This window comes from Protopterus annectens, chromosome 8.part0 (genome assembly GCF_019279795.1).
Source record: "Protopterus annectens isolate FY-2018-M chromosome 8.part0, PAN1.0, whole genome shotgun sequence".
Lineage (NCBI taxonomy): Eukaryota > Metazoa > Chordata > Ceratodontiformes > Protopteridae > Protopterus > Protopterus annectens.
The window spans coordinates 1,603,796,189-1,603,868,277 of NC_056741.1; positions in this window are offsets into that span (position 1 = coordinate 1,603,796,189).

The following is a 72,089-nucleotide window of genomic DNA, read 5'->3' on the forward strand; positions in this document are numbered from 1 at the left end:
TCTCCCACCTCATCTGGCCATGACACTGGGCACCAGCACATCTGGGGACCACCCCAGGACCTCCTTGTCCTCTGGTCCTGCACCACCATCAGCTGGAACCACCTAAGGGGATGGGGCTCACCCCACCCCATGGGGGCTGGCACAGACAGGAAACTGTCACCCGTTGTCAGGTTTGGGGTCTGGTGCGTGGCGAGCTCCGCAGGGAGTTCGGAGATCAGCTACACCAGCTTGAGGGCCACATGGTGCATTTAGAGGGTCAGCCTGCCCCTCCTACCCAGCCCCCCGCACAGCCACCTTTGGGGCCGTGAAGGTGCAGTGGTGACTGCCATGGGTGGGGACCTCCGTCCCACTGTTTCCATTTGGGGGCTCATGGGCTTCTGACTTCCAAACACCCCTCCCCATCCAAGGTGTTTACTCCCCACATGTGTCATATACCACCCCTGTATGCTGTCTTGTCTGTCTTGTCTGTCATCCTACCCAACCTACCTCCCCAAATATACCTATTATCCTTCCCCAACATTCCATGCACACCTTAAAAAAAAAGGACAATCTATTCCCAAAAAAAAGATCTCACCCCATACATAGCTGTCCATTTCACACACATGTCCACTGGACACATGTAATCTGGTCTAATTGGCTTCACAACATATTATTGTTGTCCTCACCCCTCTCTCATGGGTTTGAGTGTCTAAATCTACCTCCAAATAAGTATATATGCACAGCTGTTGCTGTAGATGAAATGGGCAGCTATGGACCTTCCCTACTCCCATCCTGCACATCCCTAGCTATTTTCCCTACTGTTTTTCCCTCTTTGTGCCCTCTGGTATACCTCTGGGGCAACAGCCTGTAGCTGGTGAGTATGGTGTTTGTTCAGGTTCACCAATACACCGGTCATGTTATGGCCATGGTATATTCCATGCACACATTTAACACACCTACTCATAATGCATGCTGTACATGTTCACTTATTGTTGCTGTTAACTGCACTGCATCACAGTGGTCACCATGGTGGTGTATCTGAAGAGAATGTAAGAGTCCTACAATATAACTAACAACCTGTCATTGCAAGACATGTGCACAGAGATGAACATAATAGTGGGACAAATGGCCTAAAGTAGGGACATGTCTGAAACATCACCCTTATACAGTGCTACAACAGTGTATATACCACTAGTACAATGGCAACTGTTACAGATCTACACTACGGCATATCATAATATTGCATTCCACAACCCTTACAACCTGCAATGTGGTCCTCACATGAGCAATGGATGTGTAATTTGGAATCCTATATTAGGACAGCAAATATGGGGAATACATACCTTCACAAACACTGGAAGCATATGTGTGCATACACTCCAGATAACATATTGTGGTAGTAGCTTTTGAGGTACTGACAGCATGCATTCTTCATGAGTATGGACCTTCCAGCAAGTACAGGTCCTCAATGTCACACCAAAAAAATGGTCTGCTGTCCAGGACGTTTGGCCATCCAATGTGCCCACTCTCCTACAACAGAGGCAGCCATGGCTTGCACATATCTTACAAACCATGGAATGGATCCCATACCCAACAGGTAGCACCCAGGATATGGACATGTAGCCTTACCTCACCACTGCATATACCATGGCAAACAGTGCAGACAGTCATGTATGTGGCAAGGATGTATGAGACAGGATTAATGTAGAAAAAAAACAGATGGCCATCCAAGACAGATGATGGCACATGTTGCAAACTGGTTATGCAGGCTGCCTAGTAACATGCCATAACACTGAGGGAGTTGCAGGAATGTCTAGCCAGTACTGCCTGTGCAGTATCTGTGTCGGTAATTGCCTGGACTCTGCATAAGTGTGGCCCATGAGTTAGGATAATCAGATGGGACAGGTGTACCACAGAAACATCAGCCAGGGCTCTCTACAGGTAGCATATGCATAACAGCAAAAGTCCCCCAAAGGCATGCTTTTCAATATGTACTGGTGTACCAAGACCACGTTGGAAACCTACAGACAGTATCAATTAAGATACATGTGCTGCACAACCAACACCTCACCCCACCTCAGGCCCACCATCCCCATCTGTACCTTGCTGGTGCCAGTGTACACCTGTATGTTCGCAATTCATTCGCAGGGACTAGGCCGGTACACATGGTGTTCAGTTTGGGACACTGCAAAATGACACACATATGTAGGCCATAGTTGTCAAGCATCTGCAAAAAGGCTGAGGATGGGGAGGGGGTGTCATCCTGAAATACAAAAGTGCACTGAAGCAGAGATCCACAGCTTACTAAGAATGGCTGTATCTGCACACAGTCAAGGTCATGAACTGTGGCAGACATAACCCTGACTCCACAGCAATAGTGATGGCGCTGTCTGACCTCCAAGGGCTGTGCACATGAGTTGACCTTGCAATCATGCAGAGCTGGGGGGCATTTGTAGGGCAGAGTGACCAAATACTGGCAAATGCAGATGGCCCATGCTAGTATTCCCCTTCCAGAAATAGTGACTGCTGTAGTACACATGACAGTTGGTGCAACAAACCAGCATGATAAGGGTGTGCACACTTATGCATCCACAAATTGTATGCATCTCAAATCAGCATCTGCACAACTAACACAATTGTTTGATACTGCATTTGATTGCACAGGTCATATGTCACATATCAGGTTTGTGTAAGGATAACATATGCAGTAATGTGGCCCCATGGCATATCAGGTTAGAGGGTGCCATATCAATAAGGGTGTGTACACTCCCCATAGCCACGGTCAGGTTTGAAGGTTGTCAGTTTAATTGTATTTTATTGGCCTTACACGCAACGCTGATGATGAGATCTGTAAATCAGACATCAGGTATTCACAAATGACATCTGTCCACATATCATCCCAGGTATGTGTCAGACAAACACATAGGGGCTGTGAGTAGCAGAACAAACATAACTGACACTCATATACGCATTCAGCAATGGTGTGTACACCTGTGAGGTATGGTGCACAGTACATGCCAGGGTGCCATACAGGTGCACAGCAATACTGTATTCATGGGTGCAGTGTGTTCCAGGGGAAGGGGCATTACCTACTAACACAACCCATGCATCACAGAGATGTATAATGTTGGTAACAGGGATTGACTATAGCTGCACTGCATGCAGTTGAGTGCCATATTTCATGCATGTTGACAGATGGGTAATGAGAGATGTGTGTGTGAGGGGGTGTTAATTTGTCTGTAAGTGCTATCTGGTGGAGTGGAGGGGTTGATGTATGTAGAATGCATGTGTGTGTGTGTGTGCGTGTGTGTGTGTGTGTGTGTGTGTGTGTGTGTGTGTGTGTGTGTGTGTGTGTGTGTGTGTGTGTGTGTGTGTGTGTGTGTGTGTGTGTGTGTGTGTGTACTGTTAAGCAATGATGTACAGGTCTTAACTCATTAATCCCGACTACCATCTTATGGTGACTCAGTGGTTACACCCGAGCATACTGTGAGATGATAGTAACTGCTTCCTGTTATACCCGAGTGCCTTCTCCCAGAGCAAATAACTTTGAAGTCCGATTGTAAATCCACTGTTGAAAATTAAGTTGAAAAAGTTACTGAAATATGTCAGTTACCTTGTCAGCTTAATTTTCAACATGAAGATACATGTTGTTCAGATTTGATTTTTCCGAGAACATCAGCTTGCAATTCACTATGTACCACAGAAAGCAGATTTTCTATGCTTATGTGCTTTGTTACAGTTTTGCTTCTCTCACAGCAATGCTGAGTGGTCTTGGCCTGTTCAAAAAAAAATTTTGCGTGTGTGTGTTTATGTTTCTGTGTGCTTGTGAGTATGTGTGCTTGCGTGATACTTGAGTCCCTCAATAAAATCTTCTCCCATTTCATTAGCGAGCCCAGCGGTGTTTACCATGGCTTCAGTTAATGTCTCTAAGATGCAGGACCAAACTGACAAAAGCAAAGAAAAGGAGAAGAAGCACATGTTGACGACAATGACAATGGTGCTAAGAATGTTACGAAGGGTAAGGGAAGTGGTTTGGTGATTGCAACGGGCCCCTCATCTGTTCCACATTGCTGGGACTCATGGTATTTTAAACCCATCTAATGCAAAACACATTCTCTTTGTGACAAAACAAAAACTAAGCAAAAATAAAAACCACTTGGCACGACAGGACCCGGAAGCACGTAAACAAAGGCTTTCAAAATAAAGTAAAAATCCACAATATCTTCCAAGCGCTTTCACTCGACCACTTGTGAATGAACTTCCAGCAATGTTTTTTGCCTTGTAAAAGCTCGCAAGTGGTCGAGTGAAAGCGCTTGGAAGATATTGTGGATTTTTACTTTGCCTTGTTATATTAAAGGATCTTTTTGGAGACCTAGCAGCTGTTTGATTTCTTCATCTGCTTATTTTGAAAGCCTTTGTTTACGTGCTTCCGGGTCCTGTCGTGCCAAGTGGTTTTTATTCTTGGTTGGATTTTGCTCTTAGTTCTGGTGTTTTTTGAAAAAACTAAGCAAAGTTACCACCATACTATAAATCACAAACCCCATCAATGCTACTATCAAAAACACTAACTTATCGAAATATACGGGATTCTGGATAGGTCCTTATGTCAGCTTTTCCTGACACTTAGACAACACAAGAAAGAAAATCAACCTATTACTTTTCTGGGCTAACAAAACCTCTCCCTTCCTTCCAAAAACATCCAGAATCACAACAGAAAGTGGCATTTTCCTGTTCTAACTTAAATACAGCATTTCCTGAAGAATGTATGCCTCAAATAAAATCATGCTCTTATGCAAACATTCACCAATAAAATATGCAAGTACATTACATACTCATCAAAAAAAGGACACCACTGCAAAACACTCTTAAAACCGTAATGGCTTCCTGTCAAACAAATGTCACACCTCTTTCTTTGTTCCAAACTGTCCAAACTACTATAAAATGAAATGTTATCTCTACTAGCTTCCAAAGGAATATACAATTCCATGACCTGCAACCTTATAAACCTTGACCATTCTGAATCTTCATTACAGGCCATACTAAACTCTTTTAAAAATTGCAACATTATCGCGTACTTTCTGCATAGAAAAAATATGCATGTAGCAAGAAGGTAAACTCATATTTGGAAGTAGCATAATTAAGAGATTGCAAAATGTAAGACAAACACTGTTTTTTTTTCTATGTGATGAGTTCCTGTCCTGTGTAGTGAATGTTATTGCTATAGTTTTTTGTCAATGTTAACTAATGCAGCTGACAGTGCAGTAAGCCTGGTTTGAAGTAATATGTTCCATTGAAATAGAATGCATGTTTGGTGTATATGATAAGAACTTAAATCCATTTTTTATTACATATAATGGTTCGTATTGTAATTTCCTTTTGTGGCAGAAGTGATCGGTGTAGTAGTGCTGAACATGCCCTGGTTTGTGTATTTTGTTTACCAGGGTGGAGCGCTATTCAGACCATTTGTAGGGTCAGCCCAGGTAATGTAGTAGATAGAAACTTTGTGGTGCAAGTGGTTAGTGTTGGGTTGTGTAGTATAATCCCACAATATTTTTTATTATTTGCTAACCCAAGACCATTTTCATTCAATATTATTATGTGGGAAATAATGATTATTAAGATGGCTATACATTTAATACATGTATTTGCACTAAGTAGCAAAACTATTGCTGTCAGACATGCCACTCAACTCTCCAGATTTTTGCCTCATTGGTATGTTCCTTCTAAAATATGTGGTTTCTGGCTAATCACTAAGAATTAAAGTAAAACAAAATAATGACATACACTTGAGCTTCAGACTTCTCAATCGTCAGAAAATGCATGGTGACACAAATCTGTTAAGACTAAAGAATCACAGTACTATCTAGTAAAACACATATGCATTTTAAACACTTATTTATGAGAACAATTATAGCAGATCCACATCTGTAATGGCAGCAGTTGGAAAAGCAAGTGACATATATCAAAAGTTTAAATCATAAATACTGTCTAATGCCAGTGGCGGCTGGTGACTTCAAATGAAAGGGGAGCTGCAGGAGTCAGCTGAATGGGTGGGGCCAATGGGGGTGGGGGTGGCTAACCAGAAAGGGGTGGGGCCATGCTCAAAACCACAAAAACTGGGACTTTAATTAAATATGCTGTCATTGGTACGAAACCATCATTTTGAGAGTCCAATCAAGACAAAATGAAGTGTAGAAGAAAAAAATATTTCAATGAATTGGCTACATGACAGCTTACTTAATATCATAGGTTCATAGGTAGGTGCTAGGCTATTGGCCCAAGGGCCTACGTAAGCCTAGCCAACAAGGTTCCCTGGCTTATGCCACCCAAGAAAGTTAATTTCCTGTGCTCCTGTTGAGCAGAGCCACAAAAGTGATGCCCAGGGTGTATTTCCTATCTCCCATCCACTCATCAAGATTTTTCTTGAAGTGTGCTAATGAGGAACTTTGCTTGACATAGATGGGTAGCTTGTTCCAGAGTATAGGAAGTCTCTGGGGCAGGAATCTAGCCCTCCAGCATGTCCTGTTTATTGTGGTGACAAGATTTAGGTCCCTAGAGTGTGTAGCTCAAAGGGATTTGGATTTCTTTAGGTGTAGCATGTCCAACAGCTCTGGGTTTGACATAACTTTATATGTTAGGCAGAGATCTCTTCAGAGTAGGCGATATGTTACAGAGTAAAGCTGGAGTTTTTTTTGAGACAGTCAGTGTGGGGCATCTGTTTGAGACCAGTAATCCTCTTTGTGAGGTACTTCTGTGGCCTTTTCAGCTGCTGCAGATGTCTTGTGAGGTACATTCCAAAAGGGGCATTGTACTCTATAATGGGTATAATGAGTGCCGAGTAGAGGGGAACAATGACCTCTTTTTTCCTGGATGAGAATCCTTTTGTGATGAGGTGTGTCACATAGAAGGATTTCCTGACTACTGTGGTGATGTGATTATCAAAGGAGAGACTACTGTCCACCTCGGTCCCAAGGTCTCTTATCACACATTCGGCATTAAGTAGACTGCCGTTTATGTGGTAGTTCATGGGTACAGAGTTTTTACCAAAGGGGATGACAATGCACTTTTTGGCATTGAGCTTGAGGCCATGCCTCTGACACCAGGCATCTGCCTCAGTGAGGCCCTTCTGTAGGATGTTCACATCATTTGGGGACTTGACTATGGCTCCTAGTTTGCAGTCATCTATGAACTTCAGAAGGCAGAGGTCTCCTGTGTTAGCCTGCACTTCAGAAAAGTAGATACCAAACAGGAGAGGTCCCAGGACTGAACCCTGTGGTACTCCACTTGTCACTGGTTTTAAGTCATATTTGGAGTCTGCAACTTTTACAGTGTGGGTTCTGTCAGTGAGCCAGTTGGCAACCCATCTTGTGATGTAGGGAGAAGCATAAATCAATAGTATAAAAATATGACAGAAAACCAGAACATTCTGCAAAATCAAGGACAGATGAAAAGCCACAGTAGTACTTGTGTCTACCTTGGATGGGGGATACTCTGCACACTTACACTGCATAACTGCTCCTTGCCTTGCTTGGACATATCCAGAGTCACTACACGAGGAAGTGGGGTGTAACAAGTATGTCACAATTTGAAATGTCTCTGGCTGATGGTGATGGCCCTGACACTTTTGTCATACCTCTCAAACATGGAGCAAGAAATCTGGAAAAGCCATAAACAGAAGTGGGACAAAGGACCAAAAATAAGGACAATTTTTAAATATTGCTCTTATAAACTTGCAAAGATAATAGAATAGTAGGTATTGCATTAGTATGAATTTTCTGAAGGCTATGAAATCTGAAACTCAAATGTCTGTCATTACTTTCTAACTTCATTCTTTAATGATTTGCCACTAATCTGCCAGAAAAACACAATTTTATGAAAAACAGGCCAAAAATGTGATGTAAAAATATAAAATAGCCACACAATACAGCTGGGAACCTGTCAAAGAAGGGACACTTTTTAAATACTAGTACTGTTAAGTTGCGCAGCTGACAAAATAAGGGAATCTACATGCGTTTCTGAAATAAAAGTAATCTACAACTCTGATCATTGCAATTATTTATTAATTATAAACCCTCCAAGTTTTCTTCCAAAATTACCATTTTGCGGAGGGATTATTAGGGGGAGAGCAACATTTTGAGCCACAATCGGGACAGCTGAGAGGTTTGGATATACCTAATTCTATAAAGCGATTTATTTGCATGTACCTCTCAACCTCTTAATGCATAAAATCTGGACAAGGCCAAATATATTTGGGGAAAAATACAAACAGTACTAAAATTGCTCTTGGATAAACCTAGACAGTTGATAGAATAACAGGTCTTGCTGTAGCATGCATTTTTCTGAAGGGTATGAAGTCTGAAACTCAATGTCTGTCATTATTTAGTGACTTCAGTCCTAAATGATTTTCCAGAAAACCACAAATTTTATGAGGAACAAACGAAAAATAAGCAAAAATCCATTCATTTTGCAAAAATCTGGACAGTTGAGAGGTATAGTTCAGCCGGGGCTGTCCAAGTTTGCCACCCCCCCCACACAAAATCATAGTCGAATGGGGCCTCCCCCTGCAGCCATTCCAATGTCTCATTACTTGGCTATTTCACCCCATTTACCATAAACACTGTAATGTGCATATTGCTTTACTTCTACGATGATTTGGATTTCATTTAAAAAATTTTATTTTACATTTTACAGCACAAACACTAATAGACATCTGTTAAACAAAGCAATGCAGTCGCACAATGAAAATAGACTTAGCATTAAAACTTCTCTGCCCTTGAAATTCACATTAATTGAAGCATTGAAACCCACATTCAAAGAAAATACATCTGGCCAGTGTCAGATAAGGATTAACTTTGGGCTGTTCAAATCATAGGCCCCTTGCACAAAAAGCATATATGTGTTCTTTGATACACTTTTCTTATTGTATTAAATTATATTGTATAATACAGTACAGTTGTTAGACTGCATTTTAAATTTATTGTTTTGAACATTTTTCCAGTAAACAATGAAACAAAATGCACGCACCAAATAATGACAAAACTGCCCATTTCAGAACATTTCCATAATAAAAGTCTACTCAAACTTCTACAATCCATCAGTCATCTAAATAATTCCACACTAGATACCAGGGATGCTGTATAGAACATGCCTTATAGGCACTTAAAAAAAAGAAAGGCAATATGGATTTTTTTTTTTTGGGGGGAGCATTACTAAACACCATGGATATTCTATATAGCATGCCTTAAAGGCTCTACAAAGGACTCAAATCCTGTACCCTTCCACTTCACACAGAGGATGGTAGACAAATTCACCAACACTAGAGATCAGGGAAGCTTGAAAATAGTACCTAATATGTATAGTGAAGGTGGGGGTTAATAGCTTTTGCTACTAACAAAGTTAAGAGGTGTTTGGAGTGTGCGTGTGCCTGTGTGCATTTGAATGTGTGTATTTGTGTGGGAGAGTGAAGAAGGGTGCCTGTGCCAACACAATGCATGTGCCACCAGTTGTAACTACTGCAGGAGAGTGTTGATTCAAACTAGCAGTAATTTTTGGTTATTCGGTGGCATGCAAATAAGCTGATAATGAGATTATTTTCTCATTGTGGGAAATTTGTCACAACATAACACATCTTGTAAACAGCTTCCTTTTACTGCAGCTCTTACCATGGGTGGTGGGGTTGTTTCTAAATCCTCAGGATTCTTTTCAAATTTCAGTAACTATATGAATAAACAAGCACTTGGAAAGCAGCTTGAGTCTGGCTGGTTACTAGGTATTTCTACAAAAGTGGACAGTCTCAGGACTGCAGCATCCACCTCCTTTAAAAGTACAACACAGTACAGTATCAGCAATACATCTATATACTGTATGAGTAGAACCCACAGCATTCTGCATCAAAAGCAAGTACACTACCTGTTGTGCTATTAACAATGCAAGCAGACTCAGCATACACAGCACTAAACTTCTTTTTCCCCTGAAGCTCTCAGCTCCTTGTAAAATCCATGACACTCAACTGTATCTGTCAACTTTGCAGTAGAAGAAATCTGGAAAAAGCCAAAATTTATTGGGAGGGGAAAAAGCCCTAAAACCAGGGACACATTTTAAACATTGTATAATCTTGGAAAGTTGCTAGAACAAAATGTTGTGTTACCACCATGCATTTCATTGCCAAGGCTTGAACCCAGGACCCTGTGCACTACAGTCAGAGCAACATACCACAATGCCAAATTAGCGGTTCCTGCAAAGAGAGGAAGACTGAAACTTAAATGGCTATCGCTTAGTGAATGCAGTTCTCACCATTCCTTTCAACCTCTTAGCACAAAACACCTGGACAAAGCGAATAATGGGTGAATACAGCCCCCAAACATATTCAGTGAATTCAGTTCTTAACATAGCTCTCAACCTCCTAGCACAAAAAACCTGGGCAAAAGCCAATAATGGGGGAATACAGCCCCAAAAATAGGGACACATTTCAAATATTGATCTTATAAACTTAAAAATTACTAGAATAAAAGGTTTTGTGTTACCATGTACTTTCTGAAGAATATAAAGTCTGAAATTCAAATGTCTCATTATTTACTGAATTCAAAATCCAGAAAACCACAGATTTTATGAGGAACAGAACAAAAATATGAGGTAAACATCTGAAACATTTTCACAAGTGGTGGTGGGTAGGGAATTAAGGCTCTTGCTATCTGCATCCACGGTACAGAGTTTGAGCCTGTCTCTAGCCACCAGACAGATTTAACTGGGGTGTTACACACCCCTTTTAATGCCTCCATGGAGAAAGCTCTGTAAAACACAGACACACTACCTGACGTTCATATTAAAGGGAAATACAAAAGGTCCTGGAAAAAGCTCAGTAACAAATGATCGCAGTTCTGCAAGAGCAGCAGCTAGTAAAGCAGTTCAAAGCTCTATAACAAATGGTTCTGAGAGCAGCCACTAGTACAGACTTGAAAAAGCTCCATAAAAAATTGTCCGGTCCTGCAAGTAAGCTCCATAACAAATTGTCCAGTCCCACAACAGTAGCAGCTACTTTGTACAGACTTAAATTGTCCAGTCCCACAAGAGCAGTAGCTACTACCGACTTGGTCCCGTGACAGTAGCTACAGGCTTACAGTATCCAGACTGCAGATATTGCAGTCCAATTCCCTTCCAGTCTATGCAGTTGTAACCGTGTATATTTCTGGGATATCTGCAATCTGATGCCTTGTTTCCTAATCCGGACTGCTGTTTAACCATTGTGGATTAGGAAACAAGGCATCTAATTTTAGTGTTTTTTTTTCCTTTCCTTTTTTACAGCTGGGGGGGGGGGGGCTGCAGTCCTGCAGTCCAATAGCATGAGCCGCCACTGTCTAATGCATATTTTTGCCAAAGCCCAATAGTAAAACATGTATAGTTTGCATTTAAACATTGCAGAGGACATTAACAAATAAGATAACAATGCAACAGAAAAGTGTAAATAAAGTATTTTGTATGTTTAGGGGGGGGCTTCTAAATCACCAGAGCATAATTCATAATTAGAGATCCTTACCTACTAAATAGATCATAGATTAGTTTATTTTACTTGTACCAACCAACTGAAGTCAGTGTTAGTCCTTACAGCATGATAAAAGAACTGTCTGTATGTTGTAAACATGTACAGATATCACAGTTTGTTTAGGATTTAGGTTATGGAAATTATACTTTTTTTTCATATTTCCGTAATAACTTTGCAAGGGAGCATGTCAATGTGCTAAGTAATACCTCATTTTGAAGACAGTATTAATAATTACAACATGGTAAAAGTGAATTTAAATTTCCTAAAGGAGTCTAAGATGCTAATGTGTGAGAGGAGGGTATTCCAGAGTTTTCAAACAGAGAGTATAGGCTTTTGCCAGCTCTTTTATTTTGTTTCTATACTTCTAAGAGTTGTTTGTTAGTGGAACAGACACTTGTAAGGTTGTATGATAGGCTTTAGAGCTGGGCAACTTTTCAGGAAATATTTACTTTTCCCTGTTTCTTCCTTGCATTTTCAGTTCTCTGCTTTGCCTTTTGGCTTCTCTACTGCCCCAAGGATATTCACCAAATGCCTTGCTCCTGCGATTACCTTTTGCAGGAAGACAGGTGTTCAGATCTTTCCCTACCTGGACAATCTGCTCATTCAAGCTTCTTCCCCTGATGCTCTGCTTCAGGATCTCCGATTTACTATTTCCCTGTTACAGACTCTGGAGTTTACCAGGTTTCAGCTTCAGTGGTGCATTCATCAACTTTCTCTCAACCCAGGGCTTCCTTTCCAAGCTCCACTCCCAACTCCAGAGCTCTTTACAGATGCCTGAGACAGGGAATGGAACCTCCTTTGGCTCCTTCAAGGTTCATGGTCTCTGGCCATCAGAGGTCAGACCACATCAATATAAAGGAAAAGAGGGCTCTGTATCTAGTTCATGACACCTTTATGCCCTACACCTTGTGAAGGGAGTGTATGTGTGATGTACAATACCTGTAAGTACTAAAAGCTTTAGTACACTGCCTGGACATTGGGCTATCTTTGGGAGGAGATCCCTTAGGTTATGAATACTACAATACTGTATTGATAGAATCTAACACAACTGTACTTTCTGTGGTGCCATGGCCTAATTTCCCTTAGTCAGTATGAATACCTCTTCGGGTCTCCCTTGAAAAGTGACCACTGACTTACTGAGTCTAAACCAATTGCTTTGAAAGTGAAATGCACATGATAATGTTTTATTTACTTGACCACAGCATTTTGTTATGTAGGCAAATAATTGTAATATGAGTCATTCCTCATTGCTTGTTACCTTGCTAACAAATAAGTGGGAGGAAGGGCTCAGTAATAAGTGTTATACTATTTTTACTGATTAAGTGTTGTACTATTTTTACTGAACGACTATGGCCTTCTCCTAACAGATGATAATGACTCTGTTACATAACAGCTCCAGAAGGTAATATAATGACTGCCTACTCAAAAGGCAATTATTACCTGTGTCTGAGCATGCATAAGTTTGCACGTTATTAGCACAGTGCAGTTACAATATAGCACTGAGTCATTATCACTTTTCAGGCAAACAGCAGCTGTCACTATTATTCAGATAAGTAGAAGTCGTTATCGCATTGATTCACATCAGATGTGGCTTTTTCTCCACTTGGAGTCATTGCAATCCACCACCACCCCCACCACTTTCTTTCTGTCATTTGTACAATTTCAAGAAATGTAAAAAATGTAAGAGGCAAAATCTGGACATTTCTATTTCTTTATGTACCTTCTCTGATGTCTATATTATACCTTGCCTGATGTCTGTATTATGTTGAGAGTATAAAATCAGTAATGCTTTTCTTATAAATTACTAAGGTCATCTGATATACCACACAATGACTTTCTTAGGAGTAGACATTTATGCTACGTTCATGTTGTTGTGTGTATGTTGAAGAATATATTTTACATTGTTTACTTTTTTACTTATAAGGCAATGATAATATCCAAACTCATATGTTGTCTATTTATTTGAGACTATCCTGCACTGTTGTGGTAAAATATTTCCTGTGTTTTTGAACTGTGAAGTCATTTTGTTGAATTACTTATTATAGTCTTGTTCTTATTTATTATTAACTATATTGCATATATATATATATGTGTATATATATATATATATATATATATATATATATATATATATATATATATATACATATTTAAACCTCTTTGTGGGTGATATCTGTGAGGCATATTTCAGCTGTTAGAGTACTTGCATATCTATTTGGTGAGCTACCTAAGGTCTACACTAGCTGGGGACTCTGCCCCACAAGGTTGAGGATAGAATGACAATTGACAGCATAAGAAAAATAAGTGATTTTCATAAGCAGAGAACTTCTGAATCATAAATCTGTTTTCATTGACTGAGGTAATGCATATGATATACATATATATGTAGTCTTCCAATACATCTGTCAAACATCAGTAGTAATCTGTTTGCATTTTCTTTCCTGTGCAGGTTTGGCGACCTTCTGACACTGGCATGGTTTCACAAGCAGGAGAATGACCAGTGAGAGTGTGGGTATGTGGCCATTCCTATATTCACTGGGCTGCCAGCTATGCTTTTGTAACTGAAAACCAGTACAACTTGAGCTTCCCACATCCAGTGTGAAGGTATACTGGATTGCAAGAAGAGGTATGCATTGGAGCGGAGTACTGCAGTTGCTTGAAGAGAAGTGTTCAATCTACCCTGAGCCCGACATTTTTGTGCTGCACATCAGCTACGGTTTCAAATCAGAGCAATTTTTGAACACCTGCAGTCATGGTGGCCATGTTGTCATTTTGTGTGGTCTGACATAATTCCTCGCCAGATATGGAAAACAGCAAACAGTAAACGGGCAGTGCACAAGGCCCGACGTTTACAGAATGGGTTCATGCATGGCTTGATGCACAGGATCAGTGGATCTACATGCTCTATAATGTGAATCTACAATCTGCCATGACAGCATCACCGCAGAAGATGTTCACCTTTTCAGAAGGGATGGCATTTACCTAACTGAGGAGAGCATTGCACTGTTCTTGACTGACCTTCACAATGGCGTGAGGAGAGCTATGCATGATAAATTGGTAACATGCAGCTTGTGACAAGAATGGAAAACACCCATGACCAAGTAGGACCAGTATGGTAAGTAAAACTCTATTGGTATATTTATGAACAACGTTGTCAATATTATTACTCTAGTATATTTATGAACACCGTTTGCAAAGGAACATGTCAGTGTGTCAAGTAATACCTCATTTTGAAGACAGTGTTACTCCTTACAACATGGTAAAAGAACTGTCCCTGTATGTTGTACAAATGTACAGATATCAAGTTTTGTTTTGGACTAAGGTTAGGGAAATTATGATTTTTTTCATATTTTGGTAAATAACTTTGCAAGGGAGCATCTCTGTGTACTAAGTAATACCTCATTTTAAAGACAGTATTGCTGCTACCAACATGGTAAAATAATTGTCCCTGTATGATGTACACATGTACAAATATAAAATTTTGTTTTGGACTTAGGTTATGGAAATTATGATTTTTTTTCATATTTTGGTAAATAACTTGGCAAGGGAGCATCTGAGTGTGCTAAGTAATACCTCATTTAGAAGACAGTATTGCTGGTTCCAACATGGTAAAAGAATTGTGCCTGTATGTTGTACACATCTACAAATGTCAAATGTTGTTAAGGTCTACAAGAGGGTAGTGAGACCAGCTATGTTATATGGGTTAGAGACAGTGGATTGACAAAATGGCAGGAGTTAGAGCTGGATGTGGCAGAGTTAAAGATGTTAAGATTTGCACTGGGTGTGGCGAGGGTGGACAGGATTAGGAATAAGTATATTAAAGGGTCAGCCTGGGTTGGAAGGTTTGGAGACAATGCCAGAGAGGTAAGATTACGTTGGTTTGCACATGTGCTGAGGAGGGATGCTGAGTATATTGGGAAAAAGATGCTAAGGATGAAGGTACCAGGTAACAGGAAAAGAGGAAGACCTAAGATAAGGTTTATGGATGTGGTGAGAGAGGACATGCAGGTGGTTGGTGTGACAGAGCAAGATGCAGAGGACAGGAAGAAATGGAAACAGATGATCCACTGTGGTGACCCCTAATGGGAACAACCGAAAGAAGATGATGAGAAGATGATGACTTAGGTTATGGAAATTATGATGTTTTTCATATTTTGGCAAATAACTTTGCAAGGGAGCATCTGAGTGTACTAAGTAATACCTCATTTTGAAGACAGTATTGCTGGTTCCAATATGGTAAAAGAATTGTGCCTGTATGTTGTACACATTTACAAATATCAAATTTTGTTTTGGACTTAGGTTATGGAAATTATGTTTTTTTTCATATTTTGGTAAATAACTTTGCAAGGAAGCATCTGAGTGTGCTAAGTAATACCTCATTTTAAATACAGCATTGCTGTTTCCAACATGGTCAAAGAATTGTGCCTGTATGTTGTACGCATGTACAAATGTCAAATTTTGTTTTGGACATAGGTTATGGAAATTATGATTTTTTTTCATATTTTGGTAAATAACTTTGCAAGACAGCATCTGAGTGTGCTAATATCTCATTTTGAAGACAGTATTGCTGGTTCCAACATGGTAAAATAATTGTGCCTGTATGATGTAAAAATGTGCAGATATCAAAATTTGTTTTGGAGTAAATAACTTTGCAAGGGAGCATGTCAGTGTGCCAAGTAATACCTCATTTTGAAGACAGTGTTACTCCTTACAACATGGTAAAAGAACTGTCTGTGGACTGTATACATGTACAGATATCACAGTTTGTTTAATCTTATACGATTATGAAAATTGTACATTTCCAATACTTCTCATTATTATGCCCATATCTTTTCAAGGGAGCATGGTGATGACACAAATGATGCATCATTTTGAAGCTGACATTGAGCTGCATAGCTTCTATACTGATATGTAGGCTCTTTCTGTTACAGGTGATGAAATATTATGCTTTGTTTATTTATCAATTATGAGAAATATTAAATTAATCATATATCTGTGAATATCTCCGTAAAAGAACATCACATAGTAATGGTTAAGGTATCATTTTAAAGCTGACATTCATACTAATAAATTAAATACAAATTGTATGGGTCGACATGGTACATTGACCAAGATATTGTGCTTTGCTTTTCCAAAAAGGTAAAACATATGACCAGTATCAACATTTCTTGCCAAATATTTAATAATGACCTTGATATACACTATCAACATTTACACTGTTGGAAAGGTCAGTGTCTGCTGAACAACTTTCGCATTTACATTTTTAGTCTAGCTCTTATAGTTAAAGAGTTATGAACATTTATTTTCTGTATGGTATTACAAATGGAGTTTCTGAAAATGAGCTCAGGCTGCACTGTTGTTCCTATGGTGGAATTAAGCAGGCAGCTTTTTCTGAGCTGATCCATTGTGAATGAGTTAAGCAATACCAACCTTAGTTAAGCAGGTTTGCCCATAGCTTAGCCATTTCAAAACCATCCAATCACAGCAAAGTGCAGAAAATTGGCCGTATTTAAACCCAACAGGCGGGAATACATCTCATAACTGGTTGTAGCTTCCCCTTATAGTCAATATGTCTAAATTGGGAAAGGGTGTGCACTTTAGGGTGCAGCGCTGGGGCATCCAGAAGTCCAGAGTTATAGCAGGACTCCTTGTGAAAGACCATGACCAGAGACTGCTGCAGGGTCAGTACCAGGGTTCCCAATATATAGTGGAAGCCTGGGACCGTCTCGCCCGTGACCTCACCAGTGCCACTGGCATACCCCGAACTGGTGAGCAGGTCAGGCATCACTATGCTGACCCAAAGTGGCGAAAGGAGGATCTCTTGGATCAATGGATCCAAGAGGCTAGAAGGACAGGGGATGTCCCAGCCGTGTGTAAGTATCAGTCCACTACCTGTTTAATAATTGCCAGCTCATGTATATTATGGATAGGTATTGCTAAATGTTCCAATTATGTCCTTCACAGTGGCAAGTGAATGGGCTTTGAACCAGGAGGCCCATGGATGTCTGGTTGCGACGTGAGGCAGGTTAGTAATACTCTTCCATGTACTGTCATAGGAAATAAATCTAAAAGTGTTAGTAAGTTAATTGCCTGTATAAAACCTATATTGTTTAAGGCATGTACTGCATACACAAGAGAATATGGCAGGAAGAGTCTGATATAAGTTGCATGTAAATAAAAGCATAATAGCCTGACAATAAAAGGTCTAACTGCTGGACTGCATGTGTTTACTCTGGTATCATATGGTAATGTAAATTTGCAATCACTTAATAGTACTGTTGTATTACGCACTGTTACCCACACTGTGCAACATAAATAAAATGTGTAGGAATGTCTGCATAGGACTGGTGTAATCCCAAGAGGTCATATAGTACAACTGAGAGAGACATAGAAAACAGTGAAAAGACAGACAACAAAATCCAAATAGCACACTCAACTGAGACGTGAATGGTTGTATTTTTATCACACACAGCCATGGTTCGAATCCTGGGAGTGGTAGTAGGCTGCATACAGAATCATACCACAACTGTACAGATATGTCCAGAATGTCCTGTAAATTGGCCCATATCTGCTGCCTGTCACCCTGCCCCCCTCGGAAATCAATGGGATGATCCCAGATGTTTAGGCAGCAAACAAGAAATACAACTGATTGTCACACATCTATAAGAACAAATCTGTCACTCTAGCAACTCCCCAAACTGTTATGAGAGTAATAAACCAAGTATGTCCCATCGACACCCCCATGTTGTCAAGCTGTGACCAGATTGTGTACAGTAACAGAGTGAGATGTATGTGCATAATACTAATATGGAATCTGGTAATTTGTGTGGCAACATTCAGGTAGTGCTAACAAACATTGTTCCCACAAGTCCGTCAGATATAAACACTGTGCCTAGAATGAAAAGATCGATACCCTGTACTGGCACTGTTTACTCTGGTATTGTATGGCATTGTTATTGTTGCAGTTGCTCTGAATAATAAGGTATTACTCATCACTGTTACCCACACTGTGCTACATAACATAACTGTCTAGGAAATCCTGTATAAGAGTGTTGTAAATTACTAAAGGTTTAAGAAGGCAATAGTCGAAATATATCCAGGTTCACCTGCATGTGGTCAAGACATGCCCAAAGTCTGTGCAAAAAGAGATGGACAGGTATGTGCATAACATCAACCTGGAATCTGAGAGTATGTGTAGAAACAGTTAGTTTTAACAAACAATTCATCCCCAGGTATACCAGGTAAGAGGTGTATATTGCAGGTAAAACCAGTTCATGTATATAGTTATCGGCAGCCATACCACTGTCCAAAGTAAGGCAATAGGGTAGTGTACTAATACTTGCCAGGTACAGATAACAGCACTGACTAGGAAAGTAATGTGAACTACAGGAATATATACTAGTTGTTAATTGACATATTTCTCTCCCCTGCACCATATCTGCAACAATAAACTAAATACCCAACTCAATTGGTAAATGCTGACTTAACTGTAATGTTGGGACATATGTCCTATTGTTTGATAATTTTTTAAATCTGTTTCTGTGCATGTGCTATGCTGAAATACTCCCACATTGATGGCATGGTGCCATCAATGTACCTGGATGCTGTTGTAATTATCACTGTGGTCCCATATATGCATGTGTTCTGTTTGCTATGCAACTGTTCCATACCTGATGTCTGAGCTAATGGGAATATCTATGCATGCTGTTATACCTAATCCTGGAATGTGTTGACTATTACTAACCCACATATGTTGATAAAACATAAACACCATAGCATGTATTGGAATGAGGGTCCCAGCGGACCCACCTGTCCCATCTCCGCTGGCCGTGGCTCTGGGCACCAGCACGTCTGTGGCCCAACCTGGGACCTCCTCATCCGTTGGTCCTGCACCACCTTTGGTTGGAACCACCTCAGCAGATGGGGCTCGCCCACTCCTGGGAGTGGGCACAGACAGGAACTTGTCACCAGTCGCCTGGTCCGGGTCATGGTGCGTAGCAAGCTCAACTGGGAGTTTGGAGATCTGCTAAGCCAGCTTGAGGGCTGCATGTCGTGACTAGAGGGTTGGCCTGGCTCTCCAACTCAGCGCAAAGCACAGCCACCTTTGGGGCTGTGAAGGTGCAGTGGTGACTGCCCATGGGTTAGGATCTCAGTCCACTGTTTCCACTAGGGGGCTCATGGGCTTCCAATTTCCCAACATCCCTCCCCATCAAGGTGTTTACCCCTCACATGTATCATATACCACCCCTGTATGCGCCTTGTTTGTCTTATCTGTTAACCTACCCAACCTACCTCCCCAAATATACCTACTATCCCTCCCCAACATCCCACTCTCACCTGAATAAAAAAAAGGTCAATCTGTTCCCAAAAAAATCTCACCCCATACATAGCTGTCCATTTCGCAAACATGTCCACTGGACACATGTAATCTGGTCTAATTGGCTTCACAAAATATTATTGTTGTCCTTGCCCCTCTCTCTGGAGTTTGACTCTCCAAATCTATGACCAAATTCAGTGTATATGCACAGCTGTTGCTGTAGAAGAAATGTGCTGTTATGGACCTTCCCTACATGCTTTCTGCACATTCCTTGCTATTTTTCCTACTGTCCTTCCATCTTTGTACCCCTTTTCCACCACTTTCCTATCAATACTTTTTTCTTTTAAAGAAATTCACATGGGGGTATGTGGGAGTAAGCACTTTAAAGCAGCAGTAAGCAGGTTTAAGCCTGTTTGCATGGGGGTAAGCAATCCCTACACAGGTTAAGCAATTATAGAAGCTGAGTGTAAGAAACTGTAATCAGAAGTGGGTAGTGCTTACCTCCGTGCAAACCTGCTTACAACTGCTTAAAAGTGCCTTAATCACTCTGTATCCAACGGCCCTTGTTCTGCCCAGCAACAAAATAAGCAGCCTCTGCAAGGCTCGACCCAGGACCCTGCACACCATAGACAAAGTGATTTACCACTAAGCCAAGTCAGATATAAATAACCCTGATGTTTTCACAAACATATCATCCAGCACAGTCATTCAACAGTACAGGAAATGTATTTATACATATAAATGTAAGTGTGTGTGTGTGTGTGTGTGTGTATATAAATATATATATATATATATATATATATATATATATATATATATAAAATTATCTACACACATATATATATATATATATATATATATATATATATACATACATATGCATACATCTATCGATATATATGTCTACATATATATATGTGTATATATATATATATATATATATATATATATATATACATAAATATATATATATATATATATATATATATATATATATATGTATATATATGTATATATATATAAATACAGCAATATATATATGTAAGCATATATATATATATATATATATATATATATATATATATATATATATATATGTATATGTATATACAAATATATATCTAAAGATATAAAAGAGAACATAACAAATACATATATGATACATATATGACCACTTGCGCCATTAATGAGGGTGATGGGGCCCAAGCAACATAAATCTTGTACGTATTGATACCACCCGCCCCCCACACCCAAACAGGTCTGCCCTGCAATACAATACCAACTGTTGCAAATACCATAACCAGGACCTGACAAAACATGGGCACAAGATGTTAACAGTCATCCATCCCACCTGTATGATGTCAGGCTGGTATCAATAAAATATGCAGTACAGTCTGCCTACCATAGGAAATCTGCAATGTGGAAGCATTAAACATTCCTAAGATACATATACACAGACACATATATGTAGATACATATATATATATATATATATATATATATATATATATATATATATATATACATACACATATATATACACATATATATGTAATTACACATACACAGAGGGTGCACACCATACGGAACAGCCTGCAACATATACCCATAGAGAGGTCAAAAGATATACACCACACCTAGGTTTGCATACATGAGACAACTTTATTTGTGTACTATTACAGTTGTATATGCTATGTCATGTATCTGTTTAGACTCTGAAATACATATAAACAGACTAATGCAACTGTCAAACAGATAAATTAATACAGTATTTCGGAAAGCATTGCATATGTTGCTGTCCAGGCCAAGGCCTTCAAGTAGTACAACAGTAAAGACAGACTGGGCCACAGGATAACAAGCAACAGTAAGTAATGCAGATGTATAGTCCAGCAGCCTCTATCTACACTCTGTACAAAATCCCTAGGGGGTAAAGACCTCAAATGACACAATGGGATGTATCTGTTACATAACAAGGCATAACTGAAATCATCACAATCACACTGACAAACAGAGTAGTCTGTATGGCAGGAAGCAGTAGACCTGTATTTACCCAAGGTGAATTGTATGGTAATGTACATCCAGGTACCTTAAGGCAGCTTACCCCTGATACACCTCATATGTTGTAACAGCCTAGGTTAGTTATGGTGCATCCCCCACATAGGCTGACATACAGAGCCATATACCACTGTTGCATACACTGGTCTCTGGACTGCAGAAGGGCAAATAAGTATTGTGCAGATGAAGCCCACACATATATGGACCCAACCCCACAATATGTGTAGGAGCCACAACAGCAGTGGAATGATGACATGAATGTCAGCATAACATACTCACAAGCCACTATATAACAACCCCTGACAGCACGTCATATGGACAGAGGCTGATATGTAGGTGGAGGACAGAGGCTGGAACACAGGCCCATACATGAAATAGTTTTGTCATACACTAAGCAAGTTGCTGGTGTTACAGGATAGTCTGCAACATACCCTTAGTCAGGAATATGAAATCAGAAACACAAATGGATGTAGCCATGTACTGATAGCACTCAAAACACACACACACCGCCAGTGATATATCTGACACAAGATCTGTGTGGAGAACAGGCAAAACATAACACACACAACTCTGGCTATCAAGTGGATAGGCACACAGTTGAGAGCTTTGCAGACAGACAGTCTGTGCTAAACTAGTATGTACACACAAACCCTGTAACACTGGTGCTACATAATGCATACAACAACATTACTCACACTCTCTGTTTGTAGTTCTGGAACCTCATACAAATATGTAGCTTGCCTGAGTGTGGAAATCCTCTTGTAAGAGGTATTGCTACCTGCTGTTGGTAACACTGCTGCCCACACACAGGAAGGATGTCCACCATACAGGAAAGATAAGGGGAACACACCCACATGATGTAGGGATTTATAGTAGTGGGTTGCCATGACAGTGGTAATTGGAAGTACTACACAGCATGCTGCATGCAGGTAGCAAGTGGAGGACACTGATTGGTGAAGAAGCCATCACCTGATCATGTGCATCACCCACAAAAACCATGCTGCAATCTATTCCAAGCAGCTCAATCCATTTACTGGAGAGACAGAGACACACACACAGAGAAAGGCAGAGAAAGAGAAAACAAACAAAAAACATACAACAGATCCTGAACCACAACAACACCAAAAAAGAAAACAAAGGAAGCAGGCTAAGGAGTGAAAAAAACTACTTCCTACAAGGATACTATCCACAACAGACCTCATCCCCAAAACAGGTATGTGAAGAATATATGCATGTAATTGACTGTAGTACTTGGTCCATAATACTGGGGTAGATGATGTGGAATGATATACATGTGCCATCAGATGTTGCTGTTGTAATAATCTTCAGCTGAACAACTGCTATGGACATTAGAGTTTGTCCCTGTGGGTAGTGGGCCATACCTGTCAACTATGTAGAGCAGCACGGACTGACAAGATGTATGCCAATATAGTGTGTGGTGTGTAATGGAAGGGATGTATATTACTGTGGCTAATAGCTGGTGGTGGAAGAAATGCCATAATGATGGACATGTGGGTTCCAGAGCCCACCACTTGCAGGACACTTAGGTTAACGTATTGTAGCATGCTGAAATGCCATAGGTGTGTAATAGGGTTACCTGAAATCTGGCCCTATATATAACCCCCTAATGTTAGGCTGTGTCCATTTGTGGCACCTGTCTGTGTTGTAGCAAGGCAGAACAGTGCAGCTGTGCAGAAAGGAGTTCTGAGATTGTGGACCTGATGTCTGAATGTACCCCATATATAGGTATGTATATGTGTTTATATATACATATATATATATATATATATATATATATATATATATATATATATATATATATATATATATATATAAATAACTACATGTATGTCCACAGATATACAGACACCCGTATGTAGGTATATATATATATATATATATATATATATATATATATATATATAGATATATAAGCACACATATATATATATATATATATATATATATATATATATATATACAGCATAATATATATCTACACATATATAGATATATATCTATATGTGCATGTCTACATGTATACAAACACACACACACACACACACACACACACACACACACACACACACACACACATTGTCCTTGTCTGTGAAGTAGGGAATGGGAATATGGGGAAGTATGGCAGGTATATTTGTGGAGGTCCGGGTTGACAGATATAGAGGACAGCCTACAGGGGTGGTATATGACAAATGTGGTGGATAAACACCCTGGATGGTGGGTGTGGTCTGCGATGTGGAAGCCCCATGGGCCCCCATATGGAAACAATGGGAACAAGCCTCCCACCCATTGCTACTCACAACAGTAGTCCATGGTCCTGAAGGTGCCTGGCCTGGAGGCTGAGCAGGAGGAACATGTGGACTCTTTGAATGTGTACTGGGTGCCTCAAGGTAATTTAGCACATCCCACAAGTGTCTGTGGAGCCCGCTATAAAATAGACCCGGAACCTGACCTCGGGTGACAGAATCATGTCTGTGTGTGCCCCTGAGGGGGAAAACATCCCCTGAGGTGGTTCCATCTGAAGGTAGTGCTGGACCAGTACATGAGGAGGCCCCTGGGTGGGTACCACATGTGATGTTGCCTGGTAACATGGCCAGATGAGGTAGGAGAGGTGGTTCTGCTGGCAAATATTCCCTAAACATACTAGTGTGTCACTGTTATAGAACATATGTGGGTAGTAATAGTCTACACAATCCCAGAACTTGTCCAGCAACATGCATAGATATCCCGAATAACACAGAATGTCAGATGTGCAGCAATCACATAGCAAGCATACCACATGCATATATGGAACCATAGTGGCCCTGACAATGGTATGCAGGTGAATACTTTGTAACAGGCCAGCACTGATAGTGTCCACACAGGGAACATGGCTAGAAACACATAGCACAAAGTGTGGTAAAATACAATATATGTCCCACTGGTAGGTAAGCTGTAGCCATACCTATTGAGTCGTGTGAACAGTTTGTTGTCACTGATATGGTGGGCGGGGGTGACAGAGATGTGTATTAAGAACTATGGTAACCTTGCTGTATGAGTTGCTCAGATTTGTTTCCATCTTTATGTCTTTCAGGAAAGATGTCACATGGATGCCTACCTGCTTATTCAGCAGGTGAAAATGACATAGTACTGAACTATCTCATCCAGCACTACCCTGTCCTATTTGGCTGGGCTGCCCATGAGCAGCAGGAGTCGACCGCCCAGTGGAACGACCTAGTCCACAGGGTCAATGATGTCGAACAGCATAACCGCAGTTATGAGCAGGTCGGGCATCATTGTTCTGACCTGCTTTGCAATGCCCATCAGCATGCTGCTGCAGTCTGGGGGGATCACCTCGCAACATAGGGGGGATCATGCCATCCATTCCCCCTGACACATGTTGAGGAGCTCCTCGCCAGCCTCATGGCACCGTCCACACAGCCAACAATTGAAGACACCATTGTGGAGGTGGGTGCTACCCACACACCAGCTGAGGAGTGTGCAGGTAAGGCCACAGGGCACATCAGTAGACCACTGTTGCATATGCATCCACATCTGTACAGGTAGATCATTCATATCTGACATGTCATATATATAGTTTGTTGCTGCATAGTAGTAATAAACAGATGTTCATAAGTGGTAGTATTGTGGACTTGTACTGTTGATGTACTGTAATTCTGCACCCACCCTGTAGCAATGCCACAGCTGTGGCCACTGACATTGCATCTCTCACACTCTTATGTAGGTCCCTCTGGTACACCACCAAGGCCGCAGCCTGTAACTGGTGAGTATGGTTTATGTTGATGCTTGCCAATACACTGGGCATGTAATGGCTATGGTATATTCCATTCACACATCTAACACACCTACTCATAATGCATGCTGTACATGTTCACGTATTGTTGCTGTTAAATGCACTGCATCACAGTGGTGACCATGATGGGGTATTGGAAGGATATGTCAGACACCTGCAAGATAACTAAAATCCTGTCATTGCGAAATGTGTCCACATGGATTAACATAATGGTGGGACACATGGCCTACAGTAGGGACATGTGTGGAACATCACCCTTATACAGTGCAACAACAGTGTATATACCAGTATTACAATGGCAACTGTTACAGCTGTACACTATGGCATAACGTAGTACTGTGGTCCACATTATTAGCTAGGACTAGGCTGTAACACATGTTGTTCAGTGTATGGGACACTGCAAACTGACACACGTGTAGGCCATACTTGTCAAGCATCTGCAAAAAGGCTGAAGGTGGGGAGGAGGTGTCAGTAGGACACACCAGTGCACTGCAGCAGGGATCCTAAGGATGCTAAAATGGCTATATCTGCACACAGTCAGGCTCAGGAACTGTGGCAGATGTAACCCTTTCCCCACAGCAATAGTGACGGCAGTGTGTGAACACCAAGGGATGTGCCCATGAGTAGACCTTTCAATCATGCAGATTTGGGGGACATGTGTAGGGCAGACTAACCATACACCGGCAAATGCAGATGGCCCATGCTAATATACCCCTGCCAGGAATAGTGACTGCTGTAGTACACATAACAATAGGTGCAACAAACCGTCATGATAAGGGTGTGCACACATATGCACACATTGAGTGTATGCATCACGGTCAGCATCCACATACCTAACACATTTCGTAGACACTGCATGTGAATGTACAGGACATATGTCACATATCAGGCATCATGTACTGTTAATATATGCAATGATGTGGTCTCATGGCAGATCAAGGAAGGGTGTGTCATATCAATAAGTGTGTGTACACTCTCCATAGCCACGGTATGGTCTGACGGTTGTCAGTGTAATAGTATTGGATTGGCCATACATGGTCCACTGATGTTGAGATCTGTAAACCAGACATCAGGCATTCACAAATGACATCTGTCCACATATCATCCCAGGTATGTGTTGCTGAAAAACATAGGGGTTGTGAGCATTAGAGCTGACATAACTGACACAGTACTACACATTCAGCAATGGGTTCTACACCTGTGAGGTTTGGTGCACAGTACATGACAGGGTGCAGAACAGGTGCACAGCAATACTGTGTACTTGGGTGCAGTGGTATCCAGGGGAAAGGGACATCAGCTACTAACACAGCCCATGCATCACACACATGTATACTGTTGCTAGCATGTTGTGTACCATATGTTATGCATGGGAGGACTGTGTGTACTATCTTTGTGCAACCTCACCTGTATGTGTGTGTGTGTGTGTGGGTGGGTAGTTATTTTGTCTGTAGGTTCACTCTGGTGAAGTGGAGGGAGGTTGATACATGTAGGATATGTGTGTGCATGTGTGTGCGTGTGTTTGTGTGGGTGTCCATGTATGCACATATGTAATTGTGGGGTTGGTCATACGGCAGTACTTCCCTTTGGGATTGTGCAGTACATGGACATGGACTGACACATGACACACCAAGAATACTTGTCTGATATGTAATCACAGGACAGCTGATAGTATAATAAGGTCTGTAGCATGGAACATGCATTGGGAAGGAAAGTAGACACCAGGTATACCCTTAATTATCGCATTCAGCAGAGAGGTGACCGACAATCCACATATGCAGCACTACAGATGCATTGGGGAATGACTAGACAACACCAGGGAGTGTATCCATATATTACAGTTGTCACATGATAGGTTGATTGAGCAGCATATCTGGCATGTACTGAGCAATACTTACAGATGACACTCCAGTGCGTGACATTATGGAGTGAATGTAGTAGCCCCTCACATATAGGGGCCATGCTCATGATGTCCAGACATACACAGCGTAAACACTGAATGACAGCAGTGAGGCCATGTAAAACTACTCCACTCAGGTCAAGGAGGTAATGGAGTAACAGGTCTTGTGATCACTTGTTTAGGCATTTAGAGGAATGATATGTTAATGAGTGATATTAATGATGAGTGAATGTTACCAAGTGTGATGCAGGAAGAGGAACTTATGGGAATAAACGTGGGACTGTCTGTAAATTCACGGACAGGTAGGTATTAAGTTGGAATGTGTGTGTGTGTGTGTGTGTGTGTGTGTGTGTGTGTGTGTGTGTGTGTGTGTGTGTGCGTGTGTGTGTGTGTACTGTTATGCAATGCTGTACAGGTCTTAAAGTGCATTTCTTGTTTTCCCCCACAGCTGGTGAGGTGGGACAGGGTCCCTCCTGCATACAATCTGATGTTGTTGTCCATACAGACACCGAAGATGATGATTGTACTGTTGAGGCATAGGTGGGGTTGTTAGGGGCCAAAACAGTGCCATCATTTGACATCCCCCTCTTAGCCAGCCCGCACAGTTTCAGTGCCTATACATACCCCATCACCAGTGGCCATAGTGGAGGGACAGTTGACAATTGGTGGCAGTCCACAGGAGACTGTGGTATCCATGCCTACTGTGTCTGGTCACAGCAGGCATTGCCAGATGTCTGACAGGGCACCACATAGGAGGATGTCCCAGGGTGCTCGTGGTAGGGCCACTGGTCATTATTCCCCTGGCAGAAGTGCCACAACTGGTACCACCAGGTGCATGTTTCAGGCTGTCATGGGGGCACAGGCACATATGGAACTGTACACCAGACAGGGCCTGAGGCTGCAGAGAGCTGCTCTCACATCCGCAAGTGACAACTTCCATGAACTGTCTGGTTCCTCTGTGCTCATATCGAGGTCATGGATAGACGGGTTGGTGAGATGATGGGCCTCATCAATCATGGTTTGTCCATGCCTGAACATGTGGTGGGACTGCGGCGATGGCCATGTGGACATAGGCCAGCAACACCAAGAGCTGGTGGTCAACATGGACGTGCTAGGACACCAAGGCACTCCAATAGTGGCAGTACCAGCCACAGCACTGCAGGGGGGGTACTGTCCACACCACAGCAGGCCATGAGAAAGTAGTCCTGGACAGTCCAAGGAGGGACCTGGTTCCAGTGGACATCTGTCATCATTAGGGGAGAGTAGCACATTGAGGCCTGTACCTGGACATGCCCCTAGAACCCCTAGCAGGCACAGTCCATGTGTCTGTGGCCGTAGGTGGTGAATTGCACACCCTGCCAGGTATGGTCTGCAACTGTCCATAAACACCTGTATAGGGCAGCTACATGGCAGAACTGTGTGCATGCACACCCACACACTATATGAACACACCTAGGGCAACCCCATACCTACACAAATCACATTACCACACCCAGTTCAACTCATTACACCCCTCACCCACACACATGGTGTCAAATGTATGGCCCACCCTCGGCCTCTGGCAAACCAGAAACACACCCTGTGCATATAATGATACCTGTGCCACATCCCTGTCATCCATAACATCAATGCAGGGACAGGCTAATATGGTTCTGATGCACACAGTGACTGCACTACAGTGTACCAATGTACGGCAGTGTAACATGTCGTCAGGAGTAATGTTTAATGCATACATGTCAGGTAATGTAGCCATCCAGCAATGATGCGTTATAGCTGTTCGTAACACTGGTTGATTGTGGTCTCCATAATGTTATCCATTTATGTTGTAGGTGTGCATGTGTCAGCAGGAGGATGGTCTGCAGTCATATTCCCCAAGGGGTATGGCACTGTGGTGACACCATGGCTGTGACATATCCGGGGTACAGTTGAACACATGTCACAGGTTTGTATAACAGTTATTGCCTGTGCCACATGGACAGGTGATTCACTGGGACGTGTATAATCTGCAACCTGATGTAGACCCATCCACATACACGCACACTCTTACTTGGCAACACTGGGACTAGACCCCTACCTAGGTATGTAGTGCTACTGAGCTGTGTGGCTTTCATTGCACACACCACACAGCATTTAGGGTGAGGTGTGTTCCAAGTTACATGTTACATGCAGAACATCCCCAGACATGTACAGTATGGTAATGGGGGGTGTAATGGTTTTATATGGACAATACATACTGTGACATACTATCATATACACATTAAGAGACATATAACAGGCAGACACACATCTGAAAGACCTGGGCCTATCGGTGCTAACTAACTTGTCCATGTGTCCAATGTGTTACAGGTAGGCTGTGCACAGCACATGTATAACTGGGCTGGATTGTGGTATCAGTTACCTGTATGGTTGACGGAGACAGTGGTCACCATAAAGTGGTACATGGGAAATATACTGGATGTACCATGGAGTAATGACAGTGTACACAGCACCCACTTCCCCCAGTGGATATTGTATTCCCTGGAACCCATGATGACACTCTGACATACCCACCATCACACATTGCCCACAACTGCGATACCACCCATTGTATATCACAACAGTGGTACTACAGGGATGCATTGAATGCACATGCCACAGGCATAGTAGGGTGTTGCATTGTCATGCTTCACCTATGGGCAGCAACAACACTATCTGTGCTACTGTGTAGCAATGCATATTGTAATAGGAATATGTGGCCTCGGAATGCTGTACCCTACAGATATACAGACATGCACACATACACACACTTGCCAGAACTCAATGGGTATCCCATGCCTATTGACCCATTTGTACAACACTGTTGTGCTGGTACTGCAAGGGTCATGTAGCCGGTAGGGAGAGGAGCATAACAGGGTACATGTAATGTCCAATACAGCAGCAGCCACAACTGACTATGGCAATGGGTGTTGCAGTAGTTGTGAAGGCCCTCATGGAATTCCCAACTACAGGTGTACTAACACACAGACACTGCTATCCTCAGTAATACACACGTACACATGTGTCAGTACTGGGGTGCATCATTGCAGATGGTCATAGCTGTGTACCTGGCTATTATCCATGGAGAGATGGGTTGTGTAGGGGATGTGTGTACAGTGGTATCATTCCACCTGCCATGTGCCAGCAGGCAATCTATCAACAGACAGCACTGTGGTGACCCGCAGGGTGAGAGTGACATGCATCAGCCAATCCCCTGGGTGCCTCCTGCACATGGCCATTGAGATGATCCATTTGACATGTGTGCAACATGTATTACAACACATGGTTAGTGTCTGTGATGAAGACCTGTACCCAAGCATGGTCTGTTGACTGTGGTAGTATAGTGAAGGTACCCATGCCATGTGGTGTGTAGAGGGTGTTGTCTCCTATATGTGCCAGTTGTTACACAGCTGGGCAGACATGTCAGTATCAATCAAGCATAGGTTGCCTGTACATATCCCAGCTGGATACCTGCCATCTGCACAGCTGTACAGGGACTGACAGTCATCAGTTTGGCAAGTAGCAATGCAGTAGGATGAATGTGTCAACAGATAGACATTTGACAACAGTATATATGCCATTACTACACGTTGGAAGCCCTCACGAACATGTGCTGTACAGATTGTAGTCTACAGTTACATTCCACATGTCAGATCATTATCCAGTAGGGAATATATACTGTGACACAGCTCACACACCAGGAAATGACAGGGAGGTCTCAGAGTCCAGCTATGCCTGCAGGTGTGCTTGTTGTCAGTACTACATTTAGCACTCTACTCCTTCCTAGGAAAGCACTGTCAACAGTAGTGCCACCATGGTACTCTACATGCCAGTGTGACAGCACGTACCCTGAATTACTACCCCTGTATGTAACATATTCACATGGATAAGAGTGCTGTACAGGTCTCATATACTTGTGTGCCCCAGACATGACACTCACACCCCTCGCTGCTGTAAAGACAGCGCAAAGACACATGTGTTGTACACAGCATTACATACAGTTATTAAAGATGTCTTTACCCTGCTATGTTATCTGACTGGGATGTGAGCACTGGTTACCAGGGCTGAGCCATGCTTAGCAGATATCAGCATTGCTGCAATTTAACAGTTAAGCAGATTTGCGCACCGGTAAGCGAAGCCTACATAGTGTAAGAGCCCATACATTTAACCGTACATTAGCACCACATAGCTTTGCGCAAACCCACTTAAAGCTTCTCAAAACTGCCTAACCACTCTGTATCTGACAGCCCTTGTTCTGCCCAGCAACAAAATAAACAGCCCTTGCAGGTCTTGAACCAAAGACCCTTTACACTGTAGTCACAACAGTTAATCACTACGCCATGACCACTGTGAAGACAGTTGTTGGTTTTCCAATATATCTGTCAATACACATATTGATTACTATTGAACAATTGCTTACGTCCACAATTGTGTAGCACTTGTTATTGATATTACTGTTGCAACACATATGTTGTTATTTCATAATGTACATATATCAGATACATATGGTGAGATTCATCTGGGAAGGTATACACAACCGTGATGTTTACACATGACAGGAATATGGAAATATACATATACATATGTTGATATATGTCTACATGTACATACACATGTATATTCATACATATGTCTGTCTACACATCTGTATAGTGCATTATATATATATATATATATATATATGACCATGTGTAGATCTCTTTGTGTATGTATATATATATATATATATATATATATATATATATATATATATACATATATATATATATATATATATATATATATATATATATAAAAATATATACATATATATATATATATATATATATATATATACACACATGTATATATATATATATGTATACATATATGTATATATCTATATATCTATATATATATATATATATATATATATATGCAAATCTGATGTGTACAGATATACCTATGTATGCTGATATATATAGATAGATATCTATAACTATATGTGCATACATATCTATTCAGATATACCCATTTATGTCGATATATCTGTAGATATCCATAAGTATATGTGCATATGTATCTATATCTGTATATGTGCAGACATATTGCTATGTATATGTATATATTTGAGTGTTTATATGTGTGTGTATATATATATATATATATATATATATATATATATATATGTATATGTGTATACATCTGTATAGATATATGGATAAATATATGTACATATATGTTTACCATATGTCCAGAACATGGAGTTGAGTCCTACCTCAGCACCAATAGTCCCAACCATTTAGTCAAGGGTATGTCATGTATGTATTGCAGGTATATATGTAGACTGTTGCTACTGTAATAGGGGTTGTCTTAACAGACGTGTGTGGGAGGTCACATCTGCTTTTGACATGTGCACCATTGGCTACTGACAGACATCCTACAGACATTATAGTACAGTATCACTGCTGGCACAGTAATAATCCTGTGGACTACAGCAGAGATATGACCAATATATGTGGACAGTGTGGCACTCTGTGGTCAGTCCAGAGGTGTACACATATCCCCTTCATGCGAGACATGTGGACCATGCCTCCCAGTGTGGATGTTAATAGCCATGTACATGGGTATATCATGTAAATACTGGACTACATATGCCCACACAGTTTATGCATGCACACACACCAGTCTGTCCTGACAAATAATACTTGGTGGTGCACATACTACCCAGTAGTTAGTGACATACATCTGTACAACATCTGTACAACATCCCACTGCTTTGTCAGAAATACACAACAGTTATGGTGGCCTGGCAGCAGTATGTCTTGCAAATAACTGGACATAACAGCACACTGGGTAATTACACTAGTCTGCTAGGCATGTCACAAAGCACTGTGCAAACTACAGGCAGATTGCCACAACACTGGACTACATTTTGTATGGGGGAATACACATGTACCTGTGATTATAGCAGGCTCTACACGCATGTCACAGCACAGAGTAACAGACACCTGTGAGAAAATGCATACCCACATCCAATGTAAACACAACCACAGCCAGATATGGCACACAAGCTTAATATGATACTGTATGGACTGTCTGATAAACACCATCCTCATATGTGCCACTCACACACTAACCCTACATACACTGGGTTATGGAACTGTGTGGTCCAATGGCTGTCTGTGGTATGGGACATGTGTGTCTGGCCCTGCAGACATGTGAGCCAATACAGTATCATACACTGGAGCAGCATGCAACATCAGATAGAACAGGACCAAGAACATCTACCACAGTGTGTGCACAGCCCAAGGTACATATGCATAATACACATAGTGTCGGCAATCACCCTAAGTACACAGACCCCAGTACTGTACACACAACCACAGAATTGCCAAGTTATGTGCTCAGAAATAAGCCCTACTATGCATAACATGTCTAGCAGTCTGATATCTGACTGGCTTGTTATCAGGTATGATGTCAATAAATAATGGTGTACAGGACATATGCACCTCTTACTGCATGACATATGTACAAAGGTTGACAGACTTGTGGCTGGCGCTATGAACACTGCCTCAGTATTGGCATGTTGCTGTGATAACCTCATACATTTACTGTCGTACCAGGATTTGTTGTGACATATGTCTTATGAGGGATATGAAGTCAGTAACTCTCATGGCTGTCACCATGTACTGACTGCAGTCCTCACACTATGCTTCTGTATTTCTCAGATAGGTGTTCTGAGAGTAACAAAAGAAACAAAAGGCTCAACACACTGCCCAGTCTGCAGATGACCTTACAGATGGGAGTTTCCTCAAAAACATAGCACTGTCATGACAGGTATTAAAACATGTAGACCAGGCATATCCACACACACCCTGCTAAACTGACATTACTCCAAATGCAGAATAGCAACACTTACATTCAGTAATCATGTCAGGCACATCCCCCTCCTATCTGTTGGCCTGTTTCCACAGTGTATGTTGTTAGAGGTAAATTCCAAAACCATCTGTGATTATGTTTGCCAAACACAAGATCTAGGTCCTGCTCACAGTGAATGAAAAGGCCCAACACCAACATGATGTTTCTAGATACTGGAGTGAGTTTCCATGCAATTGGCTATTGGTATGTTACCACAGATGTTCCACATGCAATCAGCTAGAGGAGGACTGCAATTCATGCAGAGGCCATCAGCTGATCATGAGCATCACTTGCAAAACACAAGGTGCTGGCTAAGCAAAGCAGGTGTACTTCTCCACATCCACCAGAGAGGGAGTGAGAGAGACAGAGACAAAGTAAATCAGGGAGGGGGTGGGAGAGTAAAACATATGCATGCTTGTGACACACACCTACCAGATTGGTGTCTCAACCCCCTGACTGATTATGTGTTGCTATCACATGTCTATACAGTTACTGCATGAACCACACAGCTTACATGTTGATGACCTGTCCAAACGTATATGTGATGGTGAGGACATCTGCAACAGTGATATAGTAGTGATATGGTAGGTGTAGTACACGTTCCTGTCCACATGAACAGGTGTCAGCATCAACACGGGCACACTCTCTCAAGGACTCACACACATTGACAAACTTGGCAGGATCAGGAATACACTTCCTGACTAGTTTGTTTGCCACAATACAGTAATGCGCAGGTATCACATGCACCACAGGGGTTTTCCGGAGGTTATATGGGCAAGGGGTATGTGAAGGTGTCTGACAGACAGCATGCTTCAGTATGCCAATGGGAGTTGCAGTGAGTGTGAGTGTGGTCAAAAGCATCATACACCACACACACAGACACAGGGTGCCAGTACTGACATGCATGGGTGCACTGCTTCATGGGTGTGTAGTGGTTGACTGTGCCAGAAGGCTATACATGGCTAGGTGAAGGGTATACCTTGGCATTAGGCCACATGACAATGGTCTGCAGTGTGGCTCAGGGGTGTAGTGTCTGGATTGGCCCACATAGGTGGGTATTGTATTCACCATCCAGCCACCTGGGTTACTATTGTGTTTAGCCAGTGCTGTGCAATACTTGCCATGTATGTGTTCTTTAGTCCATGACATGGACGGTGTCTGGGATGTGCACATCCCACATGCATGTACAGTGACATGTGGAACTGTACCTGGGGTGTCTGGCCCATGTTGTGTACGCAGATTGTTATAATTGGATGTGCCAATCCTGGATTCATGTGGCAGGAACTGGCAATGGACATCAGGTTGACCCTGCACCTATATTGATAGCATGATATCGGTATTCCCTGGTGTCAGTGGCATCTGTCCATACAGAGCATGTGTTTAAGGCATGGTATGTCCTTTGTGGGTCACATTTGATGGCACCACAGGTGCTGCAGGTGTCCAGTGGAGAACATAGTGAAGGCACAATGTCTGCAAGTATGTGCCTATTGTACTGGTGGACAGGGTGCCATGCCCTCTGTAGTCCACTGCAGTGATGCCATGGTTACTATCTGTGGGCAATATGCAGGGTACTACCAAGATAGCGGTTTTTGCCTAGACAAGTGTGCTTGTGTATGAGACATGGGTTGAGAGTGTTCTCTGGGTAATACAAGGGTTGCTTACTTTGTTCACCAGGCCTTGATGTCACATGTAGGGGTATGGATTGGCACCCCAGCCTCTTAGCTATTTGACATCTGTTATCTTTGTAAGGTGGACATTGTGACATATAATAGGGCCACCATATATGAGATTTGAAAAACTGGCTACACAATGCGTCCAGTTGTTGCACACTCACAGCCACCCCCACACAGGATACAAATGACAAACACAGACACACCCACATACTTGTCATGTCTGGGATTAGAACTCCTACCTAACTAGTTTATGACACTATAGCATTACACAGTTATAGGATGCACCATGGAGATTATTGGACTACTCCTTCCCCAAAGTTGTATTTCACTGTGAATGACACCAGCAGGCTTGCCAAAGAAGGTCAATGGAGGTTGTAGTGACTGTAAATGGCCTCAAAAGCATTGCACCCTACACAGACAATGAAACACACACACACACACACACACACACACACACACACACACACACACACACACACACACACACACAAACACAAACATCCACACTTGCCATGTCTGGGAATAGAACCCCTACCAAACAACTACAGCACTACGCTGTTACAGAACATGCCACAGAGATTACTGGAGTGCTTCATCCCCAAAGGTGTATTTCACTGAGAATGACATCAGCAGGCTTGCCAAAGTAGGTCAATGGAGGTTGTAGTGACTGTGAATGGCCTCAAAAGCATTGCACCCTACACACAGACAAACAAACACACACACAAGCATCCACCCTTGCCATGTCTGGGAATAGAACCCCTACCGAACTACTATATCACACTACAGCATTACACTGTTATAGGATGCACCACAGAGATTTCTGTGCTATGCCTACCCCAAAGGTGTAGTTGAAAGTGAATGACAGCAGATTTGTCAAAGTAGGTCATTTGAATTGTAGTGAGTGTGACTAGCCTAAAAAGCACTGCTCCCTACATAGACAGAGACACACACACACAAACACACAGTTGCCATGTCTGGTATTAGAACTCCTACCTAACTAGTTTATTACACTACAGCATTACACAGTTATAGGATGTACCATGGAGACTACTGGGCTACTCATTTCCCAAAGGTGTATTTCAAAGTAAATGACATCAGCAGGCTTGCCAAAGTAGGACATTTAAATTGTAGTGAGTGTGACTAGCCTGAAAAGCATTTCTCCTACACCGACAGAGACACACACACAAACAGTCGCCATGTTTGGGATTTGAACTCCTTCTTAATTAGTTTATCACACTACAGCATTGTGCAGTTATAGGATGCCCCACAGAGATTACTGGGCTATTTTTTCCCAAAGGTGTATTTCAAAGTGAATGACATCAGCAGGCTTGCCAAAGTAGGGCATTTGAATTGTAGTGAGTGTGACTAGCCTAAAAAGCATTACTCCCTACACAGAGACACACACACAAAGTTGCCATGTCTGGGATTAGAACTCTTACCTAAACAGTTTATCACATTATAGCATTACGCAGTTATAGGATAAGCCACGGAGATTACTGAGCTACTCCTGTCCCAAAGGTGTATTTCAAAGTAAATGACATCAGCAGGCTTGCCAAAGTTGGACATTTGAATTGTAGTGAGTGTGACTAGCCTAAAAAGCATTGTTTCCTACACAGACAGAGCGGCGCACACACAAACGTACTGACACAGTTGCCATGTCTGGGATTAGAACTCCTACTTAATTAGTTTACCACACTACAGCATTACGTAGTTATAAGACACACCACGGAGATTACAAGGCTATTCCTTTCCCAAAGATGTATTTAAAAGTAAATGACATCAGCAGGCTTGCCAAAGTAGGGTATTTGAATTGTAGTGAGTGTGACTAGCCTAAAAAGCATTGCTTCCAACACATACAGAGACACACAGTTTTCATGTCTGGGATTAGAAATCCTACCTACTTAGTTTATCACACTAGAGCATTACACAGTTATATAACAGGCCATGGAGATTACTGGTCTACTCTTTTCCCAAAGGTGTATTTCAAAGTGAATGAAAGCAGGCTTGCCAAAGTAGGGCATTTGAATTGTAGTGAGTGTGAATAGCCTAAAAAGCATTGCTCCCTACTCAGAGACACACAAACACACACACATTTGCCACATCTGGGATTAGAACTCCTACCTAACAATTTTATCACACTACAGCATTATGCAGTTAAAGGATGCACCACAGAGATTTCTGGGCTACTCCTTTACCAAATGTGTATTTCAAAGTGAATGAAACCAGCAGGATTGCCAAAGTAGGGCATTTGAATTGTAGTGAGTGTGACTAGCCTAAAAAGCGCTGTTTCCTACACAGAGACACACACACACACACACACACACACACACACACACACACAACTTGCTATGTCTGGGATTAGAATTCCTACCTAACTAGTTTATCACACTACAGAATTACACTGTTATAGGACACACCACAGAGATTACAGGGCTAATTCTTTCTGAAAGGTGTATTTCAAAGTGAATGACATCATCAGGCTTGCCATAGAAGGGCTATGCGGAGAGCAGTGTGTGTGCATGGGCCCACAACCCATTCATCTAGAGGTAGACGCACTGCACTCAGGCACACGCAGGTTTATATTCTGCAGGTACGTGTATAGAACTGCTAGATGACTACTGCCTTGTACAGTCATGTTGCACAGCCAGCACTAGCACCACAGAGTCTTTAATGCTGAGGGATACCAGTGGCTAATTTCTACAGTGAGTGACATGTACACATCATGTGGCTGTAGCCATTTGGCTGTGTGCTGGGTGGAACAAACCTGATGGAAGGCTGTTTGTCACTGTCACTCTCTTCCATACATCTATGTATGTGCACATTTGGCATATTAAAGTGTGTTATCTTTGGATATATGTGTGTGTATTCCTATCCAATGTGTGTGCAAAGCATGACTGGTGCATACTGAGGAGTGTATGCTCTAACATCTGCAACTGTCAGATATGTATGGTCCACTGTTGTTGGCAGACATGGGCTTCATTTATTTGTGTGTGAGCATGCCTAGTATGACCATTCAGTATGTTGTTGTCTGACATTGCTTTCATTTCTTTAAGTGTGAGCATGCCCAGTATGCCCTTCTGCATTGAATGTGTATATCCATTCCAGGTAGTTTGTACTCCAGTGCAGACCTTTGTGCTCTACACCTACAGCTAGCAAACTGTTTCTGCAGGATATCTGTAGATCAGTTGGCAATATGGGGTCAAACTGTGCAAGGGATAGTGTGTACTGTAGGTGATTGTGTCTGTGCTGCTTCTGCTACATGGTACTGGTGTTAGCAGAGATACTCAGACATGTGTACTGTTATACACTGTGATGTTTTATGTCCTCAAGTACTGTCAGGTGGACATTTTTGTTCGCAGTGATGTCCTGGGGAACACAGGGTGAATGCAGCTGTGTCCAGTATTGTGGTCAAATGCCTACATATTCATGTAAAGTTATGCCATTCTGGAGGGGGAGCTGCAGACACTTGCTGCTGGGTCAGTGTATCCAGTTCAGCACCTTGGTACAGTGATGGAAGAGGATCCCATACTTGTACCATGGATCGACGTGACAGTATGGCCTTATCTTGGTGTGGCAATACCTCACAGCTGTACTGATTCACACATGTTACCCAGAGGCAGGGGTCATAAGTCAGGACGTTACCCCTATTATGGTGTATGGGCAGATTTTTAGCCACCTAGTTTTGTGTTTGCAGCCAGGGATAGTATGTGCACATGGCTGTGTGTCGTATTTTGCACATTCCATGCTGCCCATGCTCCCACCCCCACTATTATTCTATCCTCTTCCATACATTATGCATACATACTCTGATACTTTCTCTATATTTATCACCTCATCACAGCTGTGCTTTGGTTTTGGTCCACAGTTTATGCAGTGGGTCATGGTGGGCATGTTACTGTGGTTTGTCCACATGGTCTTGCATATGGCTTATGTGGAGTGTGTTATATTGTTATTTGGGTGTCCATGACATAGCATACATTGGCAGTACGGGTGAGATTCAGGCTTTTGGCAGAAGCCTGTAGGCCATTTGGTGATGATGTAGGCCAGCTGTAGCAGGCTATTGCATTCTGTCAGTCCTACAGTCCCAGACTGCCATACAGTATATTCCCCTGGGGTGACAGGGTAGGTGTGCTAGGTGTTCATGACAATACTTTCTATCACTATTGATCAGGTGGTGTAGATGCTGGCAGGGTGCTGCTTACAGCTAGGGACACACCTGCATGGGACACCTGCACTGCATGCTGCATTCTTTTGCTATTGCCTTACACAAGTGGAGGTCATATTGTACCCATTCCCAACAGCAGGGATAAGATGGGAGATGTACCTGTTGGTGGTGCTTGGGTGAGCTAGGTGCATGTGTGCTATGGACACTACTTGCATCTGACTCACAGATATGCATGAGGCATTCCAGTTATGCTGGCTTGTGCAGGGGCATCAGCCATTTCCCAATACATCAGTCCTATCACCTTTGTGATCTGCAAGTGTTCGGCCAGATGACATTGGTATTCCCTACTACAAGTCCAGATGATGAGATGCATACCTGCATGTACAATTCCAAGGGTGTGTCCATTTCATGGTTACACATTATATACTGTATGTCTGGGGTACTTTTCCCTGTGTACTCCTTGCATATCTAGGCCAACAGTCATGCCATGTCCATCTTTCAGATGGTGACACATATTACCGCCATACATTTACAATGGCTTACTGCTAGCATGTGTTATACTGGGGAGCATTGTCTTTGGCACTGCAGTTGTGAGGCCTTGGCCCTGTCATTGGCAGTAGTGGGCAATGGCCACTAGGTCAAATCACAGCATGCATGCATACTGACCAGTCTCACACAATATGAAACACACACCAACCTAACACACGCATACCTGCATATTGTACAAATGCTACAATCTATCCTGCTTCCTTGGCCACCTCAGGTCATCTGTGCTCCACTGGTATTATAAATACACATACATGTTACTATATGACTACATCGGATTGGAGGGGGGGCACATCTGACTGTTACTACATTTCTACATAGGATTGGGGGGGCACACCTGACTGTTACAATGTGTCTACATCGGATTGGGGGGGAACAACAGACTGTTACTACATTTCTAAATAGGATTGGGGAGCACAACTGACTGTTTCTGCATTTCTACATAGGATTGCAGGGGAGCACACCTGACTGTTACTACAGTTGTACTTAGGATGGGGGGGCCGACCTGAATGTTTCTACATTTTTACATAGGATTGCGGGGGACACACCTGACTGTTACTACATTTCTACTTAGGATTGGGGGCACACCTGATTGTTTCTACATTTTTAGATACAATTGCGGGGGACACACCTGACTGTTACTACATTTCTATTTAGGATTGGGGGGGCCCACCTGACTGTTACAACGTATCTACATCAGATTGGGGGGAACACACCAGACTGTTACTACATTTCTACATAGGATTGGGGGTTGGGAACACCTGACTGTTTCTACATTTCTACATAGGATTAGGAGGGCACACCTGACTGTTTCTACATTTCTACACAGGATTAGGGGGGGTGGCACACCTGACTGTTTCTACATTTCTACATAGGACTGGGGAGGCACACCTGACACTTGTATACATTTCCTATGACTGTACTGGTATGTCAGGTACTCCATTTCATTCTGTATTCTAACCTATCATGCTGACTAGAGGCATATCAGTGTACTACAGCTATTTGGTTTGATTGACCTACATATCAGTTTCTGACTTCCTAACCTTCAGAATTAACATCCCACTGCCTGACCTGATGTAGTCTGTCTGTGTAGGCCTGGGGGGGGGGTTACCCATAGGCAACATTCAGAGGCCTTAGCACAGCCTTTGTTTGTGTTTGTCTACACCTGTCCTGCTGGCTGAGACTGTTGTTGGGTATGTAACCTCCCTGACTGGCATGTGTGTATCATATGGACACATGTGGCCCAGCACATTTCCTGCAGTGGGTTTTGTCACCATGTGTAGTACTAGTTACTATGGTGACACCAGTATTTGTTACAGATCTCATGCTGCCACTGTAGGTGTCTACTATATGCTGGCATCCCATTCAGCCTCCCATTTACCTTGCATGCTCACATCCATGTCATAGATACACATAACAACACATACTACTCCATTCGGCAATTGGTAAAGAGAGTGACTTACCTTGTGGGTGTGGCAGTATTGAGGATGGTGCTGGAGGGCTGCCTATGTTGGATGCACATAGTACACTCCCTATACATGGTTGAGCACAGGTAGTGTCATGTTTGGCATCCCTTTTACTGTATGTGCGAGTCAGAGAGAGGTGTCATTCCCTGGGTCCCTACTGTGTCAGTATATGTGCTATGCATTGCCTCTTTGCCAAGGCCAGGGCATACTGGGCATGCCTCCATCTGCCTACTGGGGCAGGCTCAGGTTGTTTCTCCTCCGAGTCACTCTGTGCCTCTGCAGGCCTTGGCATTGGTGGGGGGCTGTGTGGCCTTGCCCTATGCTGTTCCTGTTATCTATGTTACTATTACTTTTATACTTCGTAATTCTGGAGCTTTACTCCTCAGGTCTCCAGTGAAAAAGGGCACCTGCCCAGTTGGACTAACCCAGTCAACAAATGTCAAATAAATACATTTTCTACATACACTGATATATATTGTGTAGCATGGCACATATGGTGCCAATTTGAGTACATGTAGCTGGTGAGTACTGCAAGGTTCCACTGGATGTGTTCAGGCACTGGAACAGTGACTTGAGCATCCCAAACACATGCTTTATTATAATTCTGGTATGTGCATGTGCCTCATTATGGAATTCTTGTTCGGGTGTGTGTGCATTTTTGATGGGTGTCATCAGCCATGGCTCCAATGCGTAACCAGTATCCCCCACTGGGTTACCCTAAGGGATGTCCCCATAAGCAAATCTCTGGTACAGCTGTGTCAGAAGCCAGATGTGGGAATCATGATAGCTTCCAGGGCAGCCAGCACACACATTCATTAAAATGCCCTGGGCATCACACATGACCTGGCAGTTGATGGAGGGGAAGCCCTTGTGGTTGATGTTGACCCTACCCCACTCACCGGATGGTGCTTTGATGCATATGTGCATGCAGTTTATAGCACCCACTACCTCAGGGTATTCTGCTATTTGGTGGAAGAGATGCATATTGCTGGCCAACGCCTCATGGGTGTTGGGGAAATATACGTGCTCACTGGCATGTGCTGACATGGCATCCAGGAACTGGTGGAATACACTGGATGTTGATGCCTGTGAGATCCCCATGATATCCCCAGTTGGCCTTTGGGAGGTACCTGTGGCTAGTATTCCTAGGCCTACACATACCTTGTATCCACTGGAATGGGTTCCCCTCTGTTAGTTCTGTGTGTCAGGCATGGCCGGCACAGCTCAACAATTTGCTGTAGGAGACCCCTGTCCACCCTATAGCGCTCCACTATCTCCAGCTCATATAGCCCCCAGTAGGTTACCCTGGATCTGTACACCCTTCTCCATCTTCTCACTGTGGGTTGGTCGACAGCATTCTCATCCTCACCACCCTCAGCCTCTTCCACCTGTTGATGTCTGATAGCTGCTGCAGCCCCTATCATTTTGTTGTTTTTGTTTGTTAAAATTTCCTTACTTGTATACACCGGTGGTGTAGAGTATGTCAAATAAAACAGACGGAAAGGTGTTTGCATAGTTTATAGTAGTGTTCTGGGCTGGGCTGGTCTGCTGCCCGTGTAATTGACTGATTCTGATACATTTCACCTGCCAGCTATGCTAGTTCTCCTAGATTACCATCCTACTGATGTTTTCCTTTCCCATTGCCTTCCTGTTTAAGCCTGGGTGAGCACCATGCAAACACAATGCTCAAATGTGCACAGAGCTGCTATTTCCTGGTTTACTTTTTTTTTCCCTTTAAAACCTGGTGTGTGGCATGCACACTCGCTTAGGCAATGTAAAGAGTGCTAGGCAGCCTCAGACACACACCCCTGCATATCTCAGCTAAGCTAAGGGCAAGCCTGAGCCACAGGACTCCTATCTGCTTACAGTATGCCTGACACCCCCCCCCCCTCCCATGATGTCAGCTAACTCCCAGACTTGCACCAAGCTATTCCTGCTCTTACATTGTTGGGTGCTGACTAGCATTTGCATAGGATTGCCTGCTGATGCATAGTTACAGGTCCCACACAGAGCCTCCCCCTTAGCAACCACTATTCACTGGCCATGTTGTCTTCTGCCCGCCATTGAGTATAATGGCAAAATAGTGATTTTGGTTAGAATGCTTATTTTAGTTTTTTTTTTATTTTTCGCCCGATCCCATTTACGCTCTGCTGCCCTACGCTTAAAAAGCCAAAATCGGCTAAAAAAAGTTTTGTTTTTTTTTTTGCAACTGTTTTCCATGCCAATGGCCATATATTTGGCCATTGGCATGCTTTCAACATAAATATCCATCCTTTATTCGGAGCTGTCATGGCTCCGTTTTGTAGTTTGCAGAAATGTACTCGGTTACTAACCGAGTACATTTCTGCAGATTACACTAGTCCTGCACGGCCGGCTGCCAGCTTCCTGGATCGCAAATTCATCTCATTTGCATGGATTTCACCTGCAAATGGGGTAATTTGCATACAGGAGCTGAGTCCGTGCAGGACTAATGCAGGATGGCTTGTGCACATCCCTACAGCTTATTCCTGGGTCGGACGGCAGACATATTGCCTGCTGGAGCCCCTGCACTAAGCCTGCACACTGTGCAGGGCTTGCTGAATGCAGGGGCAAATTTTGCACTTATTGTGTTATTCGTGTTTATATTTTGTTAACCCAGAATACTATATATGTATATTTGTATTTTAACTTATTCGTGTTTATATTTTGTTAACCCAGAATACTATATATGTATACTTGTATTTTAACTATTATTCTTGTACATATTTATGTTACTATTACTTTTATACTTCGTAATTCTGGAGCTTTTCTCCTCAGGTTTCCACTGAAAAAGTTCACCTGCCCAGTTGGACTAACCCAGTCAACAAATGTCAAATAAATACATGTTATACATACATATATATATATATATATATATATATATATATATATATATGTGTGTGTGTGTGTGTGTGTGTGTGTGTGTGTATATATATAAATATATCTATATATATATATCTATATATATATATCTATATATATATATATATATATATATATATATATATATGTGTGTGTGTATATATATATATATATATATATATATATATATATATATATATATATATATATATATATATATATATATATATATATAATGCCAATTGTTTTATTTTCTGGGAAATATATTTTAACTATTAACTCTTATACTGTATTAGGATTACAGGACTGTTTTTTTTTCAGTCTATATCAGAATATTGACATTTCAAAATGTCAAAGCACCTTTATTCGACAAGAAACTGTCGAGCGCTGAGTTTGTCGAATGGCCAAAACACCAATTTCTTTCCAAGGGAAAGAAATTGGAAGGCCAACAGACAACACGATATAAAAACAAATGTATTTAAGGGGGGACTTTGCCCCCACACCCCCCCTAACTAAATATTCTAACTCCAAGACCACACTACATTTGGGGAAAGAGCAGGTGTGACAGAACGGCCAACCAATTTCTTTCCCTTGGAAAGCAATCAATGTTTTGGCCATTTGGCAAACTCAGCGTTCAACATTTTCGTGTTGAATAAAGGTGCTTCAACATTTTCAAATGTCGATAATCTGATATAGACCCATATTTTTTGTAAGCAAACAATTTTACTGAAAGTAAATACTGATTAATGGAGCTTTTTAGTCAGACAAGTTTAAAATAAAAAAAGTAAAACATTAAAACACACCAGCTTTCCAGATAACAAAATGTAACCTTTTGAATAATGTGTAGTCGAAAAATAAATAAATCTTTGCAATGACAAAGCAGTGTAAGAGAACGTTGTGTAACTGAACAGCTGAATTACAAACTGAGTCATCTGAATGTTTAAGCCATTGATTCATCTGAACTAAGGATACAATGTTAGACATAGGCATCCGATTCTGCAGTAGAATGGGGCAAAGCAAATACTGTGTAGGAAGTAATACGTACATAAACAGCAATGAGGAGACATACCATAACAGGTAATAAGTATTGTGGGGCTCACACCAGAGTCCATGCTTAAAGAAAACCTAAAGCAATATACAGCCAGTACAAAAAATATGCTCAAAGAAATGTTAAGTAATGCCAAGACATTGCAGGATTCTAACAAAATAAACAAACAGTAGGGTGACCGTACATTAATTCATGCCACAGGAGATACTCAGCAATGCAAGACACTGTAACTGAACTACAACTAAACCCTATATAGAACTGTGCCAATACAAGATTCAATGTGTGAAGAGATGTTAAACAAGGGAAGGGCGGTACAATAAGATGCAGTTTAAGATGAGAATATATTCTGGAATGAAGATACTCAGACTGTCCACGAGTGTCCATGTCCTACCAGAATGCTAGATAATCATGATTTTAAAATATCTCCATACTATCTTATCTTCTTGATGGAGCTTCAGTCTTGTAGATGTGTTCTTTGGGAGTGAGTAAGGCTGGAGGTTTTTTCCATTCCAAGGGATTCCCAGCTCAGGCTCTTCTGCCCACATATTACTACAGAAGCTGCTTCACGAGAGTCTGAATCAGCCAGTTGAAACATTCTGTAATCTGACATTCAATAAATGAATCTCTTGGAAACACTGGACAGTGAAAGGAAAACTGCCTAGATCTTGCTTGCCAGGATATATGGGCACAGAAATAACGTGAAACCTTATTGCTTTATTTACTGTCTGAAATGGTGTGTTTGTACGTGCTAAAAAGTTTTCATATTCACACTTTTGGAAAACAGCAGAAAGTTATCAGTAGCTGTTTTCTACATTTGTTAACAATTTGTACCATTGTATATGTTCTCACCATGTCTGCATTTGTTTTCTGTGGGGACTCAGGAATATCTTTGGGAGGAAACCAAATTGTCCATATACATTGCATTTCCCCACAATCTTATAGCCTGGGTCATGGCTGAAAATGGTAATGAATTAAAAAAAAGTTATGAGACATGAAACATAAGTGGAGATACACACGCAGATACACTACTGTGCTTCAACCCCCCCCTTGACTTTACTATAAGTAGAACTGCCCACAAATGCTGAGCAAAGAAATTACAGATCAGCATCACTGCAGCTACAGTGGCATATGGCAATGTCATTTTCTATCTTTGGTGTGTGACCATGTATTCATACACAATTGTGTATGCCTATGTGCACAGATAATATATTTATGTGGATGTGTCTGTATGCTGTATGTATGATGGATGCATTCATGTTTCTGCATGCCTCTCCGGAGTTACAAACTTTACAGTTTTATCTTGCAGTTTGAGTAGATATGTGCTTATACTGAAGCATACACTGCTATGGATGTGTCTTGATGGGGGTTCAGATAGCCTGTTGGTAATTGGTTGCAAATGCATTGCAGTGTCCCATTATTATGACAGCCTTGGTACTTAGTAAAGTTGGCTATGAACTGCGTTAGTATCACCACTCATGCAGACAAGCGTATTGGACAATGCTCTACCAAAGGAAGACTAGGAGCATAGGAACATACCTCAGCTGTAGCCAAGGTACTCTGAGCATGGGAGTGTACCTCAGCTGCATCTGTGGTGCTTCACTTGAGAATGGGAACATACCTCAGCTGTAGCAGTGGTACTCTGACTGAGCATGGGAATGTATCTCAGCTGCAGATGTTGTGCTCTGAGTATGGGAATGTATCTCACTGGTAGCCATGGTCCTCTGACTGAGCATGGGAACGTATCTCAGCTGCAGCCATGGTGCTCTGAGCATGGGAACATACCTCAGCTGTAGCAGTGGTGCTCTGATTGAGCATGGGAATGTATTTCCTCTGCAGCCATGGTGCTCTAACTGAACATGGGAATGTATTTCAGCTGAAGCTGTGGTGCTCTGACTGAGCATGGCAACATACCTCAGCTATAGCAGTGGTGTTGTAATTAAGTGTGGGAACATACCTCAGCTGTAGCAGTGGTGCTCTTATTGAGCATGGGAACGTATCTTAGCTACAGCCATGGTGCTCTGATTTTATAAATCTCGTTTGGGTTATTTTTATATACTTCCTAGTGTACTGGCCCTACACATTAAGTAGCAAATCTAGGAGTCCTGGCCAGTATTCTTAAAAACAGCCATCCTCAAAAATGTGTGCATGCTTTTTGTTTGCTGACCAAGGTAATGTATTTATCCAAAAATGGATCAGTTTCAGACACTGTAGAAATTACATTTACTGAGACAATATTTCTGTCAGCGCTAGATATCCATTTTAGAATTCAAGACCTTTGGACAGTCATAATTACAAACTAACCATTTACAGCATTACTCAGCCTCTACAGTTCAAATAAAGTACTCAAAATTAACAGTCCAGCAGTTGGTGAAGATAACTGAGGATGAGAGTGGCTAATGAGCTGCTTCATGTGGGTGCAGGGTTTGATTCCCTAAACCTTCATTTGCCTACTGTATAACCTTGAGCAAGCCACTTAACCAGACAGTGCTGTGGAGCAACTGGGAAATGAAGCTAGGTTCAATGCTCGCCTGCACTGCATGCCTAGTAACTACTTATAAACCAAGATTTGTGCCATTTAACAGGAAGAGGAAAAGGAAAGTAGCAAGTAGTTCTAGCAACTAAAATGTGAGGAAAGATGTAGCATGCTGATCAAGTAATAGTGGTGTGATCAAAATAACTAACATTTCTCAGTAAAATAATGTGCTAGATAACTGCGGAACTGCATTAAAATCAGACAGCCTTCCAAGACAGAATGCAAAAAAAATCAAGATTTTAGACCAGTTACAAAATGGTTAGCAGACTAAATTTTATTCTGTGGATGTCATAGGAAAATACATTCATTGGACTGATATGAGGTTGTATTAGATGAAGGTATATAAAATCATCCAAGGCAAATTTTGAGAGAAAAATCGCCAAGGACTCAAAAGACAATCATAAGGCCTTCTTTAGCTATGTTAGAAACCTAGGAGGAAACTCCCAGATATGCTCAGAATTAGTTCAAAATGATGTGAAGATTACTGAACCTACACACATTGCCAACATACTGGCTGACAGGTTCAGTGCAAACTTCTTCCCCCCCCCAAAAGGAGAGATATCTATACCAGAGGATTGTAGCCCCCCAAACATCTCCAACGCCCAGGTGAGAACTGCCCTCTCCAAGGCAAAAAACACAGCATCCATGGGACCGGATGGTGTCCCCGGCTGTGTGCTCCACAAACTCAATGAGGAATTAAACCCGCAGTTAGGACAGCTGTTTAATCTTAGCCTCACCACAGGATACGTACCCAAGGAGTGGCGCGCGGCGACTGTGGTCCCACTTCACAAGGGCGGTGCCTCCACAGACCCTGGTAATTACCGTACCATTAGCTTGACAAGCCTTATCTGCAAAGCCATGGAGAGGATCATAATGGAACTCATAAATAAAGACATAGGGAACTTGCAGACTTTGGATCCAACCCAGTTTGCCTTTGTCAAAGGCAGATCATGCCTTTTAAACTTGTTTGACTTTTTCGAGACAGTCACCAAGGCCATTGATGAGGGAAAGGCAGTCCATACAGCCTACCTCGACCCGGCAAAGGCCTTCGACACAATACCCCACTCAGGTATCATCGAAAAACTCATCAGCTTGAATGTAAACCCACACATCACAAGATGGGTTGCAAACTGGCTAAGTGACAGAACCCACATGGTCAGAGTTGCTGGAGCCATGTCAGACTCAAAGCCTGTCACAAGTGGTGTCCCACAGGGCTCAGTCCTGGGTCCACTCTTGTTCGGCATCTACTTTTCTGAAGTACAAGCAAACACAGGAGGGTTATGGCTGACAAAGTTTGCAGATGACTGCAAACTGGGCGCCATAGTCGAAAACACATCTGACACAGATATCCTTCAGAAGGGCCTCACAGAGATGGATAACTGGTGCCAGAGCCATGGCCTAAAGTTAAACGCCAAGAAATGCATAGCCATACCCTTCGGGAAAAATAAGGTTACCCCTAGCTACCATATAGGTGGCAATCCACTGAGCACAGAAGAAGTCATCAGGGATCTGGGGACCCAGGTTGACAGTAGCCTTCGCTTGACACTCATGTTGCTAAAGTAGTTAGGAAAACCTTCTACATTGCCCACCTGATCATGAAGGGATTCACATCTAGATCAAGGGAGGTCATCGTCCCCCTGTACTCATCACTCATTAGACCTATGATTGAGTACAATGCCCCATTCGGAATGTATCTGACCCGACACCTGCAGCAGCTGGAAAGGCCCCAAAAGTTCCTCACCAAAAGGATAAAGGGTGTCAAAAATATGTCTTATGCTGCCCGACTGAAAGAACTCCAGCTCTATTCAGTCTCATACCGCTTGCTCAGAGGTGACCTGTGCCTGACATATAAGGCCATGTCAAACCCAGATTTGATGAATATGCTTCACCTCAAAAAATCTAGATCCCTCAGAACCACAAGGGCGGAGACTTAAACCTTGACACGGTTATTAATAGAACGTGCTGGAGGGACAAATTCATCACCCAGAGACTCCCTATGCTGTGGAACAAAATCCCGGTACATGTGAGGCAGAGCACCTCGCTGGCCTTGTTCAAGAGGAATCTTGACCAATGGATGGGAGATCGCAGATATACCCCAGGGATTACTTCAGTGTCACTGCTTGACAGAGGCACAGCAAAATAATAGGCATAGTTTTATTCAAACTAAAGGGGTGGCGAAAGCCACATAACTATGGGCTAGGCTTATAAATGCCCTTGGGCAGATAGCCTAGTATGAACCTATGAACCTATGAACCTATGACTGATCTGCTTGCAAGCTAAGAACAGGACTCCAGTATCAAGAGTTTAAAACAGATAAATGCAAATCAGATCTACTCACTGTTCAAGAGACAGACACCTGGTTTTCTTACAAAAATTGTCAATGACATTTTCTGTGAGCAACTGATGTTAAAAAATGCCTACATTTTCTCTCCACTTTTTTAAAATAAATAGTATTTTAGATTAAAGAAACAATAAGAGCCAATACTTTAAGCCAATTGGACTTCTGACTTTTGGGGATGTAAACCATGTGCTTGGCCATGCCTAGAACAGTATTTTAAGATTTTGTGTGTGTTAGTCAAATTTGAGAACATGATCCAGCAATATAGGTTTGTAAAGAGTCCTGCGATATTGAACTTGTGTTTCTTGAACATTTGACAGCCTGCATACACCTGTTAAAGTATGGTCTGGTCAAAAGGATCATTACTTTGGTCATGCTAGTTTCCTGAGGAAAGACTTTTTTTAGAAAAAAATCAGGCAATATTAGAAACATCTACCCCACATGAGCATAAAGAATTATGCTGCTGTTGGAAAGATCAACTGGTAGACTGATAAAATAATGGAAGCGTAACGGACACTGATTCTTTCAGAACTTCTTGAGGATAAGAAAAATTAATTTTCATAAAGTAAGACTGGATATGAATTTAGTTTAAAACGCAGTCAAGCATTTTTGGCAAAATCCTGTGTACGTCACTTCTAGCAGATGGCATTTATTCAATATGGCCACCTTGGTTAGACATACATAAGCAACTCTACTGTAGTGATTACCCATGAGCTGTAGTATATTATGTACCAGTCCCACAGAGTTATTGTGCTTCCTTCTGTCAAAAAATGATGTAGAAGTCGACAGTGCATTCATCTAGTAGACTTCATCAGAACAGTGTTTCTTCCTCACTGTATCTAATGAAGTCTGATAGACAAAAGCACTGATTACTTTGAATAAACTGCACAACTTAAGGCTCAAAGAAAATAATTTTCTTTGTATTTTCATTGCTTGCTTTTCAGAACATGCGCATTCTACTCTGGTTAGCTATCTACCCTGGAAATATTTACAGGAATACAACAGTGGATAACTGCGAATACCGAGGTTGTTTCTTTTGTTTCTCCTTGGTGGTCCTTGGAAGACCCAGCTACTCTACTGTGTTTGGAGAGCCTATAAGAAGAACTATTCCACAACAGGTAGCCTAGATTTTTTTATTCTCTTTCAGCAGTAAAATATTTTCTTTCTGTATTATGCATTACCTACTGATATAGCACATTGAGTGTTCTTCACATGAATGTTTTTAGGATGGTACAGTTCCCCAAGCCTATATCTGAAGTGTCAGTATATAAAGTAAACTCTTTAATGAAATCAGGAGTTTTAACACAGGTTCAGAACACAGGAGCCCTTTTATTTCATTAAATGCCATGTGTTAATCAAGAACCATTACACTTTGACAGGAGTGTTCCTTTCATGAGATCTATCAAACAATGCAATAGTTGCTAAAGTAGGGTCTATATTAGAACAGTGAATGTTCTAAATAGTGAACACTTACATGAGTGAAAATGCAGGACCTCAAAAACTTTATTGTGGGGGGCTGTGCCCCCCCCCCCACACACACACATCCCGCTAAATATATATTCCAACTCCGAGATTGTACTACAGTGAGGAAAGGGCAAATATTCTGATCTTCACTGTACTGTGATAAAAAAAACTTTGAAGTCCTGCATTTTCACTCACATCAGCATTCACTATTTAGAACATTCGATGTTCTAATATAGACCTGCAAAAGTAGGCACACCATTTCTATAATACTCAGCTTGGCCAAAACAAAAAAAAAGTCTTTACCTGTCTCTTATAGGGTTTAGTTTAGTTTTTTTTTTTTTTTTTTTTTTTTTTTTTACCTATTATCTCTTTTTCCAGTAGTATGGGCTGGAAATCTCACTGTGCACTGGAAAAGGCCATCAAGGGTAAAAAAGCTGCTTTTTCCTTTGACAGAAAGGACAAGTGGTATGTGTAAGTATCCATTTACCAAAGTTGCCGTTGTCATGTATTTTACATTATCTAACCTCTCTACAACTCAGTTCTGGACATGGGATTACTATCAAACTCTGAAATGCTGCTTAGTTTGTAAAGTCGTTACAAAATTTGATACGTCCCTCAGGTTTAGGGTATAGTATTACTGGAGTGCTCCATTAACTCAGACTCCTCAAACACACCCAATTTAAAAAAAATTTTAACTGAGTACTCATAAAGTTTCCCTCCAGTTGCCATCTATGTATTATGTTCTGTCAACTTAATTCTCCCAAGCATCTCTGAAAACACTTGTTTATTTCTTCAGAAATGTTCATACTTCCTGCTGTTGTACTTTTGACAATGACTCCTCTGTCTGTACTTCAGGCAGAGTGTCCTTGATCTTTTTGGGAATTCCAGATTGTGAACTCTGCAGAATTCTTTACTTCCTTCAGTGGCTTCAATAAAGCTTTGTGGAAAATGTGGTCTACCTTTCTCTTTCCTAGCTATCTCGCCTTATAATATGATATACTTATCATGTCCTCTACCTCAACTCATCCCTGGCATTTATGCAGAAATTTGATTTCTCTAAAGGGCAATAAAACTAGCACCCTGTTTCCTTTAACCCAGACTTTTACAGGGTCTATATTAGATCAGCGAACTCTTAAAGAAGCGAATGCCGATTGATCAACCTTATTTTAGCGAAAGTTAGAAATATCGAAGCAACAGAAACTCAATTTTTTTTCCTAGGGAAAGAATTTGGTTGTCCGTTTCTGTTGCTTCAGTATTTTCAGTGCTGTGGTGGAAGGTTGCAGGTCGGATTCAGGTAAGTGTGCGATTGTGTGGATGTGAGTGTTAGGGTGGGTTAGGTGAGTTAGGGTTAGGGCTCGGGTTAGGTATGTGTGCGATTGTGTGGACATGAGGGTTAGGGCAGATTTAGGTGAGTTAGGGTTAGGGAGCGGGTGAGGTGAGTGTGCGATAGTGACGGACCTTAGGGTTAGGGTTTGGGTTAAGGTAAGTGGATAGTTAGTGGTGTGTGCATAGTTTAGTGTACGGTTAGGTGTCAGATTTTAGGTGTATGTGTGTGGATTTCTGTTTGTTTGGTGTGCTTGTGTTGTGTGTATGTGTTTTGGATCAGCGATTATTTTCCCTAAGAAAAAAAATCGCTGATATGACAGTTCGAGATTGTAAGCTTTCGCTTACATAAGGTCGATCAATCAGCGTTTGCTTTTTTAAGCATTCGCTGATCTAATATAGACCCACTTTTACATTTCCTGGGCTGTGCATGTGCTCCTTTACTCTAGCATTGGCTTTAATCCATCCTGCAGACTACTGGTGTGTTCTGTATCACTTCTGAATAATGCCTTTTCCTCTTCAGAAGTTTCCCTCAGCAATGTTGGGCAGTCTTCAGGAATGTATCCTGAACTGAAGTTCAGTGGGACAGCTTGTTTTACTTCAATGATTGCTTAACATATGTAGGGTGATAACGGCTCTCATTTTTTTTCCTTCTGCATAAGTAACTTACCTTAGCATGAATGCCATTATTCTTAAACATTTCTACTAATCAATAAGTCTGAAGATGGTATACTGAAATGCTCAAATGTTTAACTTTAAATCATCAGTATAACTGATACAGTTACTATGACAAAGTGAGTGCTTTAGTAAGTACGTATTACCTAATATATAAATTACAGTAAAGTATGCCTCAGACCTGTATATAACCTTTGTCTCTCTGCTGCTTAGCTGACTGAATTTTACTTCTTTCAGGACCTGTTCTGTAAAGTACTGAAGCACAATCCAGTAATCAATGCTTTTGCAGTTTCATGATTGATATTTGTGCAGGGTGTGTAAGGTCATCCTGCGGGTGGTGACTTAGAAGATTCTCTGGTGTCCTCTGATGCAGTTTTTCCAGTGGGAGAATGTATATCCCCAGATCAGGTAGCATCATCACAGGGGAGGTCCTACTGGGTCACCTAGCAAGTGCTGGAAAGAATGGCTATGGTTGTGATGGACTGCCATCCAGACACCCAGATTGGTACCCTGGAGTGAATTCTCATGCAACTTGCACAATTGAACAGTGGAATGGTCACACCCACTGGGCCCATCCATGTGGACAATGAAGGAAGTGATGCACTACAATGCAGCATGGCAGTAAATCTTCACATCACCCTATCTCCCATCATGCTGTTCTTTCCTTGTGTCACTCCAGTCCCCAGATCGTTCTACCCTACTTATCACCATCTGTCCTACCGCTGTATAAGTCTCTTTTCTTAGGGCCCCCCCCCATATGTGTTAGCACCTCCTCTGTCTTTATGCCAGTTTATCTGTCCCTGCTGCTATCCCTATATCATCTTCCTTACCCACATCTTTGTTGTGCTTTTACCCCTACAACCTTCTTCAATGCCTGTCCAAAAATAAATTAAAATCATCATCATCATGGCATGGTATGCTGCATGCATGCTATTGTGTCTGGATAATGTGACCTGTTACAGCACAGTCTACTTTTCAGGATTACAGCTCCAGCAAAGTGCTTACTTATGCAGCCCATACCTCTCAACTGTCCCTGATTTTCAGGGATGCCCTGATTTTGACTCATATTTTAGCTCTGTCCCTCTTAATCCCTCCTAAAACTAGTGACTTTTGGAGGAAAGGTGGTGAATTACACTTAATGAATAATGACAATAATTAAGAGTTACAGACTTCTTTTACTTCAGAAAATGTGTATTAATTCATATGCTTTGATTTTGTCAATGTTTCAAGTTAATAGCACTAATATTTTAAAAGTGTCCCTGATCGTCCCTGATTTTTTCTTGACTTGTCCCTGATTCTGTTGAAATTTGTCCCCAGTTGGTTGAAAGGTCTGATGCAGCCCTATCACTGAAATGTCCACACGTCACGTCACTCTTACAATATACTTAATCACTGTTGAGATAATTTGCGCAATCTTGGCTGTAAGATTTTTTTACTACATGGCTGCATTATTTGTTTTTTTGTTTTAATCTGGTGGACACTAACTGTAATTTTAGTCCTCCTTTCCTACAGCCTTTTTTTCTGCACAAAAATAGGAATTTAGAATAGAAAGTACATTTCGCATAACCAGGTAAAGCCTGCATACATAGCTAAGCATGCTTTCTTGGGATTGCTCCTGTACGCAAAGCATGAAAAGATTTGTTATCTGTATCATAGGTGTGTTTAATAGTATGAATTATTTTATTACACACAGCAAATAGAAGCTACAGTAAATTATCCATTAAATCAGCAGAGCACAAGCAAATTATAATTCCCTACTTTTTTCATGTAAATCAAAAATATAATAAAGAGTGTTAGCCCAGCAATTAACTTTTCTTATAGGGAGGAAGAAACCATAAAGCCTTTTCAGATTTCACAAAAGCTTTAGAATTTTTCTCAAGCAGGTAGCAGCCAGGGAAGCAATCCTGTTCTTATCTTCAGAAAGTAAGACATCACTAGCTGATGAGTTAGTTATAAAACAGTGCTCTAAAAACAAACTCCTCCTGGACTGTAAAAAATATTTCAGTTTTTATGGGGGGGGTATTCCAGACATTCCCAGGTTTAGAAATGGCATTGTTGCAAAAATACAAGTGATTATAATTCTACTTTAAGTTGTACTTTATTAATATTACAACTCAGAAATCTGATAAAGTTCTGTGCATTAAGAGAAAATTAAAGCGTTAAACATTTTGAATCAGATCCTTTCCTTTGTGATGTGTGTATAAGTGTTTTTTTTTAAGTTTTGTATATCACATTTTAAAATACACCGTGCCAGATTTTAAATTGGTTTTATTCTAGCAATTTTCTAAGTTTATAAATGCAATATTTAAAATTTGTCCCTATTTTTGGACCTTTGTCTCCTCGTTACCTTTCGTTTTGTCCAGATTTCTTATACTAAGGGGTTGAGAAATAAGGTGGAGGTGCCCCTTCCAAACTCTGGCACCAACACTGATCTAAACAAATACAAAACAATATGCCTTACAAACTCTTGTACAAGATTATGAAAGACAATTATGGACCTCTGTGGACTTCATAAACATATTGGCAGTTTGCAGTCCTTCAACATAAACTGATTTAAGTTGGTGATGGAAAGATCCTGCCTGCTCAACTTAGTGGACTTCTTTGAAAAAGTCACTGCCACATTGGATAGGGACAAAACTGAACATATTATCCTAGTCTGGACAATGCCTTTGATACCATTGTATATTCAAGCATTGGTAGTAAAATAATGAAATGAAATGTAAACCCTTGTGTGACCCAACTGGTAGCAAACTGGCTCACAGATATAATCCAACAAATTAGGATTGCGACACACTGTCCTCCAATAGGGTCATTACTACAAGGGTCCCCCCAAGGCTCAGTACTGATATATATTTATCTTATTTCATGCCCAAGCAAATGTTAAGGGTCTTTAGCTGACCAAATTCAAAGATAATTGCAAACTTGAAGCTATTATAACTCTTCAGAGGACTCCCAAATCCTACAAACTAGTCTAATATACACAAATTTAACATGATGACCATGGTCTAAAGCTAAATGCTTTAAAGTATAGCATTTATTCATTTCAGAAAACTAAAGTACTCATTCATTCAAACACCATATAAATGATGGGTCTATATTATAACATCGAAGTCTAAAAACATCGAATGTTATAATATCGACCCCATTCAATCGAAACACCAGAAAAACGAACAGTCAGAATAGTAAATTTTTTCCCAGGGAAAAAAATTTACTGTTCCAACAAACATACACACAACTCAAGCACACCAAAATAAATAATCCACACACATACACTTCACGAAACCCTACACTAAGCCAGACATACACCACTAGCTACCCACTTACCTTAACCCAACCCTAACTGTAAGGTCCCTAACTATCGCACACTCACCTTACCCGCTCCCTAACCCTAACTCACCTACCCCACCCTAACCCTCACGTCCACACAATCGCACATTTACGTGACCCACGCCCTAACCCTAACTCAATTAACCCACCACTAACCCTAAAGTCTGTCACTAGCGCACACTCACCTCACCCGTGCCCTAACCCTAAAGTTCCTATCTACCGCACTCTCACCTTAACCCAGTCCGTTCGCTCACTTACCTTAACCCGGTCCATAACCATCACATCACACTTACCTGAACCCAATCCATAACCTCCATTCACTCACTTCCCTAAACCCAGTCCATAACCATCGCACCACACTGCTGTAAATAGTGAAGCTACAGACCACCAAAATCTTACCCTAGGTAAAATTTCGATGTTCCGAGGCTTCGCTATTCTCAGCCTTCGCACTAAAGCGTTCAGTATTATAACATTTAAAGTTTTTGAACTTCGATGTAATAATATAGACCCATAAATGATACTCCCCTCAAAACTGATACAGTTATTAGAAACCTGGAAACCTTCACAGATAATGAACTTTCATTAATCAGCATTTATCTAGTGATTAGAAATCCCTTCTATGTAGCCCAGGTGTTTACCACAGGTTACCTCTTCTAAGTTTAAAGGTGGTATCCTTTATTTACTTATTATTTTATTTTATTTTATTTTATTTTACATTTCTTTACTGGGAAAGTCTGACTGGGCCAGTGGCCCCTTTTCAGTGGAGGCCGGGGAGAAAAGCTCCATACAGTTAAAGCAACAAGTAGAAATTGTACTTACTTACTATGATAGGTAACAACATAGCTTAAAACTATTTTAGCACAAAACAGAAATTGTATAAACACAAACATTACAGATTGCAGCATAGCTTATTCTGTTTCATTTTTATACATAACTCAAAAGAAGAAGTTAAGGAGATCGCATATGTCTCTTAGACAAGCAGGATATTGGTATAGTTGTTGCAGAAGACAGAGATACACTGAGGTAAGTTGAGCAGGAGACTTCATCCAGCAATTGGAAAAAAGAAACAGTTGAAAGGTGCATAAAAGAGGAAAGTGAAGAGGGAAGATGGTATGGGGGGTGGCAGAGCAGGTGTAGATCATCCTGGGGTAGTACAAGAACACAACCACTTGTTGGTTAGATTATCTTTGAGAAGTCAGTAGTGTTCAGTATATTTGCTGAGGAATGAAGTTCCAGATTTTTGCTATTTGGTTAGCAAACAGAGAGTCTCCAAAACTATTGCTGGCTCTAGTGACCTTTTAGTAAAAGCTTGTTGGAAGAACATAGGGTTCGACTGGCCGAGTAAGTATTAAGGGCAGGGCAGTTGTCACATTGGTGTATAATGGTGTGGGCATTTATAAGTTGGTAAAGTGATAGTAGGTTTTGTAATTCGATTCATTTTAGTTGTTGAAGAGCAAGACAGAGGTGAGTTCTGCTAGGGAGGTTAGTAGCAAATGTAGCTATTTTATGATAGCAGGCTTCTAATTTGGTTAGGGATGATATTGTAAGAGCTGTGAAAATAGGAGAAGCATAGAATAGAGAGGATAGCAGATGTGTTCTGGCTATAGACTGTCTGGAGGTGTGAGAGAGGAATGGTTTGGCTCTGTACAGTGAGCCAAGTTTGGTGTGGACCTTTTTAATGTACAAGGCTATGTGTTTATCATATTTTAGTAAGCTGTCAGTTGTGACTCCTAGTAGCTTGGTATTGTCAACAGGCTCAATTTTGGCATTGTTATAGCAATGGATGAAAAAAGGGAAAGGAGGCTCAGGAGTTTTGGAGTTTGAGAAAAGCATGAGTTTTGTATTGTCTGGGTTAAATATGATTTGATTTTCATTAAGATACTCTTCTATGTCTGTGAAGGCTTTTTGGGTTCTGTCCAGAAGTTCAGTGAAGGAGGGAGCTGTGTAGATGAGTGAGGAATCAGCTACATATTGTACAATTGCTACTAGTTGGGATGCAGAACTTCATTTGCTGGTGAAGATTGTGAAAAGTAATGGCCCAAGAACTGAGCCTTATGGGACAACTACTATGACAGGCAGCAGTGTTGAGATCTCATTTTTCCACTTGACTGCTTTCTGACAAGTAGCTGTGGAACCATGACATGGCAGATTGAGAGAGATGTCTGGTGACAATTCATTTAGTAGTTTTTGATGGGAAACTGTGTCAAAAGCTTTTGATATGTCAAGGAAAATGGAGGATATGCATTTACCACTGTTCTTGTGGTGTATGACTATCTGTGAAGCTTAAAAGAGCTGTTATGGTGCTGTGTTTTGGTCTAAAACCATGTTGAGAGATGGAGAGAAATTTATTGTGTAATAGATGGGATAGGAATTGAGAATGAATGCATTCTTCTAGAATTTTGGCTAGGGGAGGGAGAATGGCAATTGGCCTGTAATTTGATAATTCTGTGGATGTTTCACCTTTATGCAGGGGGATAAAATGGGTGATTTTCCAAAGTTTAGGGACATATTTTTCAGAGATTGAACAGTAAATGAGAAGGGAGACTGGATATGATACTGAGTCTACTGCTATTTCGAGAAATTAATTGGGAAGTAAGTCTGTGGCAGGTGATGTGGCTTTTAGTTGTTTTAGTAGTTTCTTTATGAAGCTGGTCTGAATAGGACTGATAGTGAAAGAATTTTGGGTGTGTGGCAGAATTATTGGGAATACTTAGTGGAGTCTTGTTACTGTTTTTACTAGGGACAGTACAGAGTTAATGAAATGTGAATTAAAGTGGATTGCTGTATTGTCTGTGGTATTAGTGAGGTTAGGGGTTGGAGCAGTGTTTTCATCTGGGTTTAAAAGTTGTTTTATGGCAACTCAAAATTTCTGGGTTTACTTTGTTGTTTGTTGGACTAATGTAAAGTAATACATTTTGTCATATTGGATGTGTTTTTTGGCTGAATTTCTTAACTGCTGGTAACTTTGGAGGGATGTTTGGGGCTTGCTAGACTGATAGTGTGACCAGGCTCTATCTCTCTATTTTGTGATCTGTTTAGTATGTAGAATTAGCCGTGGACTTGGTTTCGCTTTGGTGTGCATTTTGTAAGTGGGGCCAGAAAATTAAGAATTTTGAGGAATGCATTATTAAAGTATTGGCTAGCATCAACTAACTGTAGGTGTTTTGGTAGGGTCCAGTCACATTGCTTTAGAAGTGAGTTGAAGGTTTCAATGGAGAAGTTTCTTTTGCTATGGATATATTTATATACAGTGTCTTTGGTACAGCTTCCTTTCTGTCTGAGTAGATAGGTGTGTATATGGTCACTAACAGAGTAAGGAAGGCAGCTAAAGTGGTGACAAAGAGATGGCCGGTTGGTAAGTGACCAATCTAGTGTGAATTGTTTTTGTGTTTGTCAGTTCTGGTTGGGGAGAAAACTAATTGTGAGAACCCAAAGAGGTTGATAAAGTTGGTTGGATATCCCTCTCTAGTTCTCCCTTGTTAGGACTATAAATTGAATATCATGCTCCCTTCAGCATATAACTGTCCAGTCACATGACCAAGCTTGAAAGACCCCAACATGCTACATATGAGCAAACCAGTAACACTACTAACACCTGCAAGTGAGACCTAAACTTTCAGAGTGACAAAAAGTACTAGCTGGCGAGTTTGTTCTCTCCATTAAAGAATACTCTCCTCTGGATCAGACTTTCCCCTTCATCTAGGTTAGGATGGTGGCCTAATGGGTAAGGTGTTTGCCTTACAAACACAAGGTGCAGGGTTTGAGTCTCACAAGGGATAATTGGCTAGGCTTAAAATGACTTGCAAGGTGAGTTAGCCTAGTACTAAAATTAATTAATTAATTAATTAATTAATTAATTAATTAAACTTAGTAGCTCCTTAATCATCTTCAAATGTAACTTTGCAAATGGAAAAGTAACCAAATATGCTCTAGGTCTGATTCCCACAGTCCTTCACACATAGGGATAATGTAGTTGGAAATCATATCAGCAATGTTAGAGATGATCTAACTGTCTATTACATGAAACCAAAACACAAAGGACTGCACTTCAAAAGTCCAAGCTGAAATGAAACTTACACATATAGCCAAAATGAGAAGAAGTAAAATGGACATTACTGAAAGGGTGCCTTCCCATAGACTTAAGAACAAATTTATTTTACCAATGATGTTGTCTTTTTTATTATAATAAATGTTAGGCAGTTTTAAGTACTTTCTGTGTGTCCTTGCTTATATTGCTGTTTATGATGAATAACTTTAGCTTTTGCTGTTCATTTTTTCCTTAGATAAAGGCAGAGATAATTCATTTTAATAATAAAATAAAATGAAACATCCAAATGTCAGTAGCATAGAGGGATAAAGCCCAAGTGACCAGAGTTGAAGCCCAAGTGACTAGAGTTAAATTATTGGCTCAGGTCCTTGGTGGTACTGAAAGGGGAGGAATGGCATAGAGCAAGATGCATCTAACCACAGTCCCTTGGACGGAGGGTAGCATTGCAGTGGGCATCTGGCATGATTTCATCTCCGAAAGCCAGCACCTAATGGTCACCCTCATCACCCAGTGCAAAGGAGTGTGCACTTGTAAGAAGGTGGACTTTGTAAGTTATTACAGTAATACAGATAACCAATAATCCTAATGGCAGGACTTAGGAATTTATATAAAGTGCTATTTCCAAGATGCCTGGCTGAATGAGAGCCCTTAGGGAAAGCTCTTGGCTTTGTGGATTTTACCCCCACTGCTAGGGAATGCATAGACTCAAGTTTGACAGGAGCAAGCCAGATGATAAACAGACAGAAGGGGGAAAGCATCTAAAATACCTAAAATGGAATTTGTTACTATTTGATACTATTTTTGCATAAATGGTCCAGTCTCCCCATATGCTCCTTCTACATGCCTTGTCCTTCTATGCTGCCAGCCATTACACCATGTTTTTTAAATGTGCATGGAATGCAGGGCTTGTCCTTAATGGGATGTGTGCAGTTTTATACTCCCAAAGTCTCAAGTTTCATCAAAGAACACTCTGTTAAATATCTGTGACATGATACTCTTTGACATTGGTTTACTGCGGATGTACTGCATTATGTATTAACCTGCAAAGCAAGTTTGATTCAGCCAGAAACCAAAGAATTGAGTGCCTGTCACAGAACATGTGTCCCTCAGCATTCTGGGAGCACAATGATTATATCTAAATTGAGGTAAATTCCATTTTATTTTTTTTTGGATGTTGACAGTTGCTCAAAATGCTAGTAGCTGAGAGCTGATCGACAAGCACCTGCATAAAGTTCCACTAGCCCAGTCTCCCATTTATATGTAGCCCTGACCCTAAAAGTAGTACAGCTTTATCAAAGCCTAAACTTTGCTACAAACTCCCTTCTGGTTCCTAAGTCCTTGCACGCCAACCATTAACCTCCACTCCCCCTCCTTAACCTTAAAGTCCCCAATCACTAAACCTAAAACTCCAACACTTTTCTTTAAAACTAAATTCTCCAATCACTCCCTAACCTTAAAAGTCCTTTCCCACTCCCTAAACCTAAAATATACCACCTGCTCCCTTCCCATGGGCTGCTTGCCAGAACTTGTACTTGAATTTGACTGTGAGCAGCAGCCTGCATGAGCTACTAGATGCTAGGGCCCCTGGCTTCGACACAGTGGTTTTCAAACACTTAGGACTTGAGTGCTAACGATATTCCAGTATATGAGACATTGCATGAAGATGTCTTAAATAATGCAGGAATGACAACACAAAATATCTGAAAAATATTAAGCAGTGTAAAAGTACGAATGACTGAAATGATAATATCAAGAGTTGCTGGCTTTTGGGCTGCATCAAATAATTACAGAATTGAAAGGCCCAAGTTAATTGAAAGGGCTCTGGCAAATTTGTTTAATTTTATCTTCACTGTGTGTCTTTACTTTAAAATATAAACAAGTTCACTATTCCTTCTTTTACACACAAACAGTAAAGTGACTGTCAGAAGGCTTTTTTAATGGCAGATAAAAGGGCAGACCAACCAGGTTTTACAAATGTTGTCAACTTTATAAAGACAATGGGAACAACTGAAAAGCTCTGCCTGTATGAGACCACTCAGAGGGGACTGGTATTGGACTGCTTAAGAAATATGCTGAACTAAGATATAGAATGTAAGTTAAAGGGATGTGAGGACATTTTGTACAGTTTTTATTTTTACTTAATATTGAAACTAGCTTCATGATGCTAGAATCTGACTTTTCTTCATGCATTGCATGTCTACAAGCCAACACATAGTCTGCCAACAAAGCCTTCATCAGGCAATACATCTCTCAGTACCATTGCAGTCCATTGATCAGCCATTTTGAATGATGTATAGCACATCCAATCCTGAATACTATGTGGATTTCGAAAGCATAGGTTAAATAAATGTCAACATGATATTACTAAACAGTAATAAGCAATAATCGTATTTGAAGTTTTGTCTGAAGGATGACTGATCTTAGTTAAATATGGTACCTTTAAATGAAATTGGGCATTCTGTGTAAAGAGGCCTATGTTCCTGATTACAGTAATGCTTATAAAATGAAGGCTGATCCTGCTTTACACTCATTCACTAGATAATGAGCTATACAAAACCATAGAGAAATGCATAACCAGTGTGGAAAAGGAATGTAAAGACTCTATTGACAAGAAAACCGCTAAAACAAAATTCAGAATTTGTTTTTCTTTTCAAGGAGACAATTTACATTCTCATATTATTTGCAGTGTAATAGTCTCCAAAAAATATGTTTTCTCAGGAGCATGTAAAAATATATTCTCTGTTAGATATATTTATCCTAAAGACCATATGATACACATCTGTTTTGAAATTTGGTTTCAGAAATGATTAAATAAAATAAAAAGAGGATAAGGACTGAGATACCTAGATAGGAATTTAGGAGAATATTTTCAACCACAAGGTAATCACAATTAATATACTCCGAAGCATGCATCCAAACAGTTTGGAAAGCGAATGGAAACAGTCAAATACCAGCATAAGGGTAAATGAAAACAACCATTTATGATCAGACTCAAAACAGATAAAAATGGTTTGCACATGCTTCACAATAAATATTTAATCTATTCATAGATAAAAGGCAAATTCTGTGTGCTACAGCATAGTTTCCAAAATGTTTGATCAGGATAATATAGATTTGTTTATCTGAAAGAATCAGGTAAATATCTACTTCCCAATTTGGCTTTGAAAAAGAGTAAATAAGGTAGAAAACAGACTTGTCTAGATAATGCAGGTCCCACCAGCTTTGCTAATAAAATATTCTCATAAGAGCAAAAGATGTTTTATTTCTATTCAGCAGAATGACAGATATGTATTTATCTTTTTCCCTCCACTTCATCCACCACCAACACACAAGCATGTGCAATACTTATGGCAGTATAAAAGCCTAAAAAGCTTACTGCCTGTAGAGTTGAAGAAATCACTCCTGAAGGATGTTCATTTTAAGGCATTTGATTCTTTGTATACTTTTCAATCATCCTAACAAAAATCCTTATAACGGTCTTACAATGGAATACTAAAAAAAGTGAATACTATTACTGCAGAGAAGGAAAGCAAGATGAAAGAGAACATTTCTACTGTGGTTATGAATGCTTTTTCTACTTGTAAATTCTTTTTGTGTGATTATTATAAAAATGAAGGGTTGAATGACTGTATTACCTCAGTTAAACCTAAAAGACAGTGTCATTCATATCTTAATGGGAGACAGATTGATCAAGACACCCCATGCCACTTTGTTTTCAAACTGAAACCCTTTTATTTCAGGATTGTCTTTGCTTAGTATTGACATAATTTGTTAGGGATACAAAAACAAGTCTATAAAAAACTAATGATGTCTTTCTCACAGAATAGGAGATATGCAGCCAGATGAGAGCAAGCATAAAGTGCTTCAATTGAGTTAATAAAGACGGTAAATATAAAGGGAACTAAAAAAAATGGACCTCATTTAGAATACATATGGAGATAGGTACATTAAGTGGATGCTTCTCATTAAACTTGAAAGACTCACATCTGTACAAATATTTACCCGGTTTATAGTGATTTAAGTCACAGAGTAATCTAATGTGTTCAGCTAAGTCAAATGCTTTGGCCATGTCAATAAAAGCTTCTCTGGTTCATTTATCCTTGTAATTTTTATCTGAAATAATGTTTGTAAGGAATTGTGTGTGGAGATGCAGATACTAGTGGCCTGATGAAAAGTCATGTTGGCTCTAGTAAGTAATAGATAGCTGCTCAATTGCATCTTAAGCTAAAGTGGGTCTGCCTTTTCAAGAATTTAGACAATGGAAGAAATGAATTTGCTATATCGGGGGCATATTTGGCAGTGATATAATAGTGAATGACCTAGACAGAGTGCTAAAAGAATGGGTGAATGACCGGGGGCTTACTAATAAAATTCTTTATTCAACCAACACTTCCAATAGTCACAAATCATAAACATTAAGTGCTTTCATCCCACACTGGAGACCTCAGCAGAATAAAATAGTTAGAAGCGTCACTTCCTTTAATAATCTTCCCTGTCTAATCAATTTAAAGACACAAAGCATAATATAAAACAGACATGAAAATCCATATATAAAATAATAAAAATGTTTATTCCATATACAAAATAATAAAAACTTTTATAATATAACAATTTATCATTGAATTCAAAGTACAAAACCTACTAAAACCTAACTATTTACGCTTATTCAACACTATATTTAAACAATTAGCAAACTTTATGAAATAAAAATCATTATTTAGCAGCTCTCATCTGAAGAACAGGCTGCACAGAAATATTTTCATTTAACCCAGGAGCACTTAATCTAAGCTGTGATAGCAATTCTCTGTATTCTAAAAAAATTCTTCCACTCTCCACCCCTGAGATATTTTCCTATGATCTCAATTATTCCAAAATGGAATCTATTATAGTCCATACAAACATACACCCCGTGCTTGGCAAGGGCATTATTTGGATTCTTTCTGGAAATGTCATAATTGTATTTGTATATTCTCTTTCCTAATGTTTCTTCTGTTTTTACAATATAAAAACTATCACAATACGAGGATTTAGCCAAATACAATAATCCAGGTGAAGCAGAATTCCTACCCCTAAATAGCACTTTTGAATCAAACTATTCCTTAACATAGTAAAGTTTTCTTTGAAATTATATGGACACTGTCTACAAAACCTTCATTTTGAAGTGACTTCTATCTTCTTTTCCTCACTCTACATACCTTTGTTTTTTCCAATAGCTTCTTCAAATTAAAGTCTTAACAAAAACAGGTTCATTACCCAAAAATATATACATCTGATTGCCCTTTAAAAACTTCCAGTTCTCCCTTATTATATTTTTAATATCCCTAGAACAATCATTAAATGCCACTACACAGGCTATTTAAAACTTTTTGGTGTTATCTTAGAGATATCTCACTCCATCCCTATGGGGCCAATCCCTAAAAAGTATTTAAATTTACTCCCCCCAAAAACCTTTTACTTCATTAAAGTCTGCCACCATAGCCTTGCAATATCCCCGTTCAATGAACATTAATTCTAATGTATGCATTTCTTCCTCTAAATCTTCATGGGTAGAAATAATTTTGACACTCTAATACTCTGGCCTTTTATCAAACTATTTTTACAAGAATAGGAGCAGATACTAGCATAATCCAAGTAGGAGTTGCTGAATGTAGCCCTTCTATAAATCTTTGATTTAAAACCTTTATCAGTATTCCCAATATTGACATCCAAATAATAAATAATCTTCTTACCATAGTTAAAAGTAAATTTTAAAAAACTGATGAAATTTAAAAAAAACATAAATTCATTAACCTTCTCATCCAGAACATTCCATAGCATAAATATATCATCTAAAAATATCAAATATAATTTAAAATATTTAAAAAAAATTGAGAAAAAAATCTTATCCTTCTCCCATGCTAAAAGTACCATACTGGCATATATGGGTGCATAAGCAGCACCCACTGCAACTCCTTTTACTTGCTTAAAAATCTCCTCTTTAAAACAGATAAAATTATTTTCTAAAACTATAAAGACAAAATGCAACAAAAATCTAATGTTTCCCCAATTAAAAAATCGCATTCTATCAACATATCCCGAAAAAGGATATTGTTAGAATCCCAAACCAGGTTCCCATATGTTGACTGTTAATCTTCCCAAAAAGTCTCATGAGCCTAAGTAAATGGGACTTATGAATAAAGATAAGATTCAATAATGTATCAATATACACAGCAAAGGAATAGGTCTTGAAACCAGAAGCTGAAACAATAGGCTGATAGGGCAGAGCCAAAATATGTTTATGTACCTTAGAGATGCCAAAAATAGTAGTGTGAAATGCTAACTAGCGAGTAGATAATATGTTTATCCACCTTCAGAATTTATAAATATCTACAGCTATTCAATTGCCCAACAAAAGTTCATCTAGGAAGAGGTCTACTCTCTGGTATGCTACATTAACCTTGTTCCTCAATACCTGAATATAAAATTCAGAATTATGCAAAATATTAAACATGTTACTTATATAATCAATGGTATCACAAATTACTTATTCAACTTCCCTTAAAAGGTTTCATGACTCTGACTTATCTTTCACCAAATAATTCAAATCATATTCAACTTTACTTAAATTGTCATTCTACTGTATAAATTTTCCAGTATGGCAAATAGAAACATCCTCAAAACATGTCTTTTCAAAGCCAGCCAAAATTGAGTGTGTCAGTGGATTGGATGTAGTAATATGAATATAGTAAATACATAGTTGCATAATAGCGACATAATGCCATAGATCAGGAAATGTCAAAGATGTTGAAGTGGAATTGAAATAAGTGTTACAAATCCTAAAATATCATGGCAAAAGTCTATTAGGTGCAAATGACCTACTGTTTCAATTATTTGACCATTTGTTGACTTTTTGGGGAATTATTTGCCTAAAATAATGATGATGGATTAAAGCTGTAAAGTAAACTCCTATAGTCAGACTAGAACAGATAATCATTTTAATCTTCATTCCAGTGAGCACATATTAAGTGTGAAATGCTAACTAGCGAGTAGATTATTTGACTATTAAGGAAAGTGAGAGGCCTAATTATGGTTATTTCAGTTGCCTGAACATATACGATTTGCCATTTATACATGCAGATATTCAGCACGGCTTTGTTAAGATCCAAACACACACATATCTTCACTGTCCCAAAGTGAGCTTTATAAATCAAGGCAAAAAATGGGTAGGTAATCCCTTTTAAATTAAAAAAGAAAGAAATATGCAAAATTGGCAGTTTTCTGTATCAGTGATGCATTGCTTACACTGGCTTATAGTCAACTTTCCTAGATCACTCTGTATCATTTTATTAGTCCCAAAAATTGCAAAGCTGTACCTAAAAGCAGGTCACTATATTATCAAAATAAAACAAAATGCAGCTCTTTTGGATATTATGAATATATCTGATCCCGCAATATTCTTATTAGATTTTAAAATGCTGCATATTGCTTTTTCCGATCATAAATTATAAAGCAAGAATGTCCCAGCTTTACACAGGTAAATGCTGGTTCAGTTGTACTTTAATTCTGACAGCAGTAAAGAAAACAATGCAATTGACTTTTTACCAAAGTAAAATTATTGTATGTTGCTTACCCATAATTATTTATCACATTTTAAAAATCAGTTTCTGTTGTTTCTAACACTGTAATAGTGCTTGAAAAAGATTTTAATCTAGTAAAATACTTATGTTACTGCCTTTTAATAATTTTAATGTTTCATTTCAGTTCAGGTGCTTATAATAGGAGATGTTACAGTTTGAATGACAACTCAGAGAGAGAAATTAGAAGGGAAGCTTACTGACAGAAGATTAGGGGCATACTTTATAAAGTGTTGTGATATGGAAGAGCTCAGATATTCAACCTCACATCCCAACAAAGGATCCATGAGTGCATTTTTTGTAAAAATCAAAATGGTGTGCATTGCATCCATATTATAATTTCAGAATACTGTATATTGTTTCCCCAATGATCACAAATTCAAAACAAAAATATTTCAACCTAACTTGGTTTCAACTGATTTACATTTGGTTAATAGCAGGAGGAAATGACAAACTCTATGTAGTCTGGGCTTTTATTATGTATTGTAATGTTCTACCTCCCAAATATTCCCACCATACACTTTTACCTTTTTCTAGCTGTTCCATACTTCTAGTATGCAATGGTAGATTCCTTTTCTACTTCCCCTTCTGGTAATCAGTTTAATGGGCTCATAACTCTTCCTATGAAAGATACTTTGAGAATCAGGAAGCAGTTGTTCCCAACAACCTGTTCCTTCCTCTTCTATATTTCTTGGTCAGAATAACCTCCCTTTTCACATCACTCTGATATGATTTTTAAGTACCAGTATCACATGCCCACCAACTCCCATGATTTCCAGAGGCTTGAAATCTATGCCTTCTAGTCTCTGGTTTTATCCCTTTTCCTCCATCACAAGAATCTCTTGACATTCTCATCCAAATTCCATACAGCACGCAGATGCGTTTTTTTCCCTACATGGCCTCCAGACTGCATGCAATATTCAAGATGTGAGCTAAGTGCATGCAGATGTGGAGAAACATTAGCTCTTTGCTAAAGGAATCTCTCTCTGAGATAGCACTCCAGCATTCTGTTTGCTTCCACCAGTCTCCTCCAGTTAGGTTTCCATTTGGCTTATCTGGATGCAAATACCCTCACATCGTTCTACTGCATTGTTGCCATCAGTTCAACTACACATGGCTGATGTGTGATGCCACAGTTTAACTTCTCATGGCTGATGCACGAAGCCACAGTTCAACTTTTCATAGTTGATAATTGACAAATTATTTTGACCCAAGTGCAGTACATGACATCTGTTTGCAGTGAACATGAACTACCAGCTAAGCTTTTCCAAATCATTCACTAGAGACTCCCCAAGTCTCAACTACTGCACCTATCTTTCTGCAAAAAAGATTTATCCTGTTCTGTAATCTCTCAGTTATGTCCACGACAAATGAACGCCACTTATTAGTTCCTTCTTTCAAACTGTCACTCTCACCACCATAGCCCTCTGTGTTCTAGCATTCAGTCATGTAGCCAGGCTACCCACATCCTCAGTCTCTATAATTGTTCTTCAGCTTCCTGTGTTAAACAGTCAAGGACTAGTCCAAGTACAGCTAGACTATACCTTCTGGTACTGCTCCTACCAGATACTTGCAATCCAATCATAGAGTTAAGTCAGCTTGATTGAAGTTCCTTCTGGCCATGAACCCATGCTGATTGCTTTATTAGAGCTTTTTATCAATTAGAAACCAACCATTCTTATCCTCAAAATTCTCTACATGAATTTCCCTGCCACAGTTGTTAAGTTTACAGACCTGTAATTTTCTCTCCACCCTTCTTGTAAAAGACTACAACTGCTTTCATGTAGTTCTTTGTCATTTCTGCATTAACCACTGATAAAGTGAAGGTCTCCATCAGGGACCATGCCAGCACACTGGACAGATTTCAAAAGACTGACAGAAGCAGCCATGTGATCATTGTGGTGTGTCCTCCCTAGCAGCAGCCAGTTTCTTCTCTGTTCTGGTGTCTGTTCAATATTCTCATTCTCTCTACCTCTCTACTGTCATGCTACCCTCCTCTTTGCTTTTCTTTTTGAAGAATGAAGCAAAATACGTATTCAGTATCTTTGCCTTTTCTCCAGTATTGTGTCTGCTATCACTTCTGAAGGCACTTGTGAAAGCAGTGAAAACTACTCTTTTTGTAATAAAATGCTGTCTGTTGCTTCCCTATGATGTTTGTTTTTTTCTAAATCATGTCAAAGTAGATTCAATTGTTTGCTATGTATTCTTAGTGCTTGCAAAAGCAATATTTATTAAAAGCAAAAAGTTGCATTTTTTTTCTTTGTGATGATTACGTCAGCATTTTAAAAACCATAAAATGCAAAAAAAGGATGCTTAAGTTTAACTTGCTTCTGACAGCCCATTTGAAAACAGAGCAGTGAACTTTTTTTATCAAAATGAAAATGTTGCAGGTTTCTTCCCTCTTATAATTTTTCTTTGAAACATGCAGAAATGAGATTTTTGCAGTCAGAAAAACATGGTACACAGAACTATGACCA